At 37.3% G+C, this 69,305-nt stretch overlaps 8 protein-coding genes across 13 annotated transcripts; 4 read left to right on the forward strand and 4 right to left on the reverse strand.

Annotated features, from left to right (window-relative positions):
* The first annotated feature begins 690 nt into the window (after positions 1-690).
* On the forward strand, positions 691-3,181 carry LOC140015023 (uncharacterized protein At2g23090). The gene is made up of 3 exons (XM_072066829.1): positions 691-1,168; positions 1,330-1,370; positions 2,869-3,181. The coding sequence occupies exons 1-3, from the start codon at positions 1,093-1,095 to the stop codon at positions 2,986-2,988; spliced, it is 237 nt and encodes a 78-aa protein (XP_071922930.1). The 5' UTR covers positions 691-1,092; the 3' UTR covers positions 2,989-3,181.
* An 863-nt stretch (positions 3,182-4,044) lies between these two features.
* Positions 4,045-9,862, reverse strand: LOC113711651 (casein kinase II subunit alpha-2). The gene is made up of 10 exons (XM_027234818.2): positions 9,491-9,862; positions 8,332-8,461; positions 7,588-7,782; positions 6,380-6,537; positions 6,143-6,233; positions 5,992-6,057; positions 5,258-5,340; positions 5,062-5,125; positions 4,893-4,961; positions 4,045-4,373 (listed from the first exon to the last, which is right to left on the reverse strand). The coding sequence occupies exons 1-10, from the start codon at positions 9,574-9,576 to the stop codon at positions 4,314-4,316; spliced, it is 1,002 nt and encodes a 333-aa protein (XP_027090619.2). The 5' UTR covers positions 9,577-9,862; the 3' UTR covers positions 4,045-4,313.
* A 1,249-nt stretch (positions 9,863-11,111) lies between these two features.
* Positions 11,112-18,781, reverse strand: LOC140004259 (transcription initiation factor TFIID subunit 4b-like). Of its 4 annotated transcripts, none has more exons than XM_072066828.1 (16): positions 18,530-18,781; positions 18,333-18,438; positions 17,330-17,535; positions 16,916-17,143; positions 16,721-16,816; positions 16,513-16,603; positions 15,625-16,418; positions 14,022-14,155; positions 13,789-13,876; positions 13,508-13,643; positions 13,330-13,385; positions 13,162-13,218; positions 12,908-13,048; positions 12,751-12,816; positions 12,412-12,670; positions 11,112-11,385 (listed from the first exon to the last, which is right to left on the reverse strand). In XM_072066828.1, the coding sequence occupies exons 1-16, from the start codon at positions 18,566-18,568 to the stop codon at positions 11,213-11,215; spliced, it is 2,670 nt and encodes an 889-aa protein (XP_071922929.1). In that variant the 5' UTR covers positions 18,569-18,781; the 3' UTR covers positions 11,112-11,212. The 4 variants fall into 4 exon arrangements, with proteins under 4 accessions (XP_071922929.1, XP_071922928.1, XP_071922927.1 ...); XM_072066827.1 differs by having other exon boundaries at positions 16,916-17,242; XM_072066826.1 differs by having other exon boundaries at positions 12,757-12,816; positions 16,916-17,535.
* Positions 18,782-19,920: 1,139 nt separating this feature from the next.
* On the forward strand, positions 19,921-26,422 carry LOC113711831 (protein SYM1-like). 2 transcript variants are annotated; one of them, XR_011821930.1, is made up of 6 exons: positions 19,923-20,380; positions 20,805-21,033; positions 21,410-21,534; positions 21,680-24,605; positions 24,723-24,842; positions 26,015-26,422. XR_011821930.1 is itself a non-coding variant. In XM_072067498.1 (4 exons), exons 1-4 carry the CDS (start codon positions 20,018-20,020, stop codon positions 21,902-21,904), a joined length of 837 nt encoding a protein of 278 aa, XP_071923599.1. In that variant the 5' UTR covers positions 19,921-20,017; the 3' UTR covers positions 21,905-22,077. The 2 variants fall into 2 exon arrangements, 1 of the variants encoding a protein (XP_071923599.1); XM_072067498.1 differs by lacking the exons at positions 24,723-24,842; positions 26,015-26,422 and having other exon boundaries at positions 19,921-20,380; positions 21,785-22,077.
* A 2,437-nt stretch (positions 26,423-28,859) lies between these two features.
* Positions 28,860-31,270, forward strand: LOC140015025 (uncharacterized). Its single transcript, XM_072066831.1, has 3 exons — positions 28,860-29,423; positions 30,619-30,680; positions 30,874-31,270. Exons 1-3 carry the CDS (start codon positions 29,324-29,326, stop codon positions 31,063-31,065), a joined length of 354 nt encoding a protein of 117 aa, XP_071922932.1. The 5' UTR covers positions 28,860-29,323; the 3' UTR covers positions 31,066-31,270.
* Positions 31,271-40,255: 8,985 nt separating this feature from the next.
* LOC140015314 (QWRF motif-containing protein 2-like) lies at positions 40,256-46,379 on the forward strand. Its single transcript, XM_072067471.1, has 6 exons — positions 40,256-42,250; positions 43,942-44,061; positions 44,626-44,742; positions 44,871-44,960; positions 45,678-45,785; positions 45,957-46,379. Exons 1-6 carry the CDS (start codon positions 40,760-40,762, stop codon positions 46,029-46,031), a joined length of 2,001 nt encoding a protein of 666 aa, XP_071923572.1. The 5' UTR covers positions 40,256-40,759; the 3' UTR covers positions 46,032-46,379.
* A 6,928-nt stretch (positions 46,380-53,307) lies between these two features.
* Positions 53,308-54,222, reverse strand: LOC113712043 (LOB domain-containing protein 38-like). Of its 2 annotated transcripts, none has more exons than XM_072066740.1 (2): positions 54,039-54,222; positions 53,308-53,902 (listed from the first exon to the last, which is right to left on the reverse strand). In XM_072066740.1, exons 1-2 carry the CDS (start codon positions 54,220-54,222, stop codon positions 53,517-53,519), a joined length of 570 nt encoding a protein of 189 aa, XP_071922841.1. In that variant the 3' UTR covers positions 53,308-53,516. The 2 variants fall into 2 exon arrangements, with proteins under 2 accessions (XP_071922841.1, XP_027091118.2); XM_027235317.2 differs by having other exon boundaries at positions 53,308-53,929.
* Positions 54,223-66,415: 12,193 nt separating this feature from the next.
* LOC140015386 (zinc finger protein ZAT10-like) lies at positions 66,416-67,493 on the reverse strand. Its single transcript, XM_072067863.1, has one exon. The coding sequence runs from the start codon at positions 67,332-67,334 to the stop codon at positions 66,567-66,569; it is 768 nt and encodes a 255-aa protein (XP_071923964.1). The 5' UTR covers positions 67,335-67,493; the 3' UTR covers positions 66,416-66,566.
* Positions 67,494-69,305: the final 1,812 nt, after the last annotated feature.

The raw sequence follows: 69,305 nt of genomic DNA on the forward strand, positions 1-69,305 counted from the left end.
TTTATACTATTATTATTAAGCAAAATCAAATAGACATATACATGTGTTTAAAAAAAATGTATTCACACACATAATTAGTGAGAAATGAAAAATTCATTTTTTGAAATGTGAGGGACGGAGAAATTCATTTTGTGAAATGTGAGAGATGAAAAAATTATTTTATAAAATGTGAGGGACGAAAAAATTTATTTTATAAAATGTGGAGGACTATAGATCGGATTATGTAAAATATAATTTGACAAATTTACCCTTAAAAAATGATCACGTGCCTTGCACGTGATGGATTCCGGCCAAAAAATAATCGGAAACCTAGTTAGGAACTAAATTTGACCGATGTAAATATGTAAGGGACATAAAATTAGTTATTTTATAAAATTTGAGGGATGTTTTGGATAATTTTCCCTACTTGAAACTATCAATTCGGGTTGAATTTACCCTTGAAAGTGTGTAGTTACATATAGTATAGGTTTTGTAGTATAAAAAAATAAATAAATAAAACAATAAAAATTGAAAATAAGGTGGTAAGTTAATATGTTCTTGTTCTTTTTTAATTAATCGTTTAATCAAATTGTGGTTCTATGTTTGAAAAAAAATATAATAAAAAAAATAGCGGGGACAGATTGAAGTGTATCTTTATCTATAGTCCATAGATTTATGCCAATTACGTTACTTTGACTAAGCACAAGTATTGCCTCTCTTGGGATAGCTCGAGTGGGTTCGGCCCCCCTCTTTAAAGTATGATGACCATGGTCCTAACTGTACTTGGCTCGGAGTTCAGGTTGGACGCCTTCCCGGCCAGTAGGGGATTAGTCGGGCGGTTAGGCCCCGACAACCTTGGGTGAAAAAAAAAAAAAAAAAAAGAGACTAAGCACAGGTATTAAGATTGAGTACCGGGAAAAAAAATCAATACTAATTTCAAGCAGTACTAGTAGTAATTATAGTAATTAATTGGCCGTCTCGTTTTTTCTCTGTGTATAAAAACGAGCGATATTAGTGCAGCAGCCCCCAAACAGGCAGGGGCGTCAAAGAAGAGGGCAAAATCTCTCTTCAAGGGTCAGAGGAAAAGCAATTCTCAGCAGCTAACAGGCAGAGATGGGCGGAGGCAATGGCCAAAAATCCAAGATGGCTCGTGAGAGGAACCTGGAAAAGATGAAAAACGCCGGCAAAGGTTATTACCCATCTCGTTAATTTGTTCTCTCTTCGTACTATACTACTATTAGTACAAAATCTTAGCCACAGAAACCTTCTTTCTTCATGTACTGCATAATAGTTGTTGAATCAGATTAGAGTGCTGCTGAATGGGGTCTCTCTGATCTCTTGTCTTCGCAGGAAGTCAGCTGGAAACCAACAAAAAGGCCATGAATATCCAGGTCCATTTTTTTTGGCTTTTTCTCTCAGAAACGAAATTTTAATTCAATTTCAAGCTTTGGTGGTGTAGTCGTTGATTTTGTTGTTTCTTCCGATCTGATCTATCTGTTTTGGTATTTGTGTGATACGTATGAGACCCTTATCTACTTGAAAACACTGCGCAAAGGTTAAGATTAGAAGGTTTATCGGCTTCCAATTGCTAAATTAATTCCCGCATATGCTTTTAGATAAAATTATTTTGGATCTTTTTTTTGGGTTAATTTCCAGTTAGGCTGTGAAGAATCGGACAAAAATTGAATCTTGCTAGGCCACTTTAACAGGGTATTTTAACTTTTTATCCCTCCGGTTGTTGGAGGAACTGTTGTAAAAGAAAGGATTCAGTAAGATTGTTTTCAGAAGTTATACTTTATCTCATGGTATATGCTTTTTACTCATTTCCTTGTTATTTTGCTTTTATCCCCCTTTAATTAGGGGTGGCTAATTCTTTCTCCCCCTGCCCCCCACTCCCCCACTCCCCCCGGGTGAGGGGGTTTCTGTGCTAATTTATATTGGGATCTTTTACTAGTGTGGGTTGATTGGGTATGTTATTGATATTAGTACGACTTTCAAGATGTTATCAGTGATAATATGCACAATACACCATCCTTGCTTCCATTGTTGTATATTGTTAGAATCCTTTATGCATACTTCTCGTGTTTCAGCTGGACTTTTCTGGTGGCATATTCTGTATGTTATGCAATTTTCTATCGCAAAGTGTGAATTGTTGATGGATGTTTTGGACAAGCAAATCCTGAATGATAAGCTCATGTTTTTAAGTACCATGTGGACCATGACACTTTGTGCCGGATTGAATGAGTTCTTTGCGTATTCAAGTCCTGACTTTCTGATGTTATCTCCATTGTGGAGTGATAAGAAAGATAGTTTTAGCACCTACCTCTTACCAGAGCAGTAGCTACTAGTACATTGGAGGTCACATAGTTTTTGCTCAGTTTATTGGTATTCTTTAAAAGTAGAATGTTCACAGGAGCCTGCCATTTAAATAGCTATTCATACAAGTACTGAAGAAGGATGTGAATGACATAAGCTTCAAAGCCAGGTCTCAATTGTGATTAGGAAGCACTGACCATATAGTTATTGTACATCTAGAAACATGAGTATCCTCCATGCTGTACTAATTTGCTTAACTAAGGTTAGGTTTCTTAGTTGTTACCACTAATGAACTTAAAGAGCCTTGTAAAGATTCTATGCCTGTGCAAAGTTAGAAGTGTGATTTGTATATGAATCTCTGAAGTTTATGGTCAAAGAAATAACTGGGAAAGAATATGCTATGTACCACCAACATCTCGTATGTGTAAATGTTTATCTCTTTCCTCGTCTATGGCCCTTTTGACCCAACAATTATAAGCTTTTTTTTTTTTTTTTTTTAATAAATGAGTACTTAATGCAAGCTATGCATGTTATCATCTCTTTAATCAAAATTCTTGTTTGATGTGAATGCAGTGCAAGGTCTGCATGCAGACATTCATGTGTACTACCTCAGAGGTGAAGTGCAAGGAACATGCTGAAGCAAAGCACCCAAAATCTGATCTCAATGCTTGCTTTCCGCATCTTAAGAAATGATATGAAAGTTGGCAACAACTTTTCAGGATGGGTTTCGACTACGTCTGTGATTTGTCAACATTAGCGAGTTTGAAGCTGTTTCAGTGCTGTTACTGAGATTGTGTTGCAACTTGTTGATGGTTATAACTAGTTTGAAACTCTTTGTGGAATATGTTGATAAATATCTTCTCTTATTCAAAATCTGGTTACTATCTCTGAAGGTGGGAAAAAAATGTGGTTTTGCTGATTCTTTTCCCTTCCATTTGTGACCCACATGGATGATCATTGTTTCAGTTTAAAGTTTACGGGGCAAAGATCAACCGGGTAAATAGTTGAGGGGTGCAAAGTGAAATGAACCCTGAACAAAGTATAAAGAGCAAAGGACAAGGACATTGTTGCACGTTCAGCGACTTGGGGGAATGACAGAAATGGTGACCTTGGTAGCCAAGCAAAGGCAGAACTACTCTTGAGATGAAGTTGACCGTCTCCTTTGATATCTAATGCAATGATCCCTCAGCCATTTTCCGCAACATACGGTTAAGCGATCCATGTTCTGAGTTTTAAAGGAGGCAGGCATTCAACAGAAAGAATTAGACCAAATTTACTGCCTGCGGCAAAAGCAAACTTGGGTTGTCATCCTTTGCAGTCGTATTATGCTATTTGGAGCATAAACCTACACTTGCTGCTCACAACGTGCAAATATAAATACGCTCATCGCTCATCACCGTGCGAATTCTTGGAAAATTGATTCCTATCGCTCATCACCGTATAAGCTTTTATGATCACTATTGCTTGATTTTAAGGTCAGCACAATATTCTGTTTCAACCTGAGACTTTGGAAGCTCTGTAGGCAGCTTCCACCGGTTGGAAGACTAGCTTGACAACATGAAAGGAAACTCAAAAGAAGGCCCCACGAAAGCAGATAAAATTGTACATGTGAAAAGCATAGTGGTGTTCAATTAGGAGGGTATACGGCAGCAACTCAGGTGCCCCCCCCCCCCCCCCCCCCCCAAAACAAAATGACAATTTAAGCTTCAAACTTGACATAGAGCTTACCTTAGTGCAAGAAACACCATGTATTTTTAATTTTACCCACACCTGAAAGACTTGGTCTTGTATTTGCACTAGAAATTTACAGTGTCTGAAGGATAAGCGTGCTGGAAGAATGTCGAGACAACATAAAACATTTTTAAACCCATTATGAAGCTTATGGTCCGTCCTGCACAATAAATATTTCCTCAAAAAAAAAAAAAGAGTACAACACGCTAAGTTCATTCATAAGCAAGTGTCAGTCTACTGTGTCCTCATCCTACTATTTTCAGCAGCATTCATAAGCAAGTGTCAGTCTACTGTGTCCTCATCCTACTATTTTCAGCAGCCCTCACTTGGAAGAAGTATGGATGAGCCTGAAACATCAAAAAGCATGTGTCAGAAATCAAAGCCAAGTAAGGCACAAAAAGGGATAACAAAGGCTTGCATATCAAGGTAGCTGGATAGAAAAGCTATATTGCTAAAAGTAGAAAGATTAGTATCTCTTTAAGTTTACTTGAACGCTGGACTCCAAACATTCAAGACTTGGAAAATCAAAAAATTCTGACCTAAAAAGTTTTGCAATAAAATTTGCCTAAAGTCAAAAGGGCTAAAAAAAACTTAAACCAATGCAAGGCTAAATAAAATGGCAGATCCACAACAGGAACAGGAAAGTGCAATTTTGGACCCAAATCAAATACTCCTCGAGTAACTACATATAACATCGAGGACAAATTACTCAAAACAGTAAACCTTGATCACATCAAATATAACTTCCAACAGGTTCTGGAGAATCCAATTCAAAGTAAACTGGATCCTAAATATGAGTAATACTAGATTAATCCTCAGCAACAGAGTAACAAAAATTATGGATATTGAAGAGCATCCAGAATTACCATTGCCTCTTTTGCTGTAAGCCTATCTTGATGATCATAACGAAGAAGCTTGTCAAGAAAATCAATGGCCTGACCAGTCCATAAAAACAACCAAGAGAGTATCCAATGCTCACGTCAGAGCAAGCAGTAGTCAAAAGGCAAAATTAATTTAACACAGTATATTCATCACCTCAGGGGAAACCAGATGCTGATTGTCAGCATTAATAAACCTGGACCAGGGCTTCCTGCTGTGCCTGTGGTAAAAAAATAAAGACATAGAAACTACACATTAAATTTCAAAGTTCATTGACAGGCCAGTAAGGCATGGGTTTGACAAATGAAATTTTCTCATAAGCGAACTTCCAGTTATGATTAATTAAAAGTACCTTCCAATAAGAGTATCAAACTGCGGATCCAATTCTAAATGATATTTGGTCAAATAAGCATTCAGCTCATCCGTACCAAGAACCTATAACATGATAACATCACAGATAAGCACTTAATCTTTGTCTAGAGCTCCAGGTGCTGTGTGACTACATGCCAGACAACAAGAACCCGGAAACTAAGACAACACCTAGGTCAAGGATTTTAATTATGGATCAGCAATTCTACGTGTGGACTTGGAATGAATGATGAAGAATTATAGACTTTGCAATCACTTGTATATGGTGAGACCTAAAAATATCTGAACTAATTAGAGAATTGGTTTTGGCATCATGCCAAAAACACACAGTTGAACTCAAAAAATGCCATCAACTGTCCTCTATAATGTCTTTCTGTATAAAGCCATTCTCTCCCTAAAACTTGCAAGCCAATTTCTGCCTCATCTCAAGATACAACCTCATCACACCAGAAACAAGGGAATGAACCAAGTAAGCGAAACACAAGTACCCTGACAAGTTGAGGTTCTGAAACATATGACCTATTTTGTGAGAAGAAAATGACAGCTATACTGCTTCAAAACACTGACAGACAAAAAGGAACCAATATTTCTGGTTATCTTAGCCGTCTCACTTTTTCTCTGTGTTTGTGTCTGAGGATGATTGGATATGAGGTGATGTGCCTCTAAGGAGCCAATATTAAACAAGTGCAGGTGACAAGATAGTGCTTCAAAAAATACCTTGGCAATTTTCACAAGCTGATCGTGGTTATCATGACCATAAAAGAACGGCTCCTTCCGAAAGATCTGCAGGTTGACTTTAAAAATTTTTAAGGCCACATAGGAACAAAATCAAGGCAAACAAGCAGGAGAATAAGCACAAAAAGCTTACCATCCCAGCAAACATACAACCCAGGCTCCAGATATCCAAAGAATAGTCATAGTCTTGCAAATCCACAAGTAGTTCTGGTCCCTTAAAGTACCTGAAAAAGAATTATACAGAAAATAAAAAATGCAGGACTCAATATATAAGCTCAAGAGCAATCTCTCAGATCAATATATAGTCAGCATAAAGTCAGTGGAGAGAACTAGCAACGATGGGTTCTAAGATGAAGTCAGAAAAACTGACCTTGAAGCCACTCTGATATTGTATTCTTTGCCAGGATGGTAGAATTCAGCAAGACCCCAATCAATCAGTCGAAGTTTCCTTAGATCATGATCAATCATAACATTGTGAGGCTTGACATCCCGATGCATTATTCCCTGTGAGTGGCAATAATCTAATGCCTACAATTAAGAAAAAGGCAACGCTATTAACCTTGCTGTATGGATGGAACCTCCAAATATTGCCTACTTTGACCACGATGATCATGAGGCATTCACTCAGAAATGCAAGAAAGAGTACCCTCAACAGCATCTCAATATAGACAATAGGCTATGCACACGAAAGAGTACAAGCAACTGAGAAGGTAAGAAAGAAACAAAGTGATTCAACTGTTGATAAGCATGTTCTGCTTGTCTTTACCAAATTCTGATTAAAAAAAAATTGAAAAGATCACCAAACTTCTTTTTACAACATTGATCTGCTATCTTCAATTTACTGTGCATGGTCCCCGGCCACCAAGACTATGTAACTGCAACATAAGACCATTTACCAGCTTCATTTCATACTTTTATATGCATGACCAATGTACTCATTTACCATAGAATGTCTTAAAGATACCCAATAGCTGGGAGGGAAAATGTGCTGTTGTCAGGTTCCAAGTCCAAAATTATTGACCAAACTCAGGAAACAGCTGAACTCAATGCACCAATGAGAAAGCCAAACAAGTTTGGCTTTCAACTTGCTCGGACACTGTAATGTACTCATGTTGGTGAGGATTCAGTAAGATGAGAGAGGCGCTTCCATGCATTCTCAAAACAATTTGCATGTAAAGAAATGATAGGATGGATATCTGTTGCATAAACTGTAAAAAGCAGAAAGCATCCAGAAAATCTAGACGTAATGCAGAAATCTGAAACTAGATGCAACACAAGCAGAACTTCCTGATATCCTTCAGCATTCACAAAAGTGACATCATAAACGTCCAAAATTTATATGAAGGAAAACACCCATTGCCTGAAAAACTAATTAAAGAATGTTACGAAGCAAGAGGAACAAAATGTGGGTGCGAATTTGTAAATCCAAGAATTTCAGTAAAAATAAAAAAGGTTACATGAAGGAAAATACCCATTCCCGGGAAAACTAATTACAGAATGTTACGAAGCAAAAGGAACAAAACGTGGTTGCAAATTTGTAAATCCAAGAATTTCAGTAAGATAAAATGAAGCACCAACCTTGAGAAGCTCATATATGTAATAACGTATGTCATAATCTGTCAGCGTTGGGTACAAGACTTTAAAATCGGTGCTGTTCACGTACTCAAAAATCAAACTGGGTGTTTTCGAGTGCTGATCTCTGACTATGTCAAGCAACTTTACAATATTGGGACCACCACATAGATTTTGGAGTATCTGGATCTCCCTCTTGATCTGCACATGTGAAACAATTAAATATAGTAAAGAAGAAAGTAGAAAAGTTGATTGAGATGACAAGCTAATTAGAAAATGAAGGGAAAATTTGCAGAAACAGCATAGATATGTGAAGCAGGAGCACCATTTTCAGATGAAGACATTTCTATTCTGTATCCATATGCACTTGAAACATTTTCATGAGTAAGATACACGGGCAAACATAGCCACTTCAATGGAAATTCCTCATGTTCAAGTCTTGCAAACAAAAAGATGGGACACCTTTTTACCAGGAAGAACCAAGAAAACTCATTTACTAGACCTTTTTCACTCTGCTGAAAGGCTAGGTTTATCAGACCAGATAAATACTGAAACATCACAAAGTTAAATTACATTCTGAGCACAGATCGGTAGTCCCTAATACATTCGAATCTGTACAAACAAGTTCATACTATGATTGTGCTCCCTCTATCCCATATGTGTGCGTGCACGTCTATACACATGTGGCTGTAGTTATTGCAATTAACATTACTTATTCCAACTTGGCATCCATCAGGTTACAAGAATTACCTTTTTCTTTTTCACCGGTTTAAGGATTTTGATGATGCATCTTTCATTGTTGGTAACATTTATACCTTCAAAAACCTCACTGTATTTTCCCCTTCCTACTTTCCGGACAACCTCGTAGTCATCTTGGTCACTGGAAACAAAACAAACAAAAAAGAAAACAAAGACATCATACCTTAAGAAACATGCTTACACAACGTTTAAATGAAAGAAACGTTTCTTAAATTGGAGAGAATAACAGAAAATTTTCTTTCATTTGTTCATTTTCTCCATCATCCAGCTTTAACTTCTATTCAATTTTTCCTCTTCTGGTGGCATAGAGGGTGAGAATACATATGAGGCACAGAAGCAAATTGGCACACGAGTCAAAAACTAGATTCCTGTTAGGTCCTCGGCAACAATTTTCACAACGCCTGCATTCAATTATCCTCCCTCCCATCCTCTTGTCCTCCCTAGAATGTACAAAGTATTGATACAAGCGACGAACATGAGGCCTGGCCAGTCTATACATGACCACCAATATAAGTCCCCTAATTTCTAAGAACGCAAATGCAACAATCTCAAAACAGACCATATGATGACGACAACGGACTCTTACCACAGCCACCATACATAGTTTACCCTATCATCTTAAAAATAAGTTCTACAGCACAAAACTCCAAGGTATTTCTATAGTCAAATACAGATTGCATAAAAGATCCCCTACAGACCTAATCCAAGTGTATTGAACCCAAGGATTGAGTACAATCTGAAATTTAAGTCTGACACCCGGCAAAAATATGAGCAAGAATGGGATATTTCTGAAAAGGTTTTTCTTCAATAAATTTCAGACACAGTATACACTCAAAATTAGGCGCAGGTATGCATAATTTGAACAGTAATGTAGCCAATAACTGAACTCCACAACAAAAATCTAATCATGCCTGGTTACATAATTGTTCCACCAATTTCATAAAAGTTGGATTATTTGCGGATAAAATGTGGTTAAAAAATAAGTTAAACATTGAAAAGTTAACTACAAAAAGTTAGCCAATTATTCCGCCAAGTTAATCCAAAAAACAGTTATATAAAACCTAGATATCCACTAATACGATATGAAATACGCAAGTAAAAGAAGAAATAGGCTAATTAGAGCTAACTATCTAGATTAAGCAGGATTTACCCCCACTGGACGGTGAGAGCTTCGTAGTTCCAATAATCTTGAGGACGGTGGACATTGATGTCTGCGTATACTCGAGCTCGAGACATGGCTCTGACGATATTTGGAATTTCAAGCTAGGATTGAAGCTCCGACGATTGAATCCGACGAAATTTCACCTGATCTTTTCTCTCTTTCCGCTGTCCATCGTCATTCGTCAGCTATGAGCCTATGACATATTGGATGGGTCCTCATGGTTTTGGGTTAAAACGAGAAGGAGACCGAACCCTTTCGGCAAATTCAGCTTGAGGCACTTGTATGATATCAAGCCTGTTGGGGAATTTCTGAGTCGGGTCGGCTTCAAACTGGAGTTCAAATAAAAAATTACTCTACCCGGACCATGTATTATAAAATAAATTTCATAAAAACTCCCAACGACGACATGTAGGTGCGCTTCTCGAAATAAACATAAAAATAAGTTTAGACACGGGATTGACCTAGATATTTCATATTAATAAGTATATATAAAATCTCTTTTAAAGTGAATATACACTTGAGATTGTATTCGAGCTTTATTTATAAGTTTTTTTTTAACTCGAAGTTATTAAATTATTTAAATTACTTGAACTCGATATCATTTTTTTTTTCCGGAAACGATAGATGATATTTCATAAATAATCGAAATGTACAATATTTGAGCAACGGCTCAAGCAGTTTTACAAAGTGTACCATGACATTTAAGAAGAGCCGAAAAATCTCTCCTCATCCATAAGTATGCTTAGAGCATAATGGCTAATTTGATTACATAGAATCATATTACTATCATTCCTAACTTCAAAAGAGCACATTTAAAACAGATTAGCTAAAGCATGTATGTCTTCGATCAACGTGACAGTGTTTGAATTGTCTCCTTTCCCATCTCTTAGCAAGGCAATAAGTTGCTTGTTAGCGTCAGTGATTTTGATTCTTTGCCAACTTTGTTGTCTCGCTTTCATTAGTGCCAACCTTACTGCTACACCTTCATCTTGAATACCCCTTTGCGAGCTTCTATCCACTAAAGTCCATTCGGCTCTGATCCTCCCTCCAGATTGCTTGGCGACTATGCCAATTCCCAGTTTATGCAAAGCTTCTATCCACTAAAGTCCATTCGGCTCTGATCCTCCCTCCAGATTGCTTGGCGACTATGCCAATTCCCAGTTTATGGCCCACTGCTGATTTCTTGGTAGCAATCTGAAGGTCCATCAGCTCTCGTTATCATGCTGAATATAATTTTCATTAGTTGAATACTTACATATCTAAATTAGATAAAGAATGTCCGTATCCAATTGAATCTATCAATGTTGAGTCGTGTCTAACCCGATCTCAATTGTACATGGTGCTTGTTTTCTTAAGCAATAAAATTAAAATCTAGCGTAATAAACACAAATACTTGAGTTAATTGTCATTTAGATGCTTACTCATTTTGCTCCCGCAATAATCTCATCGCTTCAGCTGTTGTCAAAAGAGATTTATTACTTTCATTTTCCTTCTTTGGACTTTTCTGGGGAGAAATTTTGGTCTTTCTAATTCTCTATTTTGGTCAGAAATCATTTGGGTATATTTGGTTCAAAGGTTTTAAACAAAACCAACACGGACAATTGAAAACTGTGACAAGAGAGGTCTGAGATCTCTTAAGACATTGATTTAAACAACTGTAATATTGCATATAACAGTAAGCTGCTACACCCCTTTTCGGATAACCCCAACTCATTTGTCATTAGCATCACTCCGGATTCTCTCATACAATCGGTACATAAGCGTTGATTTTGACATCTGAGGCTCCCTTTCTAGAACAGCAATCACATCCTTGACTGAAATAGTGCGAGCCACCTTGGGTTGTGTCACTACAACTTGATTTCTTCCTACTTTTCTAGCTGCTCCTGCAGAGAAAAGCAAGTTTAACCAAAAAAAAAATGGATCCCACAACAAAGCAGACTGTGCCACATGAACAATGCACGATTAGATTATGCTAGGACTCCAATAAAATGTCAGCCAACATTACGTAATATCACCAATAGCTGGGTATAACAGTTGGAAAGAAAATCTTGTCGAACATTTCAAAGCAGCAGTGAGCCGTTTCAACACAAGCACTTTGCAGTAATGCAGCCATAGGCATGTTTTCATAGACAATAAATATACCAGTAACAGGAAGAAAGCCAATTCTGTACCATCAAGCAATCACCATCAGCGAAGTATGAAGACTAGTAAACGAAACACTATGATGCTCAAAATTCTTGGGACATATCAGCACTAACCGATACATTTGAGCTCATACTAGAGTATATAACAGTGAACACTTGCTGAGCATCCGGGGGATTGGTTATTGGGGGTGGGGCGGGGAAGGGGGAAGACGTATTAAAATGTCAACTCTTTTACATAAACTTTTCACAGTGCCTACCTCAACAGGCCCTGTTACCTGGATTTTGCCCAGAAAAACAAAGGAAAAGAAGCTGCTCACTAGCGACTTACCTAGCACTTTATCTGATAGTAGAAGTTTTTGTTACATTTCAGAATGCACTGCATTAAGTGGTTGAGTTATTAAAATATCATACACATCATATGCTTCTGTCAGTTCCTTCCTTTCGAATATCTATATTACTGATACCATCAATTGACAACAAACCATAGTGCTAGTGTTACAAAATAGCAACTGTTAAAACCCAATTAGCAAAGTTTTATCCACTACCATGCTTGCACAATTTCATTCATATCTGATAATCTTGAACAGCAACAGCAACATGCCACTAATATAGCAAGCTCAGACATCCAAGATCAGCTCTATACTAAGCAAGGTTAAGAAGAAAGCCGTTCACAGCTTAAACATGCAGCAAAGACTTTTGAGGCTTAGTAGATCTTCATATCATCCTTGAAAATGCTCTGAAAGCGAAAAGAAAATGTAAATATACCAGGAGTGGAATTAGCAGCAGATTGGCCCCTTTTCTCCACTTCTTGATTGTCCCTTGAACTTCTTCCTGATGACAGCTTTCTGCCTGTATCTTTTCCAGGCTGTGAACCAGATGCTGCATCAATTCCTCCTTCACGTTTCTGCCTGGCTTGCTCAGCCATCAGTTGCCACTTTGACAGCATGTCGTCTCCTCCAACAGCAGCTCGGGCAGCAACATTTGCAGCTGTTGTCCTCATCTTGTCATCTTCTTCCTTGTTTGCCTGCAAGTATACAGAGTTTGTATAGTATCTGGCATAAAGCATTGAGTAGACGATAGCTAGAGATGAATAAGCCTAGGTACCTTTACCGGTTTTACACGACCTTCATCCTTCTCCTTCTCACCATCAACCCCAGGATTACTCTCAGGCTGCGATACAGACATATCAAAAGTAACAACACTTTTGAACTGTCAAAAAGCATAGAATAGTCAACTGATGGCAAAGACAAGAATTACTCACTTCATTCAGCTTTTGTTGTTTCTCTACTTCAGCTTGTTTCTTCTCCCATTCTTCCCGAGCTTTTCGGTTAATCAACATGATTTGTTGGCGAACATCCGAGGTCACAACAGTTTTGTGCCTAGACTTCTCTATATCCAAGCGCTATGAAAAATGCATCAAAGTCCATCAAAGGGTTTAGATGACTAGATTCCTTTTTCATTCAAACAATTCTTCACTGCTTTAAGAGCAATGAAAATAGCTAAAAGAAAACTCACCTGCTTCGACAATCTGATAAGATTACCTACCAGCCCACGCATTCTTTCTTCCACACACTGAAAGAAAAACGAGCAGAACAATAAAAGAAAATGCAACATAAAATTTAGAAGAAGGGGAAATACCTATACAATTTAGAATAAGGGGAAATAACTATCTTAAAATCTCACCAGAGACAAGCACCGCTCAACATCATTGCTGATACCCTTTAAACCACATTTTGCCACTGCCACAGATAGCCAAAAGATAAACCCAGATCAATCCATTTAATTCTAATAACAGAGTTGTACAACAACAAATTCATATACCAAAAGCAAGAATAGGTTGTCAATAGAGTGAAGGATTTACTAATCTCTGCTAATTTCCGCTTAAGAGGGATTTTTTCCAAAATCAGCCGATCTTCTTCTTCTTGCACAACACGTCGAGATGCTTCTGAAACACGACTATCTTCCTTTGGACCAGAAAATAGTTGTTCTTCCTCTTCCTGTTTCATGCATTGAATTATCATGATACTGAGTTGAATACAATGCAGTGCAAATTGCCTGTCCTACATGCGTGAAACTGAATACATAGGGTTCTTGTCTTTCTCTTTTCTATCTTGTTTCTAGCAAAGGGATATGGGTCAGTACCCTGAGATTAACACCGCTGACAGCAGTCACATCATTGAGTTGTTCAATGCTTTGATCCAGAAAGGCACCAGATACTTTTTGCTTCTTACTGGAAGATGTGCCACAAATGTATGTATGTAAGCAATCGTTATACATAAATACCAACATTAAGAAGGAAAAAGACAATTTGCCTCAGTAATTAAAAAATTCTCAAGTAATCATGTGTCCTAATCAGTCACATGACTCGTGTCAACCTTGATGGAGGTGGTGAGGAACCAAGGGCCTCCTGTGGCTTTTTTTGGCCGATCGAAGGTTTTTTAGCGGGAGCCTTTGAACTGGTTCCAATCCCCATGCTGGCAGAGGTAGAAGAATGCATCCTGGAATTTAACTGGTAAAAGGGGTAGGGGAAACCAAAAAAGGACAAGATGTAAATAAATCACGCTGAGATCGACAAGATTCTGAGCTGGGCACCGACATAGGAAAGAAACTTTTACAGCTGGGAAGTAAAAGAGTTACATTTTCACTTTAGAAAATTTGTACTTTTGGAAAACCCAGAAGAGAGATCATAGTTAAATCAGAGGCAAAAGCTAAAATACAATAACATAAAAGAATCACTTGACGAACAACAAGATTGTTAGTAAAGTCTGATGATAACCCACATCCTCAGATAATATTACGTATGACAAGTTTAGAGAAAAGTCCTCCACGCTCCCCACCAGAAAATTAAGGGAATCCACTGTGAACTGTTCTGCAAACAGTAACACGTGGAAATCAGGTGGCAAAGAAGGGGGATTTAAGCGCATCAGGGAAGGAAGAACCATGAAGATATTAATCAATGGAACTCATTCCTTTATTAACCAGAGTTGTTAATAAACTAACTACAAGGATACTCATAAGCTAAAAATATTCTCCTAAAGCTGAATGCTACTTGATCAGGACTTCGACTCCTACCTGACAATCCTGCTATCATTCGGATTTTAATTACTTTCCCAAAATTTTTATTGTGATTATGGTTTTGTTTCCTACTTAAAAGTCCTATTATCATTATACTTTTGATTCCTAGTTGAAACACATAAATCTAGAAATCTTAACAATTAAGACTTCAATTAAGATCCTAATACATTTAAGGCCTGATATGAACTCAAGAAACATAATTACAGCAAAGTCAAAGCCAAAAAAAGGAAAAGACCAAAATACACCTGACTCCCAAACTTCAGATAAAGCATTCATAAGAAGTCCAGAAGCAGATTACCAATGGTTCGACCAAAACAGCAGTCTGACAAAGTTGCCAGATGTTGATCAAGCCATCTTAAGGACTTTTGAATTACCATGAGTAACTCTGGACCACAAAAAGTTCTTGCTTGCAAGTAATACCAAAAGCTTTTGTCTTAAGCTTCCAAAGGCATAATTTCTATTCAACTGCCTTATACTGCATCATAATAATGCTAAAAGCTAAATCACCATACTACCCCAATTCACAGCAATTTGGTACAAAAATAAGCAAATTTTACTAGACACAGGAGTGGACTCCGAACCAAAAAAAAGTACCAAATCTTATTTATTGAGTTTCACACCGATGATGCAAACCAAGAATGCCTACCCCATAACTTGTGAAAACATAAAAATGGAATTGAAAGATGCTAATTGAAATCTAGATGAATTTGGGAAGTTCTCTTCAATTTCGAAATGTAGAGTATTGATATGCTAAAACCAGTGGCCATGTAAGACAAATACAAATAGAGATAAAATTAGGAAAGGCAAAGACAGATGCTAGAATCCAAATTCTTAACAGAATCACTACCACTACCAGCAAAAGTAGAACAAGCTAGCAGCCACAAAGATCAGAACAAAAAATACCGTATTATTAGGTTCCATCTGACTGGGCATTGATGATAACATGGGATTTGTTGGCACCGTGCTTGTGGGTGCCGAGAACCCCAATCTGGAGGACTGCATTTCAAAAGATTCATCCTTTAAAGTTCCAGGAAGAGTGTTTCCTTGTTCAACATTTGTGGAAGGGAAGGATGACAACCCCTGTGTAGCAGAAAACTGGGATTTGTATTGTTCATTTGACTGATCAAGCGGTTCTGGTTTAACAAAGGTGGTAGAAGATGGAATCCCACTTTTCTGCTCTTTAGCAGATAATGATTGCCACTGAACTGAATTCTGGGGCAGCACTGGGCTGTTGGTGGCAGGTGTGAGACTTCCACTTTGCAATCTTTTAGGGTCATTGAAAGAATTCTGCCCATCAAACTTCGTCACACTCACCATATTCATGCCCTGGGTTGTTGTTCCCAATTGAGTTGCATTCATGGTTTGATGAGCTGGAATAGGTCTCATTTGGGAGTCGTGGGGTAGTTGTTTGAGAGGTGTTGAAGTATTTGTATTCATTGTCGAATACGGGCGATGAATGCTCCCAGTATTCCCATATGTCGGAAAAGACGGATGTGAGAAGTGCATATGCTGTGGATGCTGCTTATTGATTCCTTGTGGTGGAAAAGCAGAGCGTTCCTTATCTTGATTAGCAGCCAAACTAGTAGTAGACATTTGGCTTAATGGGACTCCATGTGAATCTGGCAGTCGTTCAACCTCTCGTGGTTTCTGAGCATTGCTATCAGATACCTTATTGGTCGAGTCTGTTGTCATGGCGACTGCAGAAATGAAAAGAAGTCTAGTCAGTGGAAGAGATCTTGCACTTCTAATTGAATTGTGCTAATGCTTGAGATTAAGAGAATATTTTGGCACCAGTAGATGAGGTTGGCAAATTTTGCTGCTGAGTTGAAACCTGTGACTGTGATGGAACTTGACTTGGCACATTCTGTGTGTTTCGAGCAGCCTGATTTTCAAATTAGAAATTTAGCATAAATTAAACTAATCTGGGATTTTTTTTCTTCCATACAAGCGTTGGAGGAGGCAGGAAGTCATGGAAATTTATGTCTACTTAGTTACTTACTTGAGACTGCAATTTATAAACAGCCATCTTCAGCATCTGGTCTCCGACAATACTTCTCATGTGCCGGACAAAACCATCCTTAGAGATTTCATTTTTCTGAAAACAGAAACTCAACCTAAGGATGAAAATGCAAAGGATTTTAATTGATGCAAAAAAATGCAACATTTCAGAAAGGAACCGGACTCAGCAACTCACCCTTAATTTAAGGTAAAGAGTGTTTAGTTGCATTGCTCTGTCCTTATCAAGTTGGGGCTGTATGACAGGTAGCAACAGAGCAAAAGGCACTTGTTTCCCACGATTCAATGCGTTGCTGGCCTGTTGATTACTTGTTCCTGGAGCCTTGGGCTGTTGATTGGTCATTGTTGACACCACAGCCTGTTGATTACTCATTGCTGAAAATGATGCCTGCTGATTATTTGCCTTCTGCAAGATTACAAGCTGAGCATCATGATCTGGATTTTGTGTTCTCTCAGGCCCAGTGTTATGGACAACATTAGTATAAGCATCCTGCATATTAATTTCCTGAGAAATAGGAACCATCTTTTGCTCAGCTTGCGGAGGATGCAAATTGTCCTGGGATGGTTTATTTTGGACGGAAAAGATGTTCACCTCCTGCATGGTGTTATCTTGTTGTTTCTGATTCTCGTGGACCAATCCAGGTTGTTTCACATCCATTTCCGCTGATAATGGCTCACTTTTCTGTGAACCAAGAGGATCTTGCTGACTTAGAGAATTAGCATTGTCATCGTGATTGGAAGTCTGCCACTGGGGAAGAAACTGACTGGAAGCATGACTACTTCCTTGAGACAATGCATCTAGTATTCCAGTTAAATACATCAGTACTTATGCACTTTTAAAGACAAATTTCAAGCCAACCTCAGATGCAGATTTCTATAGTAAGAAGCAACAAACAGAATGTGTATGGTGTTCGACATGAGTTGATTCCACTCAGAATAAGAACTTAAACCAAATCTGCAATAACTCCAATGTAGAAAAGATTCAACACATGCATGCATTCATCTATAAAATGAGGACACATTTGAAAAATGTTGCTGTATGCCCATGCACCGCAAGAGGGTTTGTTTAGATATCGCATTTTTTGCCCAAAAAAAAATGATTGCATCACAAATACATATTTCAATCACCTTTTATATCTTCCCAACCACTTTTTTATGTCGCATATATCACACCACACAAAAAAAATAAAAAATGCTACAGTCTCATTCCAAAAACCTTTTCCATGCAATCCCCTAACCAAAAGCACAAATATTCTTTTAGATGCTAAAGGAAAATATCACAAAATGGTTATTTACAGGACCCAAATCCTCCAATTCGGGGCATGAGAATTTCATTATTTTCAGTTAATCCTGCTCATAATTTTTTCATCTGAAACCAGTCTCATGCTTCCAACATTTTCCTTTATCAATTAAGCTACGCAAGAATCTATAAACCCATGTAAATCAATTTTCTCCGGAACTGAGCTCGTGCTGTTTAGATGACATTGCCATAAGACAGAAAAAATCAATTTATTACCCCAACTTAAACGGGAAAAAGAAACGAAATAACCGAAAAAATTCTGGCAAATATTAGGGAAGATAGAGAAAATTCATACTACTATCTGAATCAGAGGGCTGAGATGTGGAAATATCCCCTTCGATATCTCTATTCAGGGCAGCTGTGAAGGCCTCCACGTCGGCCCCAGAATGCATCGTCTCATCCTGCAAAACAATAAATTCACTCGTGAAAATTAAAATATTTCGAGGCTTTAACCTGAATAAACTAACTTAACGTGCTTCCATGGTCGTGAACCTCATCTTCTTCCAGGAGTTTCATGATTGAAGGGTCCATTGGGGATCAAAATTTAATTGCTTCGCCGTATTGAATATTATTGCAGGTGCTGAACTTCGAACAATGGACGATATTTGCTTAAATAGCCATAGAAGGAAAGGACTGAAAATCTTCAATTTTCTGGTTTGAAGTTCCGGAGAAATTTGTAAGAAAAGAAGCACTACTGTCAAGTAACTCGCTTTATCAGCCCGGATGGCTGGATCCTCTTCTCAGGTGTAGCGGTATTTATAGGGCCAAAAAAAAAAGTAGCAATAATAATACTCTGTTAAAATACAAAAAAAAAAAACCCCTATAGTTTGACATATGTACATTTAGTTCCCTGCAGTTTTTTTTTTTTTTTTTTGAAGGTAGTTTTGAAATCTACAATTTACCTTCATTATGTTTGTAATTAAAGTGAAAATTGTTAGATTTTCTGTTAAATTTAATGGTCAAACTTGAATAGTCAAACTGTCCAATAAATTTATTATCCAAATTATAAATTCATCCTTCAATTTAAGATTAACATAATATTCTAAAAAATATGATTGCAAGTTACACTTTTAAACAATTTTGAGACAAAAAATAAATTTTTAACCGCTATGATATAAAAGCTTATACTCTATGCTATTGCCTTTTTTTTTTTTTAAATGATTATAAATAGCCCACAACAATGAATTAATACAGACTAGTAAGGACACCATAACTAATAACTTACATATAATGGGATGAATAACTTACATAAATGGCAAAATGACTTTTATGATGTCTAGTAATACACTACTTAGATTTGTTATCTTCGACTTTGAGGCCGAATAATTTATGAAAAGGGCTTGTTTGGTAGACAAGTTTTTTGCTAAGTCTGTCTGCTATAAGTTTTTTTATAAACTTTAACTACAGTAATCTCAAAAAATTTTTAAAAGTTTTTAAACTACGCACTTCAAAATATTTAAAAACTTGCACATATTAAAAATTTTTTAAAAAACTTTTACAATAAATTATAGTAAAATTTTAGATAAATATTCAAAAAACTCACATTGCCAAACGGACCAGTTGCAAAACATCGCAACCAACATATTTTTTTCATACATGAGTTGGGCCAGATATCATGCTGTTATACACAAAACTTCAAAGCTTAGTTGAAATTATTGGGCTTATGTGGTAGAATCACATTTGGGCCCAAAAGATTAATCGACATAAGCTACCCCATCCTACATATTTGGGCTCAAAAGGTTCTCGTACAGTACAACACCGTAGTGTGCTGCTAGCTCCTCTCCCGCCACGCATCACGCAACTTTTTCCAACATCCATCCGTCAGGACCGTGACTTGCCACGAGTTCCCCTCGATCGGAGTCCACCATATAAATAAGCTCGTCTCTCGGTACAATTTCTCCCTCTTCCCGAAATAATAAGGGTGTCTCTGTAAATCCATAACCAAACTCAGAAGAAACATCAAACATTCAAGAATTCAAGATGAGATTAGCTAACTCTGTAGTAAATCATTTTACCAAACGAACCTTTATCCAACACACCCAACAACAACGACAACGACAGCGTTGTTGCTTTTCTAAATTTCTGCCAGCCAAAAAAATCCCACAATGCCGAAGCACACCGCAACCAAGTACTACCATTAGGGTTCCTTCTCAAACCCCTTGTCGAAATTCAGTGATATTTTTTTCGTTCCTTCACAAGTCATACCATTCATCATCATCTTCATCGGGGAATCGAAAGATGGGTTTTCTTTCTTGGTATTTGTCAATGCTGGATTCGCGGCCCATTCTTACAAAGAGCATATCTTGTTCTCTGATCTATGCAGCTGCTGACATTACTTCCCAGGTACTTGGAATTTTAATGTACTAATCAATCAGGGTGACTAGTTGAGTAAGCAGGGCATGTTTTAATGTATCGGTATTAAACGTGCACAACATTAATATCGTTTTGATTCGCGCAATTTTTTAGCTGAAGTTAGGTTGTCTTTGAATTTTCTAGGCCAATAGCAAGTCATTTGTCCCGCACATCTTTATTGTGAAACTAATTTAACAAATGTTAAACAAACAACTTTTATTGTCAATGAAAATCCTTGCTTATAAAAAAAGTCACAAATTTTAAAATTTATTACAGCTGAGCCAGCAAATTGTCCCAAACAGTACAGACTATGATCGTTGAGGCTTTGCACACATATACCCCTTATTGTGTAGATAAAGTTGAGCAAAGTGTGTATGGTTGATGGGTTGCTGTTCTTTCTTCCTTTAACTCCCAGATGATTACAATGCCACCTTCAGGTTCACTGGATTTAGTAAGGACATCAAGGATGGCTGGGTATGGGCTGGTTATACTAGGTCCTGCACAGCATATATGGTTTAACTTTATAGCATGGTGTCTTCCCAAACGGGATCTCATCACGACACTGAAGAAGCTCGTAATCGGCCAGCTTGTCTTTGGACCTTTCGTTACTTCTGTATTCTATTCATTTAATGCAGCCTTGCAAGGTACTGGTTTATTTCCTTTTTTCTTTGGAAGGTATTTATTGGATCTATAATTGCTGTGGATTCAGCATAGTTCATGGTTGGAGCTTGGCACGCTGATTTTTTCCTTCCAAATATGCTGGAAAGTATAAAAATGAAAAACGGTGATGTCTTCTGCAGTTCAAATATTCTTTCTACAATAATTCCGTACCATGCTGCAACTAAACTTCTATATGTGGCAATTTAAGTGTTTTCTCTGATTAATTGTGATTTTGCATTAGGTGGTTATGCATTTCTGTGTTTTACGCTAATCCTAGCTTTTTGCCTCGGCATAAACAAGTCTTCTTTTGTTTCATTTTGATTGAAATTGTTGAGTAATTGGTAATCGTATCACGTTTAGGAGAAACTGCGAGTGAGATTACTGCCAGATTGAAGCGAGACGTGCTCCCAACATTGTTGAATGGCCTTATGTTCTGGCCATTATGTGATTTCTTCACATACAAAATTATTCCAGTCCATTTACAGGTTCTGCTCTTTCTTAATCTGGACATGTTTGGGATGGAACATTTTAGTTCCTTCGTTTATGTAGCTTGGATGCTGGATAGATTTCTCATCCTAGTTTTTTAATATCTGAAATGGTGATGGTTTATCATTTGTATATTTGCTGCAGCCATTGATGAACAGCTCCTTTTCATACATCTGGACTATATATTTGACCTACATGGCAAGCTTGCAGAAAGCAGTTGCTAATTAGTTCTCCCCTCTTTTGCTTTAGCTGGCTGTATTCCATGAGCGGAAGAACAACTGTAACTCATTTGATAGATCACCCTTCATGTTTGAAAGATCAGCATACATCAAATTACAATTCCATAGGCTGCAGGCAAGTATGCAATAGAAGTGAGGATCTAGGGGGCTGGTGAATGTGTCTCTCCATATTTCCCTACTATTTTGACTTTGACTTTTTTATTTTCTTGTTTTCCTTTTCTGGTTTAGTAACTTCTACGCAACGGTTTTATCTGCATTTTTTTTTTGTTCTCAGATGTTTGGAAATATATTACCTTTTTGTCATACCTGCGGGAAAGAAGTTCCTATAGGCGTTCTTTATCCGTGCGCCTCAGAAATTTTTTTTGTTTTTGAGTGCGTCTGCCTCAGAATCAATTAATTTTCTATTTCTTGACATGCTTAGTTAATTTTTTTGATAAAAATCTACTTATCTGCTGAAGCATCTCCTCAATAGCCGGGGGAGCTGGAGAACAGATTTCCTTTTATTCTGTTGGTCTTTTGGGGTACCAACTACTTGAAAGATATTAATTCAAATTTTGGTGGAGGAAATGGAAAACGAGATCATTAAGATGATCCATTTAGGCAACCCTTAAAGTTTGAAGGGATGGTGAATTAGAAATGTACATGGCAAGTCTACCAATTGCAGTTGTGGTTCCATTCAGCAGTGATGTCTCATGTCCATTTTTCGTTCATAGTTTCCCAAGTTGATGGAAAGAGCAAAAAACACAGAGTCTGCTGTCTCCAGCACAATTTCTTCTATCTTTGCAGATTTGCTTCTAGTTCCACATAATGTCATAGTTTTGGGAATCAATGGTGTTGTACTTCATCTATAATAGTGTTTCGGGAAGCTGTGTTTCAGCTGGATTACTGGTGATGATCCTTTCAAGTTCGAGTCTTGGTTTTAGTATGTGACATTATATCCAACCCTTGCTTTTGCTAGCCAGCAAATGCTGCATAATCAGAGATATGAAACATTTCCTGGCTGTAATCGGAAACCAGGTGGATTCAATTAGAAAATATATGCTCATCACAGAATTTGTTATGGAAAATTTTGCTCTTCGTGTCCCTTCCTTCCTTTTTTTTTTTTTTTAAAATTATCTTATGCTTAGTGGGAGGGTTCGAATCCAATATCTCTCGCTTACCCTCTCTTTCTCCGGACCACCCAACCCATCCCCGGTTGTTTGTGTCCTTATTGAAAGGTTCTGTAGCACCTTTCATAGTGTCATTATTATCTTTATCAAGCGGATGATTTGTAAACTTCTGAGGATTATAGTAAAGTAACAACAAAAGCATTGGAAAATTCTTGTGGGCAAAATTGAGCCGTCCTGCCTTGAGGGTTATAAAACGTCCTCATCATTCATTCCCAATCCTTACTGGTTAAAATCTTCCAAAACTACGTACTGCTACCGAAAGTTTGCATCTCTTACTCTGATGAACTCACTGAATTCTTGTGTCAAGAACTTAAATTTAAATTGTGTATTTACAATTTTTTTTTAATCTCTTCATTTTGTGGTTTGACCAGTGACAGCTGCAGAAGATAAAGGGCTGTCAAAAACAATTAGTAATAATTTATAACGTTTACAGAGATTATTACATCTTGTACTAACAAGTGCTCTGACTAGTTGCTACAAAATCCCTGTTCCCGCTACAAAAGCGTTTTCAGGTCTGATAAAAACGATGGAAAGAGACTGTCATTCTTGGGCTTGCCACCCCTTTTCATGCTCTGGGATTGTCAATGGTTGTCCATGTTGTAGATTTATCATTTATGACTGGCCTAATCTAAACCCGGTCAAAGATGCCCACTTTGGCAGAATATCCTTTAAATAGCTGAATTAATTTATGAAAGTATCTCAAGTTAAAAACAAAAAAATCCAAAAGCAAAGTAAGTGATAGCCTTCATATAAAGCTCAGGATAAAATAATATGAGGTAAATCCATTTGAATTGGCTATTTTTTCAAAAATAAAATTTTCAAATACAATTCTACAGTAATACACAATAATTTAAAAAGCATCTCATCTATACAATATATCAAAGATTTCAAAATCATAGATAATGTTACAGTAAAATTTTTTAAAAACAACTAATTCAAACGGACTAATGTATATATACGTCTGAAAATTAAAAAACACCATTCTGATAATAAACTCTGATGTTTTTTTGCATATGGAAAATTTTAAGTGCATCATTACGGTAGTAATTAACATTATTGATAGAAGGATCTAGAGCAAGAATTTTGATATCAGGACATGGATGAATCTTTACGATGATTGTAAATACGCCGAAAGCAACGTGGAATTTTTGTATCCGGACTTTCTGTTTATATCTCGCATGTCTCCTGGGAACCTTAGGAGTTAGGACTGAAGGCCCAAACTGTAGGGGAAAAGATCTTGCGTGAGACCCACACCACAATAGTGAATAATATTCCCACATGGGTAGACCACCCAACGGGAAACTCGGACCAATAAAAAGCGCCCGCGTGGACGACCAAAATCTGGTACTGAAACTGATTAACGAAGGGTCGCAATCAACGGGGACTCGCACAACATCGGATTCGGACACAGTCTCCAGACGAACTTTAACAAAAGTAGATTCCCGACGCGTGTCACCTCAAACTCCCGCTCTTGCGTCAGCAACATTAAAAACGTCAGTCCCAACGATCTAACGCCCCATTAACGACCACGCCTACATCCAGCTTCTCGCTTACCCTCCGGTCCCTCCCTCCCTCCCTCCCTCCTCCCTCCGAGAGAGAGTGCGAGAGACAGAGAGGAGATAGATTTCGTTCCGTCAGAGGTTTTTGCCTCCTTGATTTCAGGTACCCAAAAAAGAAAAAGAAAAAGAAAAAAAAAGCTTCTTCTTCCTCTTCTTCATGTTTTATTTGTTTTTACAAGTTGTGAGTTATGTATTTATATAGATTTTGTTTTATATATAGCAAAAGGTATCTGCGGATTTTGACGGTAACTGAATTTCATGGAGTGGTGGGACAAAATGATCGTTCCTATCAGAAAAGCTTGGGTTAATGTTGCTCAACATCTTGGTATTCGAAAAACGGGTCAGTTACTTTCCTTCCCCTCCTCCTCCTCTGTCAGCCCTCTCTTTTCTTTTTTCTTTTTTTTTAGTTTCCCTTTTTATCAAATTATTATTTTTTTTTTGTTGGCCTTCACGTATTGGATTTTTTTTTCATCTTTTTGATCTCGGCATACCTTGTTAGCAGAGTTCTTTGGTCCCATAAAGTTCTAGTTCTGATATTTTGGTGAATCTTGTATGAGTCATGATGGATATCATGATGAATGGATGATGCTAGTGATCAAAGTAGGTGTATGGTGGAAGAGGGGCCTCAACAAATTAGACTCTGTGATTTTCGAAGGCAATTTGCATCTAATTACAATTTAAAACTTGGCGATTGATCTCGTTACAAAAATCAATAAAAGGCGTGTTGAGTGTACAATTTGCATAAGAAGGCGTGTTGACTGTTGAGGGGTTGTAAAATTTTTTGAGCGATGATCATGTATTAGAGTTTCCTGATAGGGAAATATGTCTCGGAGACTGGAAAAGTTAAAAGAAAGGTAAAAAGGATGAAGGAAAGAAACCGAGAATTCTTGTCGTTAGCGTTTACTACGACCATATTGACGAATAGGAAATTAAGAGGGCGGTTTGTTTCTATCCCAGCCAAGATTAGGAGGAGGTTTTTCCATACGTGGTACATGTCATTTTCTGAATGATGTGAAAGCCTTATGCAGGGTACGTAGCTTGTTAAGTGTAATATAGGCAGGGAGTCATAAAGTTGCAAGAAGAACAGAGGTAATAATGGGCTCAACTGAAGGAGGGAAGGAAAAAAAAAAAAAAAACGTAACCTAACTGTCTTGATCAGCTGCTTAAGCAGAGGTTGACATAATGCTTTTCTTGTCCTTTTAAATTCTTTTATTCGGGTTGAGTGGCAAATGCCAAATAATTTGTTAGACCAAATAAGTCCGATGATGCGATGGATGTTGGTAATAGTTAAAGCCCATCATTTTCCTTTTCTTGCTGGTGATCTTATCTGCATCATGAAGTTGTCACCTAGACTTTGGTCTCCTGTCTCCAAAGCCTTCAGAAGATAGATCAACAGGTTTTGAGAGGCCTGATGCCTGCGGATTTTGTCGAAAAAAAACTGATTCATATGCTAAAGATTTACGCTTCCAATCCCGTCTAGAGATTTTTGTGATAAAACTCAAAATTGTGCAGGGCTTGTTAAGCTTCGCCATGATGTGAGGACTTGTGAGTACGAGGATGTCCACATCTTGTGGGAGTTGCTGAAGAAGAATGACGCACCGCTTCAAACATCTACAGCAGCAGGAAGCACAAAGAGACGATTTTGCAGGGTTGTTGAGTGGGCAAATATTGCTCCAATATTGCTTTGCCACCATGGTGTATAGTCAAATTTTTAGCTGTGATTATTCTGTAAGCTCCAAAATGCTTGTGGTAGATAAAACTTTTTGGCACTGTCTTACAACTTTGGAGTTCAGAAGGATTATTATAAAATGCAAGATGTGTGAGTGCATGGTCGCATGATCGTGCATCAAACCCGGGCCTCCTCTAGTGACTGTCACTCGCACTTGTCTGTGGCAAAATAAATTGGTGTGTTTCATTTGATTTCTTGGCTGTGGTTAGTGTGATTTGTTTGTGGGATTATGCTCTTTGGCGTCTTATTACTCTAATAATCTCAGCTGCTTGTATGTTGCATACGAACAGTAGCAGTCTGGGAGGCTTCCGAGCCTATTTGGTTGTTCTGCTTAATGCCCGGTTGACTTCACTGGGCAAAGGGATTCAATCTCCAACTAGGCCGAGTTTAATAACTAAAATAATGGCCACGAGGGATACTGGAGAATTTACAAAGAAAAGTCAAAACTCGTTGTAATTTCTTGTTCTAGTAGGTTGGTACCAATGCCCAGCCGAATGGGCAATTTTGCCGCCGTGGCCTTTGGGATCTTTGGAAAGCAAAAGGTTTGACTCTGGGCCGTTACCGTGAATTGCTAGTCGTAGCATGATCTCCCACTACGCGCCCACGCTGCTTCCATAATTGTCAACTGGGCTGTTTGGTGTCATGTGGGCCTTATGGTCTTTTAGATGGATCTGAAGTCCGAGTTTCCCAAATTTCCTCTCTAGTTAGTAGTTTCTTCTTTTCCCATCCTTTTGGCTGTATATTTGCTTGAAGAAATTGAAGAGTTCCACCCCAGGAGTTGAAGCAAAAGATGACAGATTTTGGGAATTGATATTCGCAATTCCATCTTAGCCTCTTGCACTTCAATTCACTTACTAAATAGTATTTATACCTTCAAGGGGTGCAAGAGACTAATTTGGAAGTGCAAATATCATTTCCCCAGTTTTTAAATGAAAATTTCACTTTTTGCATTATTTTGTCTTTAAATGAGATTTCTCGTTCTGAGTTTAGAAGATTGCTTCTGTCTGGCCAATTAAATTGAACACGTAGGACGGTAGTGCATCCAAAACCATTGTCCATTTAGCCCCGGATTCCATATAAATAAGTGCCATGCCAAATATAAATAAGTGCCATGCCAACAAAAGGATTTATGCCATGTTTGGCAAATGAGTTTTTTAGATGGTTATCTAAAACTTTACTGTAACTTACTGTAAAAGTTGTAAAAAAAATTTTGAAATGTGTAAATTTTTGAATATTTTGAAAAGTATAGTTAAAAAATTTTGAGAAATTTTTTGAAATTACTGTAGCTAAAGTTGTTAAAAAATTTGTAACAGACAAACTTAGCAAAAAACTTGTTTGCCAAACAAGGCCTTAGTTCCATGTATATTCTTTCTACCTTTTACTAAATTAATTGTTTTAAAAACAATCATTATCGCAACTACGGGTGCAAATGAGTCGAGTCGAGTCGAGTTTTGGCCTAATTGAGCCGAGTCTCCAGTTAATTTTATGAAACTCGAACTCAAACTCGAACTTGACAAGCTCAAGCTTAAAAAATAAAATAATAATAATTATTTTATTTTTAAAATAAATAAAATAATAAAATTTTAACAAATCAAAAATATTAAGAATATATATATAATTTTACTATTAAAATAAAAAATAAAAAAATATATATAATCGAGCTTGCGAGTTCAACGAACTTAATATTTTTGAACTCAAGCTCGACTTGATTAGCTCGAGTTCGAGTCGAGCCGCTCGTGATTGGATCGCGAGCAGTTCGATTCGTGAATAGTCCTAATCTCAACTAACTCATTTATTCATGTGAAAGTTAAAATAGTTGAATGATGGACTTTTTAGTCATTTGACTTGATAAAAAACGTAAAGGTGAATGTATAAAACCAGAAGGGAAGTATATATTTGTCTTGCCGTGGATATTGGGATGATAGCGTATTTACTAACTTGGTCGGTGACACTAATTTTGATGCTGTAAAATGTAAAAGATGAAGCCTAATATTCTTTTCCTTTGGACGTATAAAACTAGATTGTTTTGGCCAAGTAAACAAATTTTGTTTGTTTTTGTTATTTTTTAAAAATTCAGGAAATTGACAAATTTGGAGAGTTTATTCGCACCTCTTTAATGGCACAAAAGTAATCACCGCCAAAATAGTACTCCCTCCCTTTTTTTATAACTGGCGTTTAAGGAATTGCATGTCAATTAAGAAAAGTTTTCATTGCTTAAATCTATACACCACTTTCCTTTTATACCCTCATTAATTATTCCATTCACCCATATTTTCTCTCACTGTATTAAATGATTCAACATACTAGGAGTAAGAAGAACAAAGGGGTTCAACATACGGTGAGAAAAGAAGAAAGAATATGGAAGGGCAGATAGAAGCAATAATTACTAGGAGTAAGAGAGATAAAAGGGTAAAAATGTGAAAAAATAATAAATGCTGCATAGGGATAGTAAAACGACAGATAAAAGTACTTAGGAGCAAATTCCTTAAACGACAGTTATAAAAAAAGGGAGGAGCAGTATTTTTGGATTTGGTTGTCGGGGCCAAAAGGGCAATCTTCAAGACTGCAGGGGCAGCGGGGGCTCAGTTTCCATCGCGCTTTTGCATTCATTTCGTTTCACATCCCACCATCTTCTGCTACACAAAACAAACTACAATAACTCTCCCATTTACTACCGCTCATCCCCCACCACCATTCAACTCTCACACAGCTATGGAAGACAATGAAATCCACATGATTTTCCTGATGACTCACTGCCGAAAATCATTTTTTATACTGCATACAAATTTCCCTTTCTTTAATATGCATGACATACCCCTAGACATGGGCTCATAGCCATTTTTCTTCTTATCTTTGCGGGTATTCTGGACGACTGTGGTTTGTTTCAGTTCCTGGGGTGGTAATTTTCTGAGGAATTTGCCTAATGGGTTGTGTTTATTTAAAGGCCTCGTAGTCAAGAACATACGAGTCATTCCACTTTTTGCATTTTTTACATTGCTTTTGGTTGTGAGAAAAGGTGCAGACCTTTGGGTTTCAAGAGAGCAAGAACACGCTTGTGGTAGTTAATACTTAGATTCCACTTTTTTGGCAGCATGAAAAACTTTGGTTCATGGGTTCTGTTCTTGGTGACTTCGACAGGTTTTTTATGCTTTGCTTTCTCGACTGAGAGCAGCATCACCTCATCAAGTCCCGGTAAATTCTACCATCTTTCTTCTTTTCATGCTTAAATTTGTCTCTCTCTATCTCTGTGCAGGATAAACCAGATAAGGACATCATGCTCGTCTACTTAGAAGTTAAGATTACATGAAAATTTCGAAAATGTATGCTTTTGTTTAGTAGTATGTGAGAAGGGGTTCAATCAATTTACGGTCATTATTCAATTTTAAACTCATAGAACTTTCTCTGAAGAGCTTGCCTATGTTCTCCTTCAGACTACATTTAATTCAACTTTCATAAGTTTCAACTCATTGCCTGGTGTTTTTATCCTAATAGGAATTGGTTTTTTTGGATGATTGTTCATATCGAACTAACCTTGAATGGCCAAAAAAGAGAAACATGTTGAATTGCAGTTAAGTTTCCTGTCAGAAGATGTTTGATAACAGTAATTGAATTGCATAAAAAGAAAAAAAAAAATGCCACCGGAAGCAAAGCAAACACCATGAACAGTTTCCCTTGCTTCTTTTCCTCAAAAGAAAATCAAGAAAAAATAAAACTGAGAAATATCTGAGTGAACTTCAGTGTCCTGTTTTTGAACTTTTGTCTTCTGAAAATATGTTCTTTTTATCTGGTTTCACTTTGGTTTAATTTCCAGATTATTCAAGTTTGTTTAAAGGGCTTAAAAGTTTTGGTTCGTCCTTCTCCATAATTGTCACAAATCTATCGGTACAAAAGGCGAAATTGACAAAAGTCACCCAGCCGCCAGTTTGATTCCTCAAAGGAGCTGCTTGGACCAGGAGTTTACAAGGATTATGAACAACCTTGTGCCTCTATGATAATAAAGATTGGTCCTTAAGAAATAGGCGTAACTGAGATTATCTGTATAATTAACTTTCCAGCCAATTGGACTTTTGGCAAATGGATCAAGTAGGTCATTGACTGCTCGTAGCTAATGCTGTCTCTTGATCCCAGTATTCTTCTGGCATATGCCTGTGGTTACCTTTTCATTGTACACTAGACGATCGCTACTTGAACCGATCCCAATAGTAGAACATAACTGTTAACTGAATAATTGTTGTTTCTTATATAAGCAATGGTATGACAGAAAATAGTTAGAGAAGCAGTGTATCAATAGAATGCTACAAACAATAGTACGAATTTCATCTAGAATAATTTTCTAGTCCAGGTCAGGTGCTGAATGCTGATATATCTACTTGGAAATGAATCTCAGGTTTGGTTCTCGATCAACTTGGGAGTGATATAACAGTGACTATCCAGAGTAGGAAGTTAAAGGTACTTTTAACAATTAAGACAGACTTTCAGGCAAGGAAGTCACTTCTATCTGCATGCATTTCTCATGCAACTATTTGATTGATAAGATACCTGAAAGGCCATTCCAGCTCCAATATTTTGTCCCCCCTTCATCTCAGATTAGTCCTAAGTAGTCACTTGGTTTTATCTGATTCTTTCTTTCTCTGATATGCAGGAGTACACTGCAAGTACTTATAAGGATGAAACAGGCCATGCAGAGCTTGATGATTACCGTCCAATCGATCCAGCTCCTAATTCAAAGGCTTCCATAAGACCTGGGCCTATCCAACATGGTACTCCTCTCATGCCTTACATCCCCAAGCCTTCTCCTCCCCCTGGTCACCAGAAAGAAGGTGGCTTCCCTTAAGACGATTTCCAAGCTCCCTCTTGATGCTCGTGCCTGAAGGGGAAGAACGTAATAATTTTTAGGTGTCGGAGATTATTAGTTTTCTTGTCTATCATGTAATATGTCTACGTTGAATGAAAACTTGCATGAGGCCCCTATAGGCCTTGCCTAAAAGAAAACCATAGTTGATCGATATATTATGATTATAGCTAGTGTTAAATTGTAATCCTTTGATTGTTTAATTAACCTAGGAAATCAGCATAAGCTTTAAGTTGATTCTAGGCAGATAAGCACACAGTAAAACTGCAGAGGCAGCATCAGTTAACAGGCTTATCTGGTGAGTCAATCAAAAATCCTATTCAGAAAATAGATCTTCAACAGATATCCTAATTCCAATAGGTAAAGGCATGTTTTTGTTGAACATCCTTGTCCTTGATACGGGAAATTTTCTACATGATGGCAGCCCCTGCAGTTTTTCTAGCCGTGATTTGCACCGCCAATGTTAATTTTCTGACTTCAAGTATTTAGGCTGCATACTTAGCACCTGTCGTAGCAAAATGGTTTCCGTCAGGCTTCCTTTCAAGAATAGCCAGCTTGACTTTTACCATGAATAACGAACGCAAATTGACCTTAAAAATTTTTAGTTGCATAAAAAAATTGTCAAGTGGAGTACAATGCGAGAAGGAAACCTAGGGATCGAATTTGTAATTTACTCATTCCATGGTCAATTTACTAGTGACTGGAATGAAGGATGTACTAATTTGCTTCAACAATTATATTTTCTGTATTTGGCTCTTTGTATAAAACAGTTCTTAGACAACTAAAATCCCACCTTCCCGGAAAGAAAAAAGGCATCAAGGCAAAAGACATCATGCTCAATTGCATGGATAAAGGAGAGCAAGGAAACTAATGTTTTCTTGTCTAAATATCCTGAAATGGAGTGGGTGAGTCTACTAAAGTGGATGCAATAATAAATTTTACTACTAATAATCAAAGCATTGTGGTTGGGAAAGTTGGGAGGAAGATTCCTTCTTCCTCAAGGGTAAGCCTTTATTATTGAAACTTGGATGGTTGCCCACTCCAAAACCCTCCCCACCACACTCTATAACTTTTCTCCTTCCTTTTTCCAAATGGTTATTAACCTCTATTTTGGATAACCTACTAACTGCATCATTCTGTATAGTCTTTCTCCGTCCAATAAAACAATAACTCTTAGCATGATGATAATGATCGTCAATAGTATGAAACCCTTGTTTTGTGTTAGTCCCCACATTTTCACTCCAAATCAGATCATCAGTGCCACTTAAACAGTAACAACTCAGTATCACTCCTTCATCTGATGGCAAGTGTTCGATTAATTTAAGTTAGAATCAGATATCACGTGATAATTTAAATTAATTGGACACTTGTTATAATTTTAAAAGTGACACTGAATTGTCATTGAGAAAATGACGTTAAAGATCTCAATTGTTTTCACTCCTTTCTTTGGTGGGATGGAAATTAAGTGGATAATAAGATCATGGAGATATGAAAACTACCTCTTATATATATATGTATGTATGTAGTTTTCTCTGTCGTTTCATTTACACTTGAGACTGGATTGGGCCATGGTAATTGAGTTTCTAAGTGAAGTTTCTTAAGTTACTTCAGTATCAGCACCAATAACACTGGGCAATATATATGAAGTGACTCTTAAGGTATGATGCTTTCCATCTCCTAACTGTCATTATTCGCTAATATAATTACTACGTTTTAACTGAAAAAGAAAGGACTATTGACAACTTCACCTACTGATGACTGACTGTTCACAAAACTTTCGAGAATTCAAATCCCCGGTACGTGTATATAAATCCAGCACAAGCAAAGTTCCCAAGACTTCAGCAAAGTTTATTCTTGAAACCAAAATAAAGCAATTTGAAAAAGAAAATTTTTTTTAAAAAAAATGCAACTTTCGTCAAACCTACAAGTTGAGGTCGTCTAAATTGAGGGATTTCATGGTACATGGATTGCTAAGGAGAAGCAACAGTTGATTCTGTTTCAGTCAATCTAAATTTGTGCTTTCATTCGTGCTTTTTCTCATATTGCTTACTAAAGAAACAAAAACCAGATCAAGTATGCATTACAAAGCCAACAATGTGTCTGTTTGTGGCTTGTGTTGGAGAGGGGACGAAGAACTTCTTCTTCTTCTTCTCTTTCCTCTTTTTCTTCCCCTTTTTCTTCCTTATGCTAGTGCTCAAATTTCCCCGTATATTATAGAAAGTTGCACGACAAGAGATACATGAAAGTGTTAATTCCAGTATTGGGTTAATGTATTTCTACAAAAATTAAGGTGGAAAGGTACGTGACTGGTAGTTGCAAGCTTTGTAGGACAAACTGGAGTTGGAGACGAGATGTAGTGAGAGGGAATCAATGTATATGCTCAATCAAACGTTTCCATCGGAAGCAAAAATCATTTATTATGGCTTCAAGTTGCAAATGTAGTGCAAATACACGTACGAGCAGATATGATTGCATGCTCTCTCGAGCCAAATACCGAACAAGCAGAAGCCATATCCTCCAAAGACAAATTTGGTTCGAAATCTGTAAGATTAATTTGTAAAGTATTTGCTCCCCTCATTAATGATTAATTTGTAAGATTTGAAATCTCGTCTTGAAAAAACAAAAGAAAAAAAAAAAGAGAGCAAATTTACGTGGTAATAGAGAAAGTGCCTGCTGGGAGTAGGACCTAAACCGTGTTGACACCATACAGAACACAAGTAAAGGCGCCTAACAAGTAAAGATACTGATTGACAAAGAAAGGCGATTCGGGACCGAACGAGAAGGCCAAAGGGCTAGCATATGATGATAGCTCTGTAGCATCCATAATCCATGCCATCTCTTTTTGCTGTAAAGTGGATGTTAAATTCTCCAATTAATTGATGATACACTGTGGTAGTCCTCCAGTCCTACTACATAATTATTACTTTATTAGCATATGTTCCATAAAATGTGGAAAATTCGGCTTATTTATTAACTCATGATTATTGTTTGGCTACATGGTCATTATTATTTGCATTACAAAATTTCTCTAAAGATGGACGCTTACTCACTATTACATGTTAGTTCACTATTTTCTCATTAACCATCATTAAGGCTCTTTTATCTTTATTTTAACTCGTACTACATGTATAATATATCAATTGTCCTTTCTTTATCCAAAAGAAAACTTTGAGGTGTTAAGCTGGACCATAAAATAAAGAGCAAAAAACCTCAGCGCCCGCCCGTAGACTTTTGACCGTCAAACAATTTTTCATTACAAATTAGCCCCTGAATTAACTAATCAGCACACCTGTGGTCATTTCATCGATTATTGCTCTTAATTTGCAAAATAATTAGAGCACATGTCAAAAAGTAAGGGCATATTTGTCTACCAGAGGTGCTTTATTCTGAATATTTTATAGATAAAGAACAATAATTGATGAAATGGCCATGAGTGTGCTAATTAGTTAATTTAGAGGTTAATTTGTGACGAAAAATTGTTTGATGATCAAAAGTCGATACGGATAATAGTTTAATGACCGCTGAAAATTTTTGTTCTAAAATAAATGTGTTCATGATCCTAATTGGAGTTAAGCGAAAAATGGGTATCTTTTCATTTCTAGAAAACAACCTAGCGGAGTTGTCTGATGATAACTAAAGAAGATAAAGAGAAAAGCATCTCTACTTACGTGCTGGAGAAGGTATGAACTTAAAGAATGACAGAAGGGGAAGCGGTCCTTCTATATGCATGTGTAATGTCTTGGATTTGCGCTTTGATTCGGGCACGTTCGTTATCAAAGTTGCTGTCCCGGCGTTAAGATTCCGGCATTCAGCTTTAGAGATCTTTCTGTTGACCGTTTGTCTGTCTTGTACACCTATTCCGTATCACATTTAACATTTGAATACATGTGTTCTTGCCCTCATTGTATTTAGACAGTGTCCCAATTAATTGCATTTTTCTAAACAACTAACACTTCGAAAGTAATATTAACCCAAAATCAAGAGAGTCGCGATTTGATCTATGATATATATGAAAGCTTAATTTTAAATCCAAATTAATTTTTATGTAAGCGATAATAATGTGTACATCGTCAATATATAATAAAATAAAATGAAAAACTAATTTCTTGGAAGGTTATAGCCTTCAAGTGTCCTTGTATGTCTGAGAGTTGGTCCTCTTCATCTCATTTTATTTGTAACAAACATTTTGATGACTATCCTTGCAGCTGAAGCATAGTGATGCCTATGTAGTAATGCTTTATGTTGATGAGCTCTAAGGATTTTTTTTTTTTTAATATAAGAAAAAGTTTGGGTAAATTCAATTCCAATCATCGTTACGAGTCAATACATGCCCCCTAAAATCGTAGATTGCTTAAAGGGGCTCTTACAGATCATCAGTGACTTATATTATTACAGATCGCTTACCAACACAATTCTCATATTGACAGTAAAATTTGAATACATGATCTTTTACGAGAAAGTGGTCCATCTTTACCAATTAAGCTAACACTTTGGCGAAGGATTGCATCCAATGAATGCTGAAGCAGGGACGATGAAAGACATTAGAATGTGGACGTTGATAGAAGACATTAACAACCTAGTTAGTTTGTTTCAATTGTACTCCTTTTATGTAAGAAATACCGGTAGTATGAATCTATGTAAAAGTATTAGTGAATGTGCGTTAGGCATATTAATAGATAAGGAGAGATTTTTTGTCACTCCTTAGATGTCAGGGTACACTTATGTAAAGTTGATTGAGTCGTTACTCAAATACTGTACAGTTTTGACATATTAATAAAAAACTTCTATCGTTTTCAAAAAAAAAAAAAAAAGAAAGAAAGAATGCCTAAGTGTGTTCATTTACGCTCTCATCAGATGTATCCGCTATTTGCACTGAAAACCAAAAGTTATCCATAAAAAAAAATTCTCTGTTTAAATTAGCACAACTAGTTACTGATTAATCAATTATACGTCTCTTGTGACGTATAAATGTCGCGTGCTTGTTATCTATCGAAATCCTGATTAACTAGTATATGTGATTGATAGAAATACTTTTATACCTGTACACTTGATGGAAATGCCTAATACGTGGGATTATCATAAAGAAAGGATCGGGTTAGCGTTTCACGAACTCAAACGGGCCGGCCGACATTCTTTATCACTTTCAATTTCCGATGATTGAAGAAACCTTAATACTCAATTAGTAGTCAGATGAATTGTCCTTAACTAATCTTGACGTTAACGTCTGGTCAATATGTAGATGTTCGCAGTTGATCACTTAATTGTCCGTTGGTTCACCAAGAATTAATCATCATCCATTCTTGCACTTTCAGTTTTGTTTGAACTAATATGTCCAATGGTGAGTGTATTAATTAAAGTGTCTTCCTTCAAAATTTGACTTTCTCATAGGTTGCTCGATATTCATAAATTTCATAATTTAAAGGTGGAACTTGGTAGGATTTGTCATCTTATCAGTCAAGCACTCATGGTATAAGTTTTGGCCAAATATATTTAATTAATTTCTTCTCTCCACTTCTCCTCTTCTCTAATTTCTCTCTACTTTTTTTTTTCTCTTTTCAAAAGTTTTCTCTTAGAGAGGGAGACCGCACATTACTTTAGTTTTTTTTTAAATAAAGTCTCGCATAAGTTTTCTTAGTGAGAGGCTTCTGTTTCTCCTAAGGTTTTCTAGTGAAAATTTTTTGTTTTCCTAAGGATTCCTATAGAATTTTTTGTGTTTTTTCTTCTTTTTTTTTTCAGATTTGACTTTTTTTTTTTTTGAATCTTGAATTTATTTTGATAAATTTCATCATCATTATTGGAGTTTAAAACCGTTGATTGGTAGATCTGACGATTACAACGTGCTAGAAGGGAGTTGCAGCAATTCATCTGTTAGAAGACAACTTTAAAATTTCATGTATTTTTCAGATCTGTTCATAATTTTTTTTGGATCTATTCCATCTGTTAAATTACAATTTTGTAATTTCTAATGCATGTTTAACTTATCATTAGGGTAACAATATAGATCAAATCATGCTAGACGATTTCCAGTAATTTGCTAATAAAATTTACTATTTGTCCAAAAAAAAAAAATCAAACAAGCACTCAGGATAACATTTAAACTATTTAAAGTTTCCTCTTAAAACGGAAAATAGTTTGCAGAACAAGTTATTCATAAAGCGTTGGTTGGAAGAATAGTCACAAAGAGATAGATCATTGCAGCAAAAATTGTAAAAAGAAAAGTGCTCCCACATCATACGTTATGCGGATAATTATAATTTGGAAAGAATTATTGGACTTATAATTTTCTTTCTTGTCAAATTATTATGACAAGAACAATGGCGTAAACTCCAAACTCCCACACGGCGCCTTATGCGTTAGTTGGGGTTGGATAGCCTATTCATGATGTCACCGCTAGTAAGTAAACTTAATTGTAAGCTGCTACAGTTGCAAAACTTTAATTAAAGACATCTCATAAACAATTGTGCATGGCGAATTGAGTTGAAATAAAGTAGATGGATCTAAACTATCAGAAAAGTTGTGATGTTATGACAGACAAAATCGAAATCATGATTATTGATTGTCTCAAACAATTAGAAATGACAATTACATTGGTTCAAGTTCCAATCCCCAAGCACTTGGTTATACCATACAAATTGATAGATGGAATCATAAAAATTTACCTTGGCAAGTTGAATCTTGATATATTTATCTTTAAGCTCATAATATAAGATATTTTCAAGTTTTCTGAGAGCTATCTCTTAATTCAAGTCCATTCGGTGATATGTTTTTTAGATGTTTGCATAATACTATAATTTAGTGTAAAATTTATAAGAAGAAGTTTTTGTGGAGAAATTGAAGAACTTTTTTTTTAATTATTCTTTTCCCTTTCTTTCACCTCTTCTTCTTCCTTCCTGTCACCACCAATGCTTATATCACTGTTGGCCATCACTGCCAGTTGGCACCCCTATTGGTGCTAGCGGCGCGCCGCCTCCTCCCCTTTTTTCTCTCTCTCCCACTCCTTCCTTTTCCTCCTCCATTCTCTCTCCTTCCCTTGCTACGCCCTCTCTCATCTCTCCCTCACCTCACTCCCTCCACTTCCCTCTTCTCGGCGTGATCATAGACTGGTGCACGACTAGATTTGGTCACGCGACAAGGTCACAAGGGAGAGGGAAAGAGGGCCAGGAGAGGGAAGGGGACAGAGGGAATGACAGGGAAAGGAGGAGGAGAGAGAGACAAGAGAAGAGAGGAGGAGGGAGAGAGAGGAGATGAAGAGGAGGAGAGAGCAAAAAAGTAGGAGGCTGTAGTGACAGTGCTTGTAGGTTTGATAGTAGAAGAGAGGAATGAGCATGTGTTTTTTTATTGTTTTATGATGCATATGTTAAAAATTTTGTGGTGTTTTTAGTTGTTGTTACTGTAGATAAAATTAAAGAAAAACTTTGAGTGTGTTTGAATAGAGTATTATTTAAAATATTATTTTGAATAAATATTGTAACACTTTTTATGATATAATGTATGTAAAATAAAAAATATGTTCAAAAATATATTTATGTTGTAAGTAAAATATTATGTGGGGAAGTTAACTATCCAAATTTGTCTATTAAAAATAGGCAAAAAAAAACTGGACATCCAAACGGACCCGAGTAAGCATAGCGCAGATGTTGTCTAGTTCCTTCCATGCTATAACCCGTATTATGAGAAGGATTTGTGTACCTCAAGGAAAAAAACAGGGCCTTGTTGAGTAATTCTCTTACAATGAAAAATGGTCGCCAAAACATCATTTCCTCATCAGAAACCCATCAAACAGCGTACAAACAATCATTATTATCGTCTAATCTACAAGAAGTAAAAGAAAAGTATAACCATTAGATAGCTCTAATACCTTAATTGGAAGAGTAATGATGTTGATTCTTACTTGAATTAGTAAATAATTTTCGCCTGCCCTTGTGAGCAAAGAAAAGGTTGCCCTCTCAGAAGTACCCTTTTAACCCATTTTTGCCTGTAACCTCTTAATTAATCCTCATTTTGCACTCATGTCATTCTCTAATCTCTGTCAACAATCACGTCACGTACAGCTCCAAACAGTAGTATCTAGTACAGCTCCAACTAAACTCCACCAATATTTATTTTCATCTAAACCCACACTAAAGAATATCCTTAATCAACTGTCATCATCGTAACGTCTCTCCCAAGATTCACCAAAAAAACCTTCATCAGTGCTCCCCACTCTCGCTCAACTTTCCTTAGCAGCCAAAGTGACTTGCGCCTTACCCCAGCTTTCTTCCTCCACGTGTCCGTCCATGTAAGAATCAAATTAAATTCTTGGTCTGTTTGGATTGTGAATTATTAGAGATATTTTTACTGTAACACTTTTTGTGATGTGATGTATGTGAGATAAAAAGGTAATTGAGAAGGTAAAAAGGTGTATTGGAAATTGTAATGATGATGTAAGCAAATAAATTTTGAGAAATAAAGTCCAATCCAAACAAAGCATCTCTTTCTTGAAAAAGTTTTGGATTTGAATATATTAATTTATTTAATTGCTCTCTGGGATTGGCTTGAATGGTTTTGGAGTAGCTCAGTTGAGTCACGAGACCGCATGTTCGAACCACCTCTTTTACCGTTTATGTATTCTTGGGAGGCAGGGAGATTAATTTGATAAAAAAAAATTAAAATACTTCCTGTGTTGATAAAAAAAAAAAAGAAATTTTGACTTTTTCTTACAAGACCACACAATTAACTCACAACAGAATATTAACTTACAACCGCCCAATGAACAATCAGATAGACATTAATTTATTCGTGTAAAAAAATTTTTGTATACTAACAGATTTGGATGGACGACGGCACAGAATTTCAATTCAAGAATTACCCCTTTTCTTTTCTCAGATCTAGATGGATGGATGGCACAGAATTTTAGTTCAAGAATTACGGCTCTTTCTTCTTCCGGACGCGATGACATGAATTTAGGATGCTCGGGTTATGAGGAGGATCAAATCGTTCCGAATAATCAAGTTTGATGGAGTTATGAAAACTTGTTTTGCAACCCATTTCTAATATTCATTTTCAACCCAAGCATGAATATATGTTAGTAGTTGAAAGTAGACGTCATTTTATTTTAATACGAAGAATTCGTCGGCTTGATTTGGCTAGCTACCAAAAATATATATATGTCACCGATTAAAACTTTCGCTCTCTTAAATTAAGCTACCCTTGTGAGTTGTGACACCTCACTCCGTTAAACCCAGCAAATACTCCCTAAATCCTACTCTACCGCCTGTGAAGGAGGAGTCTGATCTGAGTACGACTTCGCTCATGCGGTCCGTGCCATATCTATGTACAACTTTTAATACAATAGGCCTAGCCCCGGAAGCACACCAATTTTTCTCTCTCACACAGTCACACATTGGAACGACAGTTATGCTTCCCAAAATCTCGTCCTTAACAGGCCCGCACTTTCTCTCCCTTACTTCCGCGTGCAGTGTCGCCGGATTCGGTAACGGTCATTTTTCCCGATCCATCACTCTGTCCTCTCTCTCTCTAAAACTATGCATAAACCCCACTCTCCACTCTCTCTCAGGCGCTAGCTAGATACACGTACACAGTTAACATCATTGCTCGGTCGTAATTTTCACTTTCTCTGATTAAATTGAGTGCTTTTTTCGGAGGATTAGGGTTCTTAAGAAATGTGAAGTTAGCAATGGTGGCTACTGTTTCTGCTAAAACACCGAACCCTAAGCTCTCATCAGAATTCTCGTATAAGAATAGTACTAGTAGAATTGATAGTAGTAATGTCCGGCTAAATCCAAAGAGACCTCCATTGCTACCTTCGGAAGCTGAAAATGGACCTGCTGGCCAGCTACGGCGGCCGAAATCCAGAGAGGTTACGTCACGGTACTTATCGTCTTCGTCCACGTCATCATCTTCTTCAATTTCGACGTCGTCGTCTTCGAACTCAGGAAATTCCATTTCCTCGCGCCGGTCGGCTTCGCCGATGTTGTCAAGGACTACGACAACGACGGCGATGACTCCAACGCCGCAGACTTACCTGCGTCGGGCGCAGTCTGCGGAGCGTCGGAGGCCGGTCACTCCAAAGCCTTCGTCGGTGGAGATGTCCAGTGCTGCGAAGCTACTTCTGACGTCGAAGAGGAGTTTGTCTGTGTCGTTTCAAGGTGAATCGTTTTCGATGTCGGCAAGTAAGGCGAAGCAGGCTCCCGCTCCGGCATCGGCTTCTGCTCAGGCGGTTATTGGTGCGGGTAGCGCGAGGAGAGGTACACCGGAGAGGAGGAAACCGACGCCAGTGAAGGATCGGATGGAAAATTCAAGTTTTAAACCTAATGATCAGCAGCGATGGCCTGGGAGATTGAAGCCTGGGAATTCGAGTTTTTTGACTCGGAGCTTGGATTTTGGCGCTGCTGCTGATAAATCCAGATTCAATGGATCTTCGAATGATGTTAAATCAATGCAAAAATCTTCAATCGATGCTAACAATAGACTTAAAGCTGAAAAAAGATTGGAGCCAGCTACGAAAGATGTTGAGCTGGAGAAGAAAGCTGAGGTTGTTGCTAACGGGACTTCAGCTTTATCAAATGCTGCTACAGATGCGGCGCCTTCAGATAGTGAGAGTGTTTCTTCAGGGAGTACTACAGGTTTACAGGAGTGTGGGAATTTGGCTCAATCACGAGGAGGCCCACGTGGCATTATCGTGCCTGCGAGATTTTGGCAAGAGACAAACAATAGGCTCCGAAGAGTGCCGGAGCCTGGTTCGCCACTGTCAAAACATAATGGATCAAAAATTAAAAATGTTTCAAAGTTAATTGGTGCAAAAAAATCTTTTAACGATACCCCTGTATCATCTCCTCGAGTAATTTCGGGGTATGTATCTCCTCTTCGAGCTGGCCCAAGGCCATCATCACCAAATAGGAGTTTGAATTCATCTATCAATTCTGCATTTAGAGGGATGCCCAGTCCAATGAGGATGAGAAATGGTGTTGCAAGTATGTTGAGTAATGATGTATGTAGCACGCCGTCTATTTTGAGTTTTGCTGCTGATATTAGAAGAGGGAAGGTGGGGGAGAACAGAATCGAAGATGCACACGAATTGAGGTTATTGTATAATAGGCAGTTGCAGTGGCGATTTGCAAATGCTAGAGCAGAGGCTGCTCAATTGGTTCGGACTGAGACAGCAGAGGTAGTGCTAATGTTTGTCCCTTCTTTAATTCGAAAGACCAGATTGCACCTTCATGCACATTTTGCTTTGTCTCTTTTTGGATATAGCTTTGCTTGGAGTTCGTTCCTCACTTAATTGCTGGTCTTATTGTGGTATTCTGTTGCATTCCTTTGGGCTCCTCTGTGGAGGCTTTCAACTGCAATAAGCGGTTGGAATTATCAAATTTCAATGCAGATAACTATGACTAACGTAGACCAGTTTATTACCAGTGCCGTATGAGTCTCTGGGAAATGAACCATTGTGCATACTTTTTGCTACCTTCATTAGTAGAAACAACACTACTTGGTTTCGAATTTGAAAGTCAGGTGTAGGTGGATGCCTTGTTGCTAACATTTATGAAGCCATTAAAAACTAGGATAGAGTCTGAGGATGGCTAGTTCTGAGGGAATTTTCTGGGGATGAGGAGCTTAAATGCTAAAGAGACATGACAGAAAAGGGAGGCTATTTACTTCCCTCTCTGATAATAACTCAAATTGGAAAGATTGCTTTCATGCACGTTAGACAATGACACGGTAAGCGAAAAAATAATTTGGCACTTACTTCTGCTGCCAATCTTGAGAGAAGAAGTATACTAGTATACAAATGGTAGGCGGAGAAATGATTATTGAGAAATGCTAGGAATTTCTTTTTTAAATAAATAGCTAGATGCAGCCCATTCAAATTTGAAACCTATTTGTAGGCACTGAGATAGTAAGACCCTGGTTAATAGGTTCAGGAAGAGAAACCCAAGGTGAGTTGGTTTTGCAATTTCAAGTTACTGGAGCTGGAGAAGAAGAGCTCCAGTAATAGGAATAGTACGGGTGAGCTTGATTACTTGGCTTTGTTTATAAAGTTTTTGATAGTATAGCTATTTTCTAGAATCATTCTATGGGTTTTGTTTTTCCTAGCTGTGCAAATCAATGACGTGGTAGATTTAGTGGTTAGATTTATCTGTATTCAGGTGATTTCGGCCTCATTTGAGACATAGCGTCACTTCTGTACCAATAATTGACCTACTTGTGACTGTTTAACATCCTTCTATGCATTTCCTTTAACAAATCCACTACTTGTAAGTATAGAAAAAACATAAAATTCACGAATAATGTGTTACAATTAGTTGAAATCAGTAGATAACATCGTGGACAAGGACTTTGGATTGACATGATTAAAAATTACCCACCAATAATGTTTAGGATCCTTTTTATAGATTTTTTTTTTCATGAATCCCCTGTAATCTAGTTTATAAATGAAAGAAAGTAATTTAAGTAAACAAATGAAACAATCTATGTTGATTACTGAAATCCAGTTTATGAATCAAAGTAACCAAATGCATTTTTTCATGCTGCTAAACATCTTTATTGACATCATCAAGTTTCTAACATTTGCTTCAGCTATGGGTTGAGTCATCTATTGGGTCTGATATTCTCTATAATGAGAACCTAGCAGCCTTGGTACATTCTTTCCTCGCACATGAAATCTTGGGTTATTATGACATTAACACTAAAACCATTGTTGCCCCATAATTATCATATTCTGTAGGGCATAGATTGAAAAAATCCTAGGCCAAATTTTTATTTTGTCGACAATCATAATATGGGCTCCTTGCAACAATTTAATTACTTAAGGCTACAATTCTGTTGGCTGATATTTCCTTTGATTTACTTATCCACCAGAGAAGTCTGTATAATGCCTGGGTGACTGTCTCAAAATTGCGGTATTCTGTCAAATCAAAAAGAATGGAGCTGCAACTACTGAGTCAGAATCTGAGGCTATTCACCATCCTTAATGATCAAGTAAGACTCATTTGTTGTTGTTATAATGCTGTATATGAATTACTAGTTAGTTGTTGAAGACTTATTTCATGCTTTTAGCACCATAATCTGGAAAGCTCTAACCCTTTCTTCCTTAGCTCATGATTTATCTATTGGTTCTTTCTTGAATGTGCATCAGATGATTTAATCTCTCTCTCTCTCTCTCTCTCTCTCTATATATATATATATATATATATATATATCTCTGTCTCTGTGCATCTGTGCATGCTCATGTGCTTGTCCAGCTTAACCTGGAAATGCAGATGTGCTGCGGTAGTTGCAACTTTTTAACAGGTTACTTTCATGATAACAAAGAAAATTTCTTTGCTTCTTGATCTTAGCCATGTTGAAAGTGATAATTCTTCTGCCCCATATACCTTTTGACTTTGAGGCCAGTTCCAGCTATATGTATCTTTAGTGGATGCCACTGAATTAAATACGTTTGGCATATCTTTCATGCTTTAGTTAACATGATAAGAACTGTTTCCATCTACTAGCAATGGTCTGGATCTGTACTAAGTTTCAATTTGTGTCTATTTATTTCAGGTTCCATATCTGGACAACTGGGATATGATTGAGAGAGATCATTGCTCTGCTTTGTCAGGGGCTATAGAAGCTTTGGAATCTAGCACTGTGCGTCTTCCAGTTGGTGGTGGTGCCAGGGTATTTGTTCTTTTCTTCTTTTATTTTTATTTTTTAAAAATTTGTGTTATGTGTGACAGCCCATCATTTTTTAAGTTTGGCATGTGATGGCCTAATATTTTCCCTTCTCCAATTGTCTTTTTTTGCAGGCAGACATTCAGGATGTTAAAAATGCTGTTTATTCAGCTATTGATGTGATGCAAGGAATGGCATCCTCCATATGCTCTTTGCTCCCAAAGGTGATTTCCGTTTTTAATAAATACAAGGAGCTACTGTTTATTATCAAATATATGTAGCAAACTTTGTTAACTGTTATTTGTTTGGTCTTCATTTTAACCTTATTGCTTCTACGCTTTTTCTTTTGCAACTGAAGAGCATCGTTTTAGTAGCTTGTCACCTTTCCATCAAACTATCAGCAAGGGAAAATAATTGAAGGGTAAATAGATGGACACTATTCCACCGCAAGCTCAACTTATATGATAGGCTAGGTTTTTGCATATGCGACGAGTGGCAAGTTCAAGGTGTTTTTCTTTATGTTGAAACAAAAAGCGCTAAACTGAAAAGGAATTGTAGAGACGCCTATTTCCTGTCAGAATGTGGAAACATTAAGTCTACAAGAAAGAAAAGAAAAGAAATGTATATTGGTTACTACGTATAGAATGAGCATGTTTTGTCTACTTGTAAATCATTTATTTTCTCTGTGTTTTTCCTTTCCCCAAAAAAAAAAAAAAATTCCTACTGCATAGCGGGAAGTTTTAAGCAGCCAGTGGACAAGACCTCGTAGGCAGATGTACCACTGTTTAATTAGTCTAATGCTTTGGGTAGGCTCTGAACATTCAGCTCAAGTTATACCTGCAAAGTAACATCACAGACACATGCTTCCATTATCATACTTGTGGTTCTCCATAAACATGGAATATACTTCTCTACTATGTTCTGAACAATTTGGTCAACAGGTTGAGCAAGTCAACAAATGGATCTGCGAACTTGCAAGATTGGTAGCAAATGAGCGCAATCTGATTGACCAATCCAGAGATCTTTTGTCAAAGTTAACAGAGATGGAGGTAACAGTAAGATTTAGTTTTGTGTTCTGTGGAAATTTTTGATACTTATACAATTAATATCAAATTTGGTTGGTAATGGTATCTATCTCTTCTATCATTGTGCTTGATCCCCCACTGTCTAACAATTGAATTGCTGAAGGACTCTCCTGATAAAGGTTTTATGTTTTCCAGGTGAAGGACTGTAGCCTCAGAGCACACATTCTGCAATTAAGACGTTTGCATCCTGTCTTAACAACCAAAGACTAAAGCTGATCAAACTTGACTGACGTGAAATCCTAAAACTTCCCCAAAAGGCCAATTTTTGCCTTGGATAACACGAGAGGTGGTGATTGACAGACAGTGAAACAGTTAACTTTTGGGTTGAAGAACTGAAGAATGGGCATTTTCTTCAATCTTTGGAAAGTAGTAAAAAAAGAAAAAAAAATTTTTGGCATGCACAGTTGGTAGGAAATCATCGAAGTACGACCTAGATTTGTATACTGCTCATGTTCAGTAGCTTAGTGATATATATATATGTAAATATTTCTAATGATGATTCTGATAATCAAAGGCTTTCTCACTCAAGTTTGTATGGAAATGCACGTATTCGTATCATTCTGTGTATTCTTGTCTCTTTTTTTGTTTGCTTGGTTATTTTGGCTGCTTTAGTTAACACATATGGACTAAGTAGCTAACTTTGCTACACTACCACGGTCGTCCCATGTGAGTAGCACTTAACAGAGGTTTTTTTTCAAAAAAAATTTTTTTTAACCCACACCATCAGTTGCCTTCTATTTTTCATTTTCTTTTCCGCCATAAATCTTAACCAAACATGTGCTTGAGATGTGAGGGGTTGGTTGCTTTTTGTTGTCTTTCTGCGAGAGCAGGATAGCAATGCGGGCAAGACTTTTTCTGCCTGTGACATCATTCCCACTCCCTTCCTTCTCTACCTTGGTAATCTTCTCATTCTGTTCCATCTCTGGTCTGTTTTGTTCTTCTGGGTGATCCACTATTACAGGAGAGAAATGCTGAGATTCTTCTTCTCGGTAAGTGCATTTTTTAACACCCCCCCACCCCTATTTTTGGTATCTGAGTTCAATTGTTAAAATGATGCAGGTTGAAATGCGTCTTTAATCTTTATATGTACTGCTCCAGATTAGTGTTGCATGTTTCATAATTTTTTCTGATTTCCAGTGATATGCTTTGATTCTGCCCTAATGCCCTCTCTTGTGTTCTTGATTTTGCTGTATCATCATATGCTTTTTGCCTTGATCAACTACTTTGGCTTTTTTACTTTTTGATTGTTTACTTCATGGGGTGATCCTTAGGAGTACTAATGATTTTCGGGGAATTATTGCAGGGACAGAATATTATTTGGAGTGTATATATGAACAGCTAATGGTTGGAGCACTATTGTCAGGTTATATATTTGTTTGATAACTTTTTTGGGTTTGAGTTTCACTTTTTTTAATGCAATTGGTTCTTCATATTCAGCATGCTATGCCTTAGTTTACTAGGATTCTGATGATACCTTCTTCTCTTTTCTTATTTCTTGATTTTCTTTCTTATGAGTGGATTTAAGATTTTATTGGTTTGATTATCTGAAAACTTCAAGACAATGGACCATACAAACCAATACAATGTGAATGTCAAGTGCTTAAAGGAAAATGAAAATTTTAAACACCATCTTATATTTTCCCCCTTTACCGTGCTATGGGGAACAAGAAGCGAACCAAATAACTAAGTAGAGGTTCCTTCTTGTGATGAAATGGTCAGGATATGATGTTTTCCAATGTAATAACTAGCAAATGTAAGTTGTTTATTTCATTACCTTGAGGTTCATTCAGAACATTTGGAATAATCATAAACTATTTGCGATGATTGCTCTTGAAATGATTAACAACCTATATGTCTTCGTTGTGAAAAACCTTGAATCTCCTAAGCTGCCATTCGTAAGTAACTTGTAGAAGTTGCTGTTCTTGGCAGTGTCGAGATTAAGTGAACTTTTATTACTAATGTTTGATTTCATTAGCACTTTGACTTGGTCTTATTCTTCAGTTTTCTTATGAAAAAGAAGAAAAGGTAATTGTGACTGGATTTCATGAATATGTTTGGATTGGATAATGCTTCGTGGGATGGTGTGTTATATGGCAGGATGAATTAGGTAAATGAAGATCCAATAGCAAAAGCCATAAAATCTGCGATGAAGGTTGCATGTTTCCCTTGTTTGGACTGGATAATGATTCATGGTATGCTGTATATATTGACCACAAATATTGGACATCTGTATCAGTTATTTATCAATGAAAATTTGAAAAGTTATGCTAAAAAACTTCTCTCCTATTTGCCTTTCCTATACGTACAGCTTGTTGTTCCCCTTTTGGATCACTCATAGTAACATACAAGCGTCATTAATTTTCAGTAGGAGCAGGGTTGATAATTTTGACAATACGGGAACTATTGTCATATGTTGGTTCAAAGTGTTGATTTTTTTCTTTTGTTAGATTTTTAGTTTTGCTATGATCGTACAAAGAATGCTTGAAAATCTGTAATTCATGATAAATGATGTGGATACTGATCTCCAAAAGAAACATATATACTACTTGTAGATTTCTCCTTTTCATGCATGATAAGGGGGGAAAATATCTAAAACTTAGTCACTGTTATTGTTGTTTAAGCAAATATGATTCAGCATCTTCCAGCAGATGAAAGATTTTCAATTAAGCTTGATTATATTCGTTTATGCTTTTGCAGTTCGGAAGGTAAGGCTTAAGCTACTGCAAATTATAGTATCTAATGTTTTATTTGTTCTTCTCTTGGACATGGTACTTTTACTTGACAATTTTATTTATTCCAATTTATGGACTTTTGAGAACTTGTTCATATTGTGCCTATCTGTGGAGTTTTTGGTCCTCTCCTTTGAATTTCTGGTTTCAAGGATTGTTTGGTTTACATATTCTAGGAACATCTCAGGTAATTTTGATAAAACCTGAACATGTTTGAAAGATAAGTGTCGAAGATTTCCTTCTTTTGGCTGATGAAGTGTCCACACCGGTCAACTGGAAAATTCACATTATAAGGCTTTTCTTTCCCATATCTCATAAACTGACGATCTTCTTGAGAAATATTAGGTTGGTTACAGGCAAACATCAATATTACAAGAAGAGGTTGATTAACCAGGAAATTAGATTTGGTTTAAAAATTTGATGAATGGGAACAAATTCATGCAAGCTTTTAGGATTCTCCTCTCTTTCTAACTGATAAGGCTTATTTTAGCTCTTAATTTTGTTTTTGATGTTGTTTTTCAAAATTTCAATCGACAATTCTGGTATCCTTGTGATTTTTTAACCTATAGCCGAGGAAAATTCCTTGCTCCTGGATGGTGGTTGTTTCGAGATTTTATCGAGAGACAAACTCTGTGATGTTTGACTTGATTCTGAATATTGCCTGCTATTGCTTTAAGTCTTTCAGTCTAACCGAGTTTTTTTCGTTGAAAAATAAATGATAAAAGTAAAATTTGTACAGTTACCAAATGTTTTTTTTTTTTTTTTTTATCAATTATTATTAACAAGCATCGTGTTTTTCTTAAATTTATTCTTCAATCAAACGAAAACGTCGTCAGAATCCTGTTTCGCTAATATGCTTTTTGCTTTCTACGCGAGTGCCACTGTGAGTAATAAATTCATAAAGTCTCATTAAATTTGATTACGTCCCTTGCAATCTTTTAGGATTGGGTGGAAGATTATTACTGTAGTTGCTCACTGCAAAGCATAGATATACAAACCTTTCTGTAAGACTACATGTTACTAGATTTTTCCTCCAGTATTTACCGTTACCCTGTCAATGTAGATGATAAATGAAACGCTCCATGTAGTCTTTCTAAAGTGCGTGTGTATTCAACGTGCATCTTGTTTACTCACAGAACCAGATCGTCGAATGGAAGAAATCTTGAAGACAACGGCCACAGAAAGAGACAGGAAGCACCATGATTATGCCTTTTGATCCGGATTATCATTCAGGTACGGGTACTCCATGAACTCTTCATGTAAAAATGTAACGTCTTTATTGCTTCAATGCTAATATCTTCTTATTTGTCTGTAGGCGAGATGAGGAAAATACAGATGAAAAGTTAGTTCTTCAACAAAGAATATTAGATGTTTGAGATCAAGGTGTATGTCTAAGGTGAAGAGCAAGTTAAACTTACTGTTACGTTTACTTAAATCTACAATATTTCGGTTAAACTACTCATGAACACACTCTGGGAATTCCCTACTGAAATTCAAATGATAATTACGCATGTTTCCCATCTTTTGCAATTTTTCAATTTCCTTCCATGCATTGGTTCATTGGTTGTTGGTTTATCGTGTATTTTTCTTCTTAATATAATGATGCAAATTTATTTATGCTCTATTGATTAGAAAAATGAGGAAGGAAACGAATTGAGCTTGTGTTCGTGGGTCACGTAGCTGGTTTTCTATCAATCAGAACCCTACAATAACGCATCAAGATATTTATGTGTATGGTGGAATTAAACGATTTTGAGTTAACCATCAAGGGGTTAAAAACGGAACGTTAGTCTATTTGGATTGTAAATTTTTTCTGAGAAAATTTTTGGGTCAATTACCTTTCTCTACTTCTAATTGCCTCGTAAAAAATTAATTTTTCATAATGTATATATACTGACGGATCTAAATGTATGTTATATTAAATGAGTTTAAATTTATAACTTTACGTATGTTACGTAAACATAGACCCGCTAATGTATGTATAAGAGATTGGATTAATCTTTTCTACACTATTATTTTTGTATAAATAAATGATAATGATATAAAATTTAAATTTTCATGCATGTATCATAAATTTAACAATGATACAGTGTATACATTTTTAATGTATATAAAATTCAAATTACCTTTGAAAGGTTTATCCAACAAAATGTGGAAGTAGACTAGAAGTAGAAGTTAGAGGCTGCAACGGGAGTAGGAGTAGGACCCTCATATGGGGAAGCGGCGCGACGCAACCATTATCGAATCGTTTGCCATTCATGATTTTAACTCCCTTGCCTTTTTGTTGCGGTCCAATGACTCCAATTGTCCGGGCTCTTTTCCAAACAAAATCTTTTATTGGAGGGGAGTACATTAAAAGATGAAAAGAAAAAGGGATGACGTGGATCCCACTGCTGATGGAGGAGAACACCAGGGACCTTGCTGACGCGTACCGCATGTTTTCCGTTCCCTACTGGACTGGATGATATGATATGATATGCTATGAATTGACCTCCTTCTCCTTTTTGTTAATCTCGCAAGGCCTATTAAATGATTAATCACATACTAAACAATGCAGAGGAAAGACTGGAGCATCTTTTTTGAATATGAATTATTCTTAAAGGTTAATAAATAGATTCATACTACGCATTTCATGTTCTCAGAGTTGTATAATATAATGGTCAATATTTCCAATGGTTCTCTACTATAACAAGGGTTGATTTTACTTCATATGTGTTTTTTTTAGTATTGGTAGAAACAATTCAATTGAGAACGTGACGGTATATACCTCAAGTGTGTCCATAACTATCAGCATTGTCTTAGATTATACATGTTTTTGTTGTTGAGCTTTCATTAAAGTATTTATTTAGGAACCTTCAAAGAAATTATGCATCAATAAAGAGATGATGGATAATGGCTATGCTGGTGCATGTTATGAAAACATCATTTTTGTTTTTGTTTTTTTTTTTTTTGGAGGATTAGAAAAAGATAGACTATCTAAAGTATCATAAAGTAGTTGACTGTAAATGAAAAGCTCCGTGCAGAAAGGGTATTAATCGCTTTTGCCTCACTCACACTTTGGATCCAACTCCCCCAATGCGACCAAAATAAATTTCGAAATGTGGAGACTTCCAAATCCCTTTTTTGTTAAGGGTTTTTCTTGAAGTTATGAGACTGCTCAGAAAGGTTCAGGACCATAAAAACCAGTAGTACAAAGCCAGCTGAGGACGAACGCGTATGGCACCATTTGGATTCAGGAAATGGGAGGGAAAGGAAAGGAGAGGTATAGGAGGGATTCGGTTTTTATTGTTTGGATTGATTTTTGACCAAGGGAAAGGAAAGAATAAAAAGTCTAATTGTTTTTGTTGAATTATGGTTCCCGTCCAAAAATGAGGGGAGACGGAGGAAAGTGAAATTAAATTAATCAGATAATTTAGAATTTTTTAAAGGATCATTTTTCCCTTAATTTTGTCAATATATTAACACTTGATCCTTCTCTTTTGCTTCTTCAATTCTAATAAAAATTTAGTATTAGTTTGAAATATTTTATTTAGAATAATTACTATAGCAGTTTCTGTGATGTGCTGCATGTAAAATAAAAAAATAGTTAAAAATATAAAAAGATAAATTGAAAAAATATATTTATGACATGAGCGAAATATTATATGTATATTTCCTTTCTTCTCCTTCAATCCTTAATCTTAATAAGGCGGTGAAAACCACTTTCCTCCACTCTCCTTTCTTTCCTTTTTCATTCCTTCAATCCAAACGGTGGCACAAAGTTTAGAAATGCAGAGATGAAAGTGTCCATTTCCTCTTCTTGGTCTTAAGTTTTGCACCCAAGTTTTATTTTCTTATAATCGATCGAGTCTCTTGCAATCGGACCTCAGCTGCCGGAAGCCAATGAGAAAGTGAGTTGATTCCTAAGTGCTCCGTGCCCGATACCATCATGTACGTTTAGGCGACGCCAAACTAGCAGCAGAACGCAACAAGTACTGCATAGATTAAAGAATAATATAAACCTGACTTATGGTGGTAATAAACAGCTCAATAAGTCGTTATTATAAACTTAAAAAACCAATCAAAACATTATTGAATTGTGCAGGCAGAAACGAAATGGGGGAGTAATTTACGAGTATTGCATAAAGAATTAAAGATGGGGAATGAGTATCACATGAACTCCGCTACTCGCCAATCGAGTTTCGACCAGTCCCCAAAACAACTTGTACGGACATTTTTTTTTTTGTCGTCTCTTCATTTTTTAATCCATAACTTGAACTGATATGATTTCTCTATTGGTTGTATTTTTCTTTTTATTGTCTAATTTTTTGATAATTAATCTTTCCTATTTATACACAGCGTCAGATGAAGGATAAATATGTAAAATTTGAATTTAAAATTCAACTTTTACATAGATTCAACAGTGATAGCGTATATTAATCGTCAGTGTGTAAAATATTGAGCCATTTCATAACGTGATTTAAAAATTATACTCAATTGGTTTCATAAATTTTGATTGTTCTCACAAATAGGTCCACAAGCTCAAGTAATTTACCAATTCTTATTACCAAAACAAATATTACGTGATGATTATTGTTGTTTATCCTTCGAGATTAAACCATTAAATATTACGTCATGAAGAAGGCAATTAAATGACACTTGAAACCCTCAATAATTTCTCTCTCAAACTGAAAGGCATTAATATATTATTGTTGTTATTATTATGGCTTCAAAGGCCGTTCTATATTTTGCAGATGGAATTCCATAAAAATTACGAGTTATGATTAGTGGCGGTCCATTAGAATTATTTATTCGCCAAAATGCAAAACAGTCATAACAGGTCAGCTAACAGCTCAGACCACCATAACAATTAGCCGATTCTCGACTCACCGGGTTCCAGAACTCAGCCACAGGCTACAAAATAACCGAGTTCCGAGTTCACTCGCTAGTCATATGCTAGTAACTACCGCCACTAAATTCAGCAAAATTACACAAAAAGATTCAAAAGCTTTGGCTCTTTTCCACCAACTCCTTCAATACCACAGCTTCCAAAACTCCCCCACACGTCAGACGCCTCCGACGACCGAAACGACGCCGACGCAGACATGTTCTGATCAGATTCAAATTCAACCATCATTTCATCACCGTCCGATCCATGCATGAAAAACGGCGGTTGAACTCTCCACAAGCCGCCGCTGTTACAGAATGCTTCCGAGGCTTCATTCGAATCAGGACTCAATACTCCGACACCGCTCACAGGCCGCAACGTTCCGCCGGCGAGGACTGTTTCCACCGCCGCTTCACACACTGGCCAGTTCCCAGTCGATAATAGCCCCACCGCTCCGCTCACCGGATTCACCGTACGACCGCATGCTTCATATAACAGCGACTGAAATAAAGCTACAAGCTAAAACAAATTAAAATTTCTACTTTTTTTTTTCCCCTTAAAAAAATTAAGCAAAATTCCAAGCGATGTATTATTTCTCATTTGCTATTGATCTTCAGTTACCAGGTTTTTTGGAGTCGGGGACGGCGGTGATGAAGGACATGAGATCACTGCGGCCGAAGAACTTGGAGACGAAAAGAGTGGCGTTGGCTTGAGCTTGGGGAGTGGGGATCCAGCCCAAACAGGGCCTAAGGGCGCATTTGTCGCTGCATCCTCTTCGGAGAACTCTACATCCATTGCAGCTCATCTTCTCAGGTAATCTTTGATTTCCCTCTAATTTAATTAGCAAAAAGTTTTGGGTGTGTTTTTGGATTTCTTGAAGCCAAAGCAAAAGCAAAAGCAAAATACTGGCAGTACAAGAAAGAGGATAGGAGAATAGGGGGTGAATGGGACCAAAGCCCGAGCGGGGGTGACGTTGAAGTTATAGTGGGGAGTTGCACTGTAGAAGTGTGCGGGACACAAATACAATATGCTATCATAATTAAACCATTATTTGGGTTTTATCTATTTAATATTTTACACTTTACAATAATTTTTACTTCCTGAGACATTTAATTTTGTGTGAGTATTAAAATTTAGATTTTATTGAGTTTAATGTATTGTGAGGGTGTGGAGATGTAGGGATCATTGGAAGGTAGCGAGGATATTTGAAGAAAAAAACTAGTCAATGTATGTATAAGAAAAATATTTAATTGTTATTTATGAAGCTCAAATCATGTGATAAATATATGGCGTAATAATTCCCCACTTAATTTTTTTCCCTCTGCTATGGTTTAAAGATAGAAGATTAGATGAGCTTAAGTAAGGGTTTTTTTGAGAAGAAAGTGAAGTAATTATGGTTGGTTACCCTCAAACGAAAAATGAAAAAAAAAAACTATGGTTGGTTAAATTGATTTATATTCTTTTTTACTAGGAAATTGTGAGTGCGAGTGTAAAGTGATGTGATGTTTGTAATAATTGTGGTAATTAATTTATGGTGGGGTTAAAAGACGAGTTCGTGATGATGGATGGTAAGACGGAATATATCTTCCAAACTTTGGGTTCGAGCGGCTGCGTGTCTCCGCGGCTTTCGTGATGAGTCATTTTCCACCATTGGATTTGGATGTCCCTTTCATCTGTTTTTGTCTCTGCCTTTTATTCGTGCTTTAGGAGGGGGGGACTCGGAGGTGGATAGAATGAGACTCCTGATATCCTCCTATCCCGCACCCTTCTTTTTCTCTCCACCGTTGGATTTTTTTTTTTTTTTTTTTTTTATATCTTGACTTGCATTTCTTGTCCCTCCGGCTCCGATATGATTTGTCTAAATGACGCAGAAGCAAGCAAGTTCCAACAAGAGTGTAGCTGAAATTTGCATCCAGCACAAAAGAGAAAGATGGGGCTTTAATTGGTCACTCAACCTTGGAGAGAGCGATTAACAGCATGTCACATTTCTACACATAACATGTTTGTCCTTAAATTGCAAAAGAATGACAACAGGTGTGAAATACCCAATTAGTCCAAAATAACATCTCATCTGATTCCAAAACTTTCAATACTAGAGAAATTATTGAAGTTTCCTCGTAACTTCTTTGAACAATTTGCGATGATGACTGCGCTCGGCTGTTCAAAAGCAACTTGCAAGATGAAAAACAAGTGAGGAATGAGTCTTTCTACGTCAAAATTTATTCACTCTGAAAGCCAAACTTCTTTAGGCAAAAGAAATCTTAGAATAAAGTACAATTTTTTGATAGAAATGGGTGGTTAACGACATTTCCACCTGCGATAGTGGACAATTTTTTTCAAGATAACTCAAAAAGAGTGGCCTAATAGAATATTGAAATTCCTTTGTTTGGATTCACTTGTTAATTTTTAAAAATACAATACTACAATAATACATGAATAAAAATAGCTCCAAAACAGCTTATCTATACAATATATATATAAAAAAACAACTCACAAATATATATATAAAAAAATTAAATTTTACAAATCATCACCATCCACCACCATTGCCACCATCCCCTCCTTCGTTTCTCCTCCCCCTCCTCCTTCTTTTCTCTTCCTCCTCTCTCGTCCTTGCCATCCCCCTTCCCTCCCTTCCCCCCTCCAATCTGACTTCAAATAGATTGTGATAGGGGAGGGGCCAGATCGGGTTAGGGGGAAAGGGAGGCGCGGGGGTGGCGAGAAAGAGAGAGGGGGAGGAGAAAGGAGGAGGAAAAGGGTGGTGGCTATAGTGGGTGGGGGTGATGGTAGTTGTGAGTGATAGTGTTAATTTTTATTAATTTTAAAAGGTACCTCAAACTATATTTCAAAAATTCCTCCAAAAACACCACAAAAATATTTATAATAAAAGTTTTCCGTATACAATGTTATAATAAAATATTTTAAAAACAGTTAATCCAAACAGAGTGAAGAATGTAGCCGTTTCTTGTTGCCCATAGAATAAGGAGCCCATTCTAACATCGCCTCTGTGCTAGAGAACGAACTGTGGGCCATAAGCACTGTGTCCAAAAGTAGAAACACTCGATTTCGAGCAATTTTTAACCCAGTCCCTAAGTGGACGCAGAGTCGTCCTAATGAACTCTTATTGATACTTCATTGGGCCTCAAATGCTATAGAGCCCAATGGACACTGGCTGAAGGTTTGAAGTTTTGAACCTCGAAAGGAATTGAACGCGCCACAGAATAGCCCAGGACCTGAAGTTTTTAACGATTAACCTACTCTTATGCATAATTACATTGACCCTGTTTGGCATCGTGGTACTTTTGCTAAAAGTGTTTTTGGACGATAAAAGTATTATTAATGTGTTTGATGGGAGCCACTCATTGAATTTAGGAGTAGAGTTTTTGGATATTAAAACACTTTTAGCACAAATTCAAAATTGGTACTTTTAGAACAGCTTTTTGGTTTCAAAAAATTAAAAAAAAACTAACTTTTAACAATTCTATTGCAAATTTTGAACTAAATTAAGAGATAAATACGTTTTATAAATTTATATTTGCACATTATCAAATAGAAAAAAATATTTATTCAAGTATGCACCAAAATTATACGATTAAACCCTTAACAAGTACTTTGACCAGGACCAGAACCTCCATACTCATTAAAGTGGTTTTTGATAAGTCATCGCAACTTCAAATGGACATTAAGTGATACCCCTATACGGAAATACTTTTAGTTATTAGTTTGTTACAAGATATAAGCAAATCTACAATCTACGTTGTCAGTTAATATTCCTTTTTGCATGAACAACTTTTTTTAGATCAAGTTCGTTCGTGAAATGCCATCATTATAATCAAGATGGACGTAAAGATAAATCTTTTGCAGATTTTCTTCTAGCCTTATTGCTCGACTTCAAATAAGCTTCTTGATTGAACTGACAAGTACGTGTCTTTTGTTAATCTTCGCATTGCCATAGTTGTTAGAATTCATTATGATTAGCTCTGCACAATCATTTGCAGATGTATAACTGTAAAGAGTTAAATCTCTCGGCAGTTGGTTTAGATGGATCAGGATTAAAATAACGATAATTACCTTCATTGTTCCTTGAATAACTTGGTGCAGACCATTAACACCAGTTTTCAGCATGCACAGCCCCATTTTGGTGTGTACCTCCTTATGTAGGTTTGGTGAAATTTGATAACCTTCCAGGGCCTTCTGAATCCTCGAACGTTCAATCAGCCAACAGTAACTTATTCAAGCATTTTTTTTTTCTTTTCTTTATTACACGATCAAGACTGTTGTTTTTGGCACTCTATTTTTGTCAATGACACTCCATATTTTAACGTGTTTTAGGAAAAAAATTCAAAGAACATAAGATTGTTATTAATAATAACTGAAATGCCATTAACAATGCTCATCGATCAAACGTATAATTATGGTTTAGTTATCCGGGCATGATTTCACATTTATATATCGACTGTAAGGCGTGCAACCTTCATTTTGGATGGAGTTGTTAGATTTCTTTAAACCCTATCTGGATCGTTATTTTTAGAAGTTTTTATTTAAAAAAAAAATGTATTGTACTGATTTGATGTATGTGAAATATAAAGACAATTAAGATATGTGTTCACGAAAAATATAAAAATTTTTCTGCAGAAAATCACAATCCAAACAAGGTTTCTTTAACTTCCCCGAAAAGGATTGATTTGAGAAAGAAACGTACGGAGTTTGCACTTGACATCTCTCTAAAGAGAAAAATACCTTAACTTAGTTATCACTATATCAAGATTTTAAATGCTTGTATTTTTTTTTTTAAAAGGAGAAGGTGGATATAATTAGGTATTACCAAGTATAATTATTCAAAGCTACTTAGCCACCAGACCGGGTCGAAATTTTTTGCCGTGGATAAGAACAACCAATGGGACTTGGTTGGTGGTTGATGTCAGCTATACAGGGTGGAGTAATTGTAAACTTGTGGCTGTTTCAATGGCCATGCGTAATCCAAATCGTCTTGTATCTATCTGATGTGGCCAATGGGAATTCCCTTTGTGACCTAACTGCATTGGTCACCTTCTTGAGTTGGTCCAAAACAGTGCCAGAGAAAATTCCAAGTAGGCAGAAAGCCTCTTGTTTTGTTAGCTCATCCTAAGCTGCTGACTCACCAAATGGGATTGATGATTTGTAAAACTTTAAAATTTGAAGAACAACAGGGCAATAATAGTATTTTTTTTTTTTGTCCTCATGCAAATTATAAAGAGTTTTAAACGCAAGATTATGAGTATACATGCTACCCATAGCCTTCGGAAAAGGTCTTTTCTCTTTTTCTGATTCCGGTGGGGGCAAAGCATCTAGTCAGTGTTCCCGCAAATAGCTCAAATTGACTTGGCAGACACGAGCTCCTGGATTGAAACGTGACCGACCATTTGGCACCCTAATCAGCAATATAACACCACTCAAGTACTAGCACACCAACCAACTACCTTTGCGGTAGTTTGCCATCACATGTATTGTGAGAGGTAAAAGGACAGGAGTTTAAACATATTAATTATTTCCTATTAAAGTTGTCACTTAATGTTACAGTCTCTTAGATCCATTTTGGACGTAGTAATGCATCCGTGATGGTTCAGTTCAAATCGATTTTTCATAACCCTATTAGATCACCTCTAGAATCAGTGAATCAGTTTTGATCGTTCAATAATGTTGGCATTGGTAGGGTGCAAAGGGTCCTTCAGTTACATTCAAACATTTAAAATCTCACTTGGTGTTAATATTAATTAGATCATTAATTACACAAGTTGCCAGCCAGCCCTTGGTACATATATTTGTCTCTGGCGGTCTTTGTTCGGTGCTAACTATCATTTACTATTTGACTAGATGTTTTTCTCTCAAGATACCTGTTAACATGGTATCAGAGCAAGAGTCCTAGAGTTCAGGTTAAACATTTAGTCGGTAGATTAGATTAGGGGTAGATGATAACAATTGACAAAGAGAAAAAAAAAAAAGTACTAGCACATCAATCTGTAAGAGCCCGGTGCAACCCAATGAGTACAAACAAATTCACAATGATGCACAAAGATATATCAAATTTAAGCACAATAAAGAAAACTTAATTAAAGAGAAAATATAAGAAATGCAAACCAAATATCAAACCAATAGCCTCTTCAATTGATGGCGATGCTAACCAAGATGTACAAGTGAAGGCTCACTCCTTCCTCACCCCAAATACTCTTTGGTTGAGCCAAGGAGTTTTACAACTATTCTAGTTAACCCTCAACAACCTACACTTGAAAGATCACTCACCCAATTAAGAACTATTTTATACAAATGAGGCAACCTTCACCAAGGTTTTACCACTCCAAGTGATTGGTTCACCTTCACCAAGGTTTTACTACTCCAAGAGAGTAACCTTCACTTGAGCAACCTCACAACCCAACTTCCCCAACCCCTTATACAACCAACAAAGAATCTTTCTAATCAAAAATCTCACTTGTAAGCTTGTATTTTGTGTTGGCAAAAGTCTCTAGTCTTCTTGTGCTTTGGAATTTTTATAGAAGGTGAGAAATGGCTCCAAAAGACTCTCCAACGGTCAAATATTAATTGCTGTCAAAACTAGCCGTTGGCCTGTCGGACGTCCGACAGGTGCCTGTCAGACGTCCGAACCACCTGTCGGACGTCCGAACCCTGCGTCCGAACGTAGGCAGAGAGTCATCAAATTTTTGCGAAATTTCTCGGACGTCCGATGCGATCGATGTGCGTCCGAGGCGTGCGTCCGATCCTTCCGGACGTCCGATGCTTCCTCACGAGCGTCCGACAGAGTTTCCTTCTTGATGTTCTTCATCCTTTCGGACGTCCGATAGTTTCCTTTTGGCCGTCCGACATGAGTGACCTGATTTTGCTTCTTCATTTGGTTGGTTTTCTTTCCTTGACACCATTGAACCTGATTCTAACAAATTTCTCACATAAAAACATTAGACCAAATCTACATTTTGGTTTGTTAATCATCAAAACCAAGGATTGATCGACCAAGGTCAACAATCTCCCCCTTTTTGATGATGACAAACAAAATGAAGATTTCTTTTATCAAATAAGTTCAAATAAAGCTCCCCCTTAGAAAGTACCAACATGCAAAGAAATTTCAATAAATCCTACTCCCCCTTTTGGCATCAATCAAAAAGCAAACTCCCCCTTTATTTTTCAAGTCAAGACCATAATAGGGTCCTTGGGAGTTATTACAACATGATCTAGCAATCCACATGAATTTCATAACTTTTCTCATATTTTTCTTTACATAGCAATCATTTTGCATGTGTCCAAATTGGCAACAAAAGTGACACATGATAGAAGTATTTTGCACATAAGTGGATTTAATGCAACTAATTTTCTTAGCAAACTTATTTGTGCCTTGAAAAGATTTGCTTTCTTTTGTTCTTTAATATCTTGATTACCTTCATGAAATACACACAATTTATCCCAAATATCTTTAGCTGATTTACAACCTTTAATCCCACTAGATTCATTTACATCTAATGCATTGTACAATATACACATGGCCTTGGCATTCAAAGAAAGGTATCTCTTGTCTTTTTCATTCAATTCTTGTCTAGTCTTTAATCTACTCAAATTGGTGATAGAGTCAACTATTCTAGTTTCATAAGGACCATCTTCTACCACATACCATAATTCAATGTAAACAGATTGTAAGAAAATCATCATTCTTTGTTTCCACATGCTAAAATGAGAACCATTAAACATAGGTGGTCTATCAATAGATTGCCCTTCTAAAAAAGAAACTTTTATGGTTGCCATGATCTTTACTCTAAGCGGTTAAGCTTGATCAAAAGAGACCAATCTCTGATACCAATTGTAAGAGCCCGGTGCAACCCAATGAGTACAAACAAATTCACAATGATGCACAAAGATATATCAAATTTAAGCACAATAAAGAAAACTTAATTAAAGAGAAAAGATAAGAAATGCAAACCAAATATCAAACCAATAGCCTCTTCAATTGATGGCGATGCTAACCAAGATGTACAAGTGAAGGCTCACTCCTTCCTCACCCCAAATACTCTTTGGTTGAGCCAAGGAGTTTTACAACTATTCTAGTTAACCCTCAACAACCTACACTTGAAAGATCACTCACCCAATTAAGAACTATTTTATACAAATGAGGCAACCTTCACCAAGGTTTTACCACTCCAAGTGATTGGTTCACCTTCACCAAGGTTTTACTACTCCAAGAGAGTAACCTTCACTTGAGCAACCTCACAACCCAACTTCCCCAACCCCTTATACAACCAACAAAGAATCTTTCTAATCAAAAATCTCACTTGTAAGCTTGTATTTTGTGTTGGCAAAAGTCTCTAGTCTTCTTGTGCTTTGGGGTTTTTATAGAAGGTGAGAAATGGCTCCAAAAGACTCTCCAACGGTCAAATATTAATTGCTGTCAAAACTAGCCGTTGGCCTGTCGGACGTCCGACAGGTGCCTGTCAGACGTCCGAACCACCTGTCGGACGTCCGAACCCTGCGTCCGAACGTAGGCAGAGAGTCATCAAATCTTTGCGAAATTTCTCGGACGTCCGATGCGATCGATGTGCGTCCGAGGCGTGCGTCCGATCCTTCCGGACGTCCGATGCTTCCTCACGAGCGTCCGACAGAGTTTCCTTCTTGATGTTCTTCATCCTTTCGGACGTCCGATAGTTTCCTTTTGGCCGTCCGACATGAGTGACCTGATTTTGCTTCTTCATTTGGTTGGTTTTCTTTCCTTGACACCATTGAACCTGATTCTAACAAATTTCTCACATAAAAACATTAGACCAAATCTACATTTTGGTTTGTTAATCATCAAAACCAAGGATTGATCGACCAAGGTCAACACAATCCTCCTCGGTTGGTTGGTTAAGACTTAAGATTTACATACAGGAAGGACAGTAAGCGTTAGAATTTCAAAGCCAGGGACAACGTACGTACGACTTCTTTTTTTTTCTTTTGATGATGTATAACATAAATAACTACGAGTAATTTTACATGAAAATGATTTGGATGATTAACTTTTTTATACATTTTCTGAGACTTTACTCTAGCTACATTTGCTAATAAGAGAAGACATCATGGAGTAGTGTTAAGAGTCGTTTTCTTTCAAGTAGGTGCAATTATCAAGCGTTTCAAGGGGAAGAATGCCGACCAACTAATTAAAACGGGAGGCCGAAGTTAGTTGAAGCCACAATTTCTTGCTCAAGTGGCCAACCACTAATTTTCCAGGGCATACTGGAATAGTCTTCATGTTAAGCACGATTCAAGGGGCGAAGTTTGGTTGACAAAAGATAAAAGAGTTTGATCAAATCTTGCTACACAAAAGGAATACCTAAACAATATTAATAATTAATAAGAAAGAAACGCGAGAGTTGAGACGTGGCGACAGCACGAATCTGTCAAGGCGAAGCAACGTAGGTTTTGACGCAGTTGAGGTGCATGACTTTTAGTGAATTGGACCGCGTATGTGTGATGCACTCTTCTTAGAGCGTGTTTGGTAAATTGGCATGAACGCAAGGAATGAGTATCAAAGTCGTCAATAACATTTAAAACTAATGTCTATATGACCTCAGCCCATTATATTAACAGGCGTAAAAGTGTTTGACCTCAGCCCATTATTATCGTCTACAACTTGTGGTTTGAGTTTCAAATTGATTAATAATATATGCATCAGTTGAACGAACGAAATCATTTCCATTCCAAACCGAGAAAGGTTAAGGGGGAATGAATGAATGTGAACCAAACGCCTAACACGGGAAAAAGTGTGAATGTAGAAAGTGTCTGGTCATTCCCCTCCGAGTAGACGTTGATGGCTGCTATTAGCTTCCGCGGTGGATGAATTGGAATGGTTTCTATATGACACCGGGCCTTGCTTAGTTGTCTTTTCTAGATCATTTGGGTTCCTTTTATAACTTTGGAATTGGAATTACTACAAGTTAATTACATTTTTAATAGAAAAATGAATTATAATTTAGAACCGGCGAAAAGAAAAATCAGCATATCTTCAGAGTGGAGATGAATGTGCCAGGGATGAAAGCACAAAGTATCAGCATTCGTACTAAAATTTGCCATATGTCTTTCTGAACGGTGACCAAGGCTTTGTCAAATTGACGACTCCGCTAATCCACTGGATTTCTGGCGTAATTGCCTGCATTTGATTTGGTTAATCCTAACGCCGATGAGGCGTTTAAGAATAAAAAGTGGGTTCAACCACATTGATTATTAATTAAAACTCACCTGTTTGAGATAAATACATTGATGATGATGATGATGATGAGGGAGGTGTTTAAGATTAGAAGTGAGTAAATCTTGGTACGTTTTTCATGTGATATGTGTGGAACTGCTTGCGGGGCATGGCATGCATGTTAATAAGAAAGAAAATTCATGACAGCTCCTTAAGAATATATTCTTTACGATTGATTAAACGTTTTGCTGTGTCTTATTCTTCCCTACATCTCAATTAAAGCCAAGCGACCGGCTAGCACACTGGATGACCGGCAGCTGGGATGGAAACCAAAATGGAAGCAAAACAACTAACCATACAGCACACTGGTGACCAGCAACCAGCAACCGGAACCAATAATAATAATAAATAAAAGCAGGAATACGAAAATTAATATGTTGTCATAATCAGCAGCAGTATGGGGAAACAACTTGCCAGTAATATCTTATCCCACACCAAACCGTCCATCCAGGCCTGGCGAGTTCCTATCCTCACCGCCTTTGTAGGGGATAAACATTAACAAATGCACCGCAAATTATTGATTAGTGTATTATATCAAAAAAATTAATTTCTATTTGTCAAGTCATCATTGCCAACCCGAAAACTCAACTAGACAAAAAACTTGGAGTCTAGCTAAGAGTAGCCCTTTTTTTTTTTTATAAAAAAAAAAAAAGATTCCAGGAATCATGCGAGGCAGGGCACTTAAAGTAGAGCTCACTAGGTGGGCATGTGATGTATCATGTATGTTACTCATCGTGATTAACAAGTCATTTACACTATTTACTCTTTTTTCTAAAAAAAAAAAATTTAAAGAATAAAAAGCAAAGAATTTCTCCTTTTGGATCGGCCTATTTTTCAAATACAATGTTACAATTAATACACAAACAAAAACAACTCAAAAAGCATTTCATCCATACAATATATATATATATATATATATATATATATATATATATATATATAAAACTCACAAATACACATAAAGAAAATAAATTTTACAATATTTTTTCACCTATCACAACCACCCACCCCGACCGCCGCCACCATCACCACCCCCTACCTTCTCCTTTCTCCTCCCCCTCCCTCTTCTTCCTCCTCCCCTCTTCCCCTTTCCATTAACTCGGTCCCTCCGCTTCCCGGTCACCCTCTAAACCTCCCCTCGATCTGGTTGCTGGTCATGACCAGAAGCCATGGTCTAGTCGTGGCTAGATCACAACCAGAAGATTTGGTACTTTTTGGCGCATTTTAGTCACGACTAGATCAAGAGGGGAAGGGATGGCTAGAGGGTGGAGGGGAAGGAGAGGGAGGGGTGGTGGCGGTGGGGATGGTTGTGGGTGATAGTATTAATTTTTAAAAAATATTCTAAAAATTTTAAAAGGTATTCTAAAGTATATTCTAAAGATCCCTCTGAAAACATGTACACTAAAAATTTTTCATGTACACTACTATAACAAATTATTTCAAAAATACTTTTAAAGACAGCTAATCCAAATAGAGCCGCACATCATCTCTTCTTGTCAAATATGTGATACTCTTTGTCCCTAAAATCCAATTTAGCTAGTAGAAATATTATTTAAGTAATCATGAAATTTTTGATTTCACTATCGAGCCCTACCTTTTTTTTCTTCTCATTCTTCCTTTATAAAGTTTGGAGTCTCCTTTTAAATAAGAAAAAAAATGCAAGATACTCTGTTTTTTTTTCGCGGTTGACGCCAACTTTGCTTGCTCATATACTAATTGTCTACTACACTACACCACAAAAAACTCATGTCACGTAAGGCATGGGAGCATAATACTTTGGTTGTAAATTCAGTAAATACTACAACACATACATTTGGCAGCAAGAAGTAAGAAATCAATATATAAATCACTAAAGAAATGTGGCTAAGATGGCACTATGGTGTAACGCGTGAACCTCATGGACGCAGCCTTTTGTACACTCATCTCGAACACCCCCCCCCCCCCTCGGGGCGCCCTCTTTTGTGTTTTTATTTTTGTTGAAGGAAGTCATCTTCAACTTGGAAACAAGAAATGGTCGTAGATTTACATGTGAAATCCAAGTGGCCACAACTCAACTCAACTCAACCTCACCTCGCCCAAAAGCATCAACTACCAACATGCCAACAAAAAGCTTCATAGGCCTAGCGTATCATATGGATCCCCATGTCACCATTTCCCACCTCCCCCTCTCAATTCTGACCAAATTTGGCACCCTTGACAGTACTGCTACAGATACAGATGAACGATGACGCGTATATGCCCCGCCACCAACGACTCTTCTTTGTCCCCCCTCCCCTGCCTGCTCACGCTTCTTCCTGCAAATTGCCAATTTGACTACTCCATACATAATCCTTAGGTACACATAACATTGCATTTGGTCAAGAATCTCAAGGAGTTCTTTTCAAAATTTCGAGCCCTTCGTTGCATTTACCAGAATCTTTTTCTGAGTATCGTGCAATTTGTTGGATGTACAACTTTTTACGATCATGAAATACAGAGGAGGTATATTATAGTTAGTGTGCACTGTGCAGTGCAAATATGAACTACACGAGCTAGCGTCAAATAATTCTGAATGGAAAGAAAAAGATCACGCCCAATGTTCAAAGACTCGCAACTTTAAATGTCAGCTTCTTAATAATAGTTCAGGATTAGTGAATTGGCAATAATAGAATGATGCCTTTTGCATTATCAAAGTCGGAACACATAAAAACCTAATACCCGAAAAAAAAAAAAGGGAAAAAAAGTCCACTACAACACGTCTAAATTGCATTAACGAAAAAATGAATTAAATTGATCGATCACTGTCTCTGTCGACAAGTTCATCTGTACATAGACATGAATAAAAGGAAAAAAAATAAATGATTTTGCACCATAAGCTAACATGATGAATATTTCAACCTAGACTGCAAATTCCACTAGTATTTAATGTTCTCCACTTTAATTGGCAAATTGAAGCGAGATTTTTTTGCGGGATGAGGGCTCTCGACCTCATCTTCAGTGGACCAAAACTCCGGCAACGCAGGCAAGTTCAAGTCAAAGTCCCGGTGGCTGTTGGTATTAGTTGACCCCACCCCTTCAGATGAAGTAAGTCCGCTGTGTCCGCCGCCAATTGTGCCTTCATAGTGGCACCGCTTGTGGCCACCCAGAGCCTGTCCGGAAGGGAAGCACTTATGACAAATAGAGCACTCATGAGTCCTCCCGCTACCGCCAGCGCCGACGCCGCTAGTACTAGTAGTAGTCACCGTAGTGGTGGAGGTGGACGGCTGGTCATCGCCGCCACCGCTAGGAAGCTTCCTATGACTAGCTTTGTGCCCACCTAGAGCTTGGTACGACCCAAAAGCCTTGTTACAAACCGAACACTTGTACAAGAGCTTAGGAACATCCGAGGAAGTCGCAACATGAGGCGGCAAAGAGGGCTTTGGCGCCGCTGCTGCAGCCGTGGAGGAGGAGGAAGAAGAGGGAAAGGAAGAAGGGAGGCTGAAGTTTACTTTGCCACCGCGAGCGAGCATAATTAGGCAGAGAGCTAGATACTCTTCCTCAGTGGGCTGTGGATGGTCAAGGCTACGCGGTCGTTTTGATCTTTTTCCCTTGGCCCATGGCTCCGTTAGATGGCGGAGGCTTGGGTTGTCGAAGGGGAAGGAAGGAGTCGGTGTAGTGGGAGAGTTCAATGCTTCCAGAGCCATATCAGGTATTGTTTCTGAAAGTAATCAAGAAATCAGCAGCAAGGAAGTCTTGTTACTTGTTGTTGTGATAGAAAAGTCGCGAGAGAGAAGGGTTTTTGCTGGGAGAGGAGAGCAAGTAAATTGGTGATTGGAAGAGTGATGGGAGTGAGGAGTGGATGGTGGGGGGGGGGGGACTATATATATAGAGGGAAGGGTTAGGGGAGTCCGTAGAATAGTAGGAAAGGAGTGGAAGTTGCGTGAGGGGTGACAGGAAAGTACTAGTAGCAGTAAGGCGGTTATGCAAGGTATTTTCGCTCTTCTATTCTAAGGATGACGATGTAAATAAATAGAAGCAAGCAAAGGAAATTTGGGGTGGGTCAAAGGAGGAGCATTAAAAATTGGAAAGCGAGTGGAGCACGTTTTGTTGAGGTGAGGGGGTTTGGGTGCTTGGGGGCCAAGTGGAAACTTTTGTGAGAGTGAAGTCGGTTAGTGTGTGTGTGTGCGTGTCATCGCTGGGGTGTGGGGCTTATCGCGGAGGGAGGGAGTGACGAGTGGAGACTCGGTACGTAAGTGGGAGGAGTGTGTGAGAGTAGACCAAAATAAGTACAAGCGGTAGTGGTCTGGAACTGGTATAAGAATTCCCCCTTGGACTAAAGACTGCGTCAAAGTCAATCCATAGGAACACCAGTAAACTAATCCCCCACGCGGCCTTTTACGTGGTACAAACTACAAACTACAAAGAGTGCTATTATTGTCTTTTTCTTTTTTCTTTCTCCCTTTTTATTTGAAGTTACGTCCTTGGATTATACTTGAATTCTCACTGCTTTCATCTATGACACTTTAGTTTCTAAAGCATAAAATCTGCGCCATATCGATCCTTAAAGTATAAAACAAGTGAAGTTGGAATACTCGATCTATAGTTAAAAAAGAGATTTAATCCATTTTTAGTGGCCACTGAACCAAAACCGGTAAGTGGTTTCATTTGTTTTAGTTGAATGAAGTTTAGGTTTCTTTGGATTTAAGTAAACTTGTACAACGTGGGCCCTCTGCCATCCACTGCATCACCAGATGTCATGTGAATATGTGCGTGTATTCTAGTCGAGGGCACCAGCCGGCGCCCAGCAGCCATTTGGGAATCAAAGAAAGCAGGAAAAGCAAAGCCCTTTGAACTTGGGTGAAAGGCGGCTGAATTTGCTTAGTGATAATCTGGGGTCGGCTAACGTCTATTAATTAGTTCAAATAATTCTCTCTCCACCTATCTATCCTATACCATTTGCTGCTCTTGCATTGATTACTCTTCTTCTCAAGTAAATTCATGCATCTCCTCCCCCCTGGCAGCTGGCACCCGGCTGCTATTTTGCACATTGCAAAATTGATGTGCCCGACTTGGACATTTCAGAGTGGTTAAAATATCCAGTCTCGCTTGGATAATTCCAAGTTCAACAACTATAGGTAAGAAAAGTAGCACTAGTAGTACTAGTAAGAAAATTGATTATTTCTGAGTTTCTCTTTTATCTTGATTGTCAGCTGATGCGTTCTAATTTTTCAGCCCTTCAATGATTTTTCTACAGTAAACAAAGTTAAACTTGTCATAAAAGAAAACGCGATAGTATATTGTTTATATCACATCAGAAAACAGAGGGTGGGGAAGGGGGGGGGGGGGGGGGGAATCAAATGCACCACGTGTTTAAAACAAGCCAGAAGTAGATGGTAGTGTGTTAAAACAAGCCAGCACAAAGTTAGACATTGTACAAATAACCTGACGTTTATATAATTTCAAATCATGTCAATTGAATTAGATCACGCCACCTGACATAAATTCAAATTATATATATGTAGTTAGGAGTGTATGCGAGCCAAGCTACTCGCGAGTAGCTTGGTCAACGACTTGGCTCGAACTCGGGTTGACCGAGTTCGACCTGAGTTTCGAGTAGCTCGAATGAAAATCGAGTCGAGTTTCGAGTCAAAAATCCCCGGTTCGAGACTCGTCGA

This window comes from Coffea arabica, chromosome 10e (assembly GCF_036785885.1).
Source record: "Coffea arabica cultivar ET-39 chromosome 10e, Coffea Arabica ET-39 HiFi, whole genome shotgun sequence".
Taxonomy (NCBI): domain Eukaryota; kingdom Viridiplantae; phylum Streptophyta; class Magnoliopsida; order Gentianales; family Rubiaceae; genus Coffea; species Coffea arabica.

Bases quoted from the DNA above. Each gene is read 5' to 3' on its own strand.
- LOC140015025 (XM_072066831.1), top strand. From the start codon at position 29,324: ATGAAAAACTTTGGTTCATGGGTTCTGTTCTTGGTGACTTCGACAGGT. The intron at 29,424-30,618 runs GTAAATTCTACC...AATGAATCTCAG, and splicing joins CATCACCTCATCAAGTCCCG to GTTTGGTTCTCGATCAACTT. The intron at 30,681-30,873 runs GTACTTTTAACA...TCTGATATGCAG, and splicing joins TCCAGAGTAGGAAGTTAAAG to GAGTACACTGCAAGTACTTA.
- LOC113712043 (XM_027235317.2), bottom strand. From the start codon at position 54,222: ATGAGCTGCAATGGATGTAGAGTTCTCCGAAGAGGATGCAGCGACAAA. The intron at 53,930-54,038 runs GTAACTGAAGAT...TTTAGCTTGTAG, and splicing joins CCCCGACTCCAAAAAACCTG to CTTTATTTCAGTCGCTGTTA.
- LOC140004259 (XM_072066825.1), bottom strand. From the start codon at position 18,568: ATGGACCCTTCAATCATGAAACTCCTGGAAGAAGATGAG. The intron at 14,156-15,624 runs GTATTTTTTGTT...CCCTTTTACCAG, and splicing joins AGATGGAACCTAATAATACG to TTAAATTCCAGGATGCATTC. The intron at 11,386-12,411 runs GTATATTTACAT...TTTTCTCTGCAG, and splicing joins TGCTGCTAATTCCACTCCTG to GAGCAGCTAGAAAAGTAGGA.
- LOC113711651 (XM_027234818.2), bottom strand. From the start codon at position 9,576: ATGTCTCGAGCTCGAGTATACGCAGACATCAATGTCCACCGTCCTCAA. The intron at 6,234-6,379 runs GTCAGTTTTTCT...ATTCTTTTTCAG, and splicing joins AATATCAGAGTGGCTTCAAG to GTACTTTAAGGGACCAGAAC. The intron at 4,374-4,892 runs GTAATTCTGGAT...TTGATGTTTCAG, and splicing joins TTACAGCAAAAGAGGCAATG to GCTCATCCATACTTCTTCCA.
- LOC140015023 (XM_072066829.1), top strand. From the start codon at position 1,093: ATGGGCGGAGGCAATGGCCAAAAATCCAAGATGGCTCGTGAGAGGAAC. The intron at 1,169-1,329 runs GTTATTACCCAT...TTGTCTTCGCAG, and splicing joins GATGAAAAACGCCGGCAAAG to GAAGTCAGCTGGAAACCAAC. The intron at 1,371-2,868 runs GTCCATTTTTTT...ATGTGAATGCAG, and splicing joins AAAAGGCCATGAATATCCAG to TGCAAGGTCTGCATGCAGAC.
- LOC140015314 (XM_072067471.1), top strand. From the start codon at position 40,760: ATGGTGGCTACTGTTTCTGCTAAAACACCGAACCCTAAGCTCTCATCA. The intron at 44,062-44,625 runs GTAAGACTCATT...TATTTATTTCAG, and splicing joins TCACCATCCTTAATGATCAA to GTTCCATATCTGGACAACTG. The intron at 44,961-45,677 runs GTGATTTCCGTT...TTTGGTCAACAG, and splicing joins TATGCTCTTTGCTCCCAAAG to GTTGAGCAAGTCAACAAATG.
- LOC140015386 (XM_072067863.1), bottom strand. From the start codon at position 67,334: ATGGCTCTGGAAGCATTGAACTCTCCCACTACACCGACTCCTTCCTTC.
- LOC113711831 (XM_072067498.1), top strand. From the start codon at position 20,018: ATGAGATTAGCTAACTCTGTAGTAAATCATTTTACCAAACGAACCTTT. The intron at 21,034-21,409 runs GTACTGGTTTAT...TATCACGTTTAG, and splicing joins ATTTAATGCAGCCTTGCAAG to GAGAAACTGCGAGTGAGATT. The intron at 21,535-21,784 runs GTTCTGCTCTTT...CTTTTGCTTTAG, and splicing joins TTATTCCAGTCCATTTACAG to CTGGCTGTATTCCATGAGCG.